The sequence below is a fragment of the Mobula hypostoma genome, chromosome 10 (genome assembly GCF_963921235.1).
Source record: "Mobula hypostoma chromosome 10, sMobHyp1.1, whole genome shotgun sequence".
NCBI lineage: Eukaryota > Metazoa > Chordata > Chondrichthyes > Myliobatiformes > Myliobatidae > Mobula > Mobula hypostoma.
This window is the reverse complement of record NC_086106.1, coordinates 4,790,007-4,850,954: the sequence shown is the minus strand read 5'-3', so window position 1 is coordinate 4,850,954 and position 60,948 is coordinate 4,790,007. Positions and strand designations below refer to the sequence as shown.

General features: G+C 45.8%; 1 protein-coding gene across 1 annotated transcript; it reads left to right on the top strand.

The window, feature by feature from the left end:
• Positions 1–2,266: 2,266 nt before the first annotated feature.
• On the top strand, positions 2,267–40,987 carry slc1a5 (solute carrier family 1 member 5). Its single transcript, XM_063059927.1, has 8 exons — positions 2,267–3,060; positions 18,273–18,315; positions 21,303–21,389; positions 28,114–28,280; positions 29,383–29,616; positions 31,355–31,549; positions 32,861–32,995; positions 36,568–40,987. Exons 1-8 carry the CDS (start codon positions 2,498–2,500, stop codon positions 36,803–36,805), a joined length of 1,662 nt encoding a protein of 553 aa, XP_062915997.1. The 5' UTR covers positions 2,267–2,497; the 3' UTR covers positions 36,806–40,987.
• Positions 40,988–60,948: the final 19,961 nt, after the last annotated feature.

Here is a 60,948-nt window from a genome sequence, read left to right as displayed (position 1 = left end):
AGGCAGCAAATGAATAAACAGTCAACATTTCGGGGCAGAGTCCCTTCTTCAGGAATGATTCTGAGATCCTCCAGCATCTTGTGTGTGTTGTTTTCCTATTTGTTTAAAATTTTTTAAAACTGACATCTTATTTGTCTTTCATTTTCATGCTTATTTGTATTACTTTTTACTTTTTATTTTATTTTATGTTTGCACACTATCCCATTGTAAAGCACTTCGAATTGCAACGTCTTTGTGAAAATGCACCATAAATAATTTATTATTACTACTAGCATGAGAGAGTCTGCAGATGCTAGAAATCCCAATGCAGCCCTCACAAAATGTGCAGGTCAAGCAGAATGCAAACTTTCTCATATTATTACACTGGTCAACTAATTTTTTTGAAAGTGTTGCTTTCTCAGAATTTTTCTTCTGTTTACGATAGACCGCCTGAAGCCAATCAAAAATATGACTTCAGACTACTTGTATCATGTAGGAGTTCAGAGAAACAAGAAATTAATTTTTATTGAATACAGTATAATGAATTTAATTCCTGATTTTTTACTGCCGCTTGGCAGTAGTTCAATTAAGCTAAATATGTTTTGTTGATGGTTTTTGTTTGTACTCAGTGTCTCAGGCTTCTTGCTTAAGCATCCAACAATAAACAGCCAGCATTGATGGATTCCATTTGCCCTGTTTCTCCATGACCGCAATGTCCTGGTGAAACCTTTCACCGTGCTCGTCACTGACAGCGCCAAGGTTTGCAGGGAAGAAGTCTAAATGGGAATGCAGAAAATGAATCTTTAGTGACATGTTGCACTTCATGGTTTCATATGCTTGAAGCATGTTGTCAACCAGCTGCATGTAGTTTGGTGCTCTGTAGTTGCCAAGAAAATTTTCAACAATTTTTTTAAATGACTTCCATGTGATTTTCTTCGGTCTCACTAGAAATTTGTTGAATTGTCTGTCATTGATGACCTGTTTGATTTGTGGACCAACAAAAATGCCTTCCTTAATGTGACTTGAATTATGAACTAAAATAAATATTGGCGATTTTAAAAAATGGTGTGTGATAGGGAAATTTCATGCTGATTTTCATAATCAGCGGCCAAAAATCCAGAAGATACTCCCATAATTGTGGACTTCAGGAAGGGTAAGACGAGGGAACACACACCAGTCCTCGTGGGGGATTAAAAGTGGAGAGAGTGGGCAATTTCAAGTTCCCAGGTGTCAAGATCTCTGAGGATGTAACCTGGTCCCAACATATCGATGTAGATATAAAGAAGCAAGACAGCGGCTAGATTTCAACAGGAGTTTGAGCAGATTTGGTTTGTCACCTAAAACACTCGAAAACATCTACATATGTAGCGTGGAAAGCATTTTGACCGTCTGGTGGGGCAGGGCGCATGCTACTTTATACTTCATTGTCGCCGAACAATTGATACTAGAGCGTACAATCATCACAGCGATATTTGATTCTGCGCTTCCCACTCCCTGGATTACAAATATTAAATATTAAAAATATTAAAATTTAGTAAATATTACAAATTTAAATTATAAATCATAAATAGAAAATAGAAAAATGGAAAGTAAGGTAGTGCAAAAAAACCGAGAGGCAGGTCCAGATAGGATTGAAGGCTGCAAAACTAGTCAACTCCATCATGGACACCAGCCTCTGTAATATCCAAGACATCTTCAAGGAATGATGCCTCGGAAAGGCGGCGTCCGTCATTAACGACCCCCGCCGACCAGGTCGTGCCCTCTTCTCATTGCTACTATCAGGGGGGAGCTACAGGAGCCTGAAGGCACACACTCAACGATTCGGGAACAGCTTCTTCCCCTCTGCCGCAAACACGAGGAATTCCGCAGGTGCTGGAAATTCAACCCTGACGAAGGGTCTCGGCCCGAAACGTCGACTGTACCTCTTCCTAGAGATGCTGCCTGGCCTGCTGCGTTCCCCTCTGCCATCCGATTTCTGAATGGACAGTCAACCCGTGAACACTTCATTTTTATTTAAATGTCCGATTTTTGCACTACTTATTTAATATAAATATACTTACTGTAATTCACAGATTTTTTTTCTCTATTATCATGCATTACTGCCGCCAAATTTTATGACTTACGCCGGTGATAATAAACCTAATTCTGATAGAATTCAGGAAGCAAAATCTTTATTGTCTAGATTGATTACCGTCCACGCTCCTTTTGGGAAAAGCAAAATGCTTTGGGGCGGGCAAAAAGGCAAGTGTCGGTGAGTCAGCGGATGATAAAAGCACACACACACACACACACACCCCCACAGACACATCCGCCTCACCCTTAATCAGGCTGGGGAGCACCAACCCGCTCCTCTCAGTTTGACGCCGTGTGAGCTACAAGAACAAGCCGGCGTTCAGAGCGGCCGCCTGCTTCTAACTGCACTCCACTACAAGAATTCTCCATATTCAGGCACATATTTATAAAACTAATTTATTCAGCAAGCATTTTCCCCTCCAAAAAGTCGAATTTGTAAGAGGTTATGGCTGAAACGACGACTGACGCTCTGAAGGACACCTCCAACGGCGACGTCCACCTGGGCGAGAAACCCGCGAACGGCAACAATGTAGCGATCGGCGGCGACAATGTAGCGAGCGAGAGCCGAAAGCCGGCGGACAAGATAGGCAAACTCCGGGGCTGCATCAGGGGGAATCTGCTGGTCATTCTCACCGTGACCGGGGTGATCATCGGCGTGGTGATCGGCCTGTCGGTGAGGAGCCTCGGGCTCGGCAGGGTTCAGATCATGTACTTCTCCTTCCCCGGCGAGCTGCTCATACGGCTGCTGAAAATGATCATCATCCCGCTCGTCGTCTGCAGCCTGGTCTCGGGCGCCGCCAGTCTGGACACGAAAGCCCTGGGCAAGCTGGGAGGCTGGGCGATGCTCTTCTTCTTCCTCACTACGCTGCTGGCCTCGGCCCTTGGAGTGACCATGGCGTACATCATCAAGCCCGGGACGGGAGCCGAGGCCAAACCGCAGCTTCCCGGCATGGAAGAAGCGCTCCCAGAGGCTAAAGAAGTCACCGACTCCTTTCTGGATTTAGTAAGGTAACTCAAATAGAAAAGCTCCCGAGTTGATAGGCATTTGATTAAACAGGATCTACACAGCTCACGCCGGCAGATAAAGCCTTAAAAAAAAATCGATATTTACTTAAAATTACCTCTTCTTACAACCTTTCCCTACTTATGTAGCAGTTGGGCGCCAGAACAAGTGAAATTAACCATGTTTGCTGATGTGTGTTTAAACCTTTTTAAAAAGTAGTAGTTTATTGAGGGGCGGGGGGAAGAAGGCAGCAATCTTCCGTAACGTTGGTTACAGCGGTGGAATTGTGCTATATCCTGGTCAATGTGAGTGTCTGATGCAATCCGCCACGTGTAGAGTAAGTTGGAATCCCGCGGCTGATGGTTGATTTAAAATACAAATCATTAAATGACCCTGGTATTAAGGTATCAGAAAGCATTAAACTGATTTAAAAATGTGAAAAGGACATGTGGTTTACAGCTAGTGTCGTTATACACGTGGTGGAATCTAAATTCCGCCCCCACCCCCGGGGACGTTTCGGCGAAGAACGCTGATGACGTCCGTAACTTCCGAGACGGAATAAAGGAAGATTTATTTGATTCGGTTAAAAAAGAAATCCCCAAAGCAGGAAAGAAAACCAATAACCGTCCTGACGAAGTGTCTCTGCCCGGAACGTCGACTGTACCCCTTCCTAGAGCTGCTGCCTGGCCTGCTGCGTTCACCAGCGACTTTGATGTGTGTAACTTTTTTTTTCTTGTTGCTTTTGATTTCCAGGTGGATTAAAATTGGCTGTAAAAAGATACAATTCATTCAAAGATCATGTTTTTCGTCCTTTAATTTCCAAATACCTCATTCTGAGGGGGCAAAACTTTTTTTAAAAATGGGTGTCTACGGTACTGGCAGAGAATTCCAAAGCATTGCTTTAGAACAGGGGTTCCTAACCTGGGGTCCTCAGATCCCCGGTTGATGGTAGGAGTCCATGGCATAAAAAAGGTTAAAACCCCTTGCTCTTGGTCTCATTCCTGCTGGAGGAATGCAGTGTATGGCAAGTTTCAATGAGGTGTCCTTTGAGCCTTTAAAATGGAAATGAAGAGGAGTTTCCTTAGCCAGTGGGGTGGTGAATCTGTGAAATTTGTTACCACATACCGCCGTGGAGGCCAAGTCATTTAAAGCAGAGGTTGATAGGCCATTCAGCCCATCGAGTCTGCCCTGCCATTCCATCATGGCTGATCCCGGATCTCACTCAACCCAGACACCTGCCTTCCCACCATATCCTTTGATGCCCTGACCGATCAGGAAGCTATCAACTTCTGCTCTAAATAAACCCACAGACTTGGCCCCCTCTGTAGTCTGTGGCAGAGCACTCCACAGATTCACTTCTCTCTGGCTAAAAAGAAAATTCCTCCTTACCTCTGTTTGGAAAGGTCACCTCTCAATTCTGAGGCAGAACCTCTTCTCCATATTCACTCCACTCTCTGCCTATCTAAGACCCTCTTAAACATATTGTATCTGCCTGCACTGTCACCCTGGCAACACACCCCAGGCACCCGCTGTGTACAAAACCAATGCTTGCCCCATACATCTCTTTTAAATATCAAAGGTTCAGGAAATTCAAAGGCACGTTTAATATCAAAGTATGTATCCATAACGCAGCTCTATAACTCGTCTTCTCCAGATAGCCACGAAACAAAGAAAGAATATGAATGTCATTCAGAGAGGAACATCAAACCCATACCCCCTACACAAAAAAGAACGACATTCCGATCATCAACCCGCAAACCCCACCCCACCCTCTCCCCACACAAAACAGGACAAGAACATCAACCCCCAAACCCCCTTCTCACTACACAAAGAAAATCCTAACAGAATTCAGTAAGAACATCGACATTCAGGAATTGCACCGTCTCGGATCGCAAGACCCTGCAGCAGATAGTGAGGTCAGCTGAGAAGATCATCGGGGTCTCTCTTCCCGCCATTACAGACATTTACACCACACGCTGCATCCGCAAAGCAAACAGCATTATGAAGGACCCCACACACCCCTCATATAAACTCTTCTCCCTCCTGCCATCTGGCAAAAGGCACCGAAGTATTCGGGCTCTCACGACCAGACGATGTAACAGTTTCTTCCCCCAAGCCGTCAGACTCCTCAATACTCAGAGCCTGGACTGACACCAACCTACTGCCCTCCACTGTCCCTATTGTCTTGTTTATTATTTATTATTAGTGTCTGCACTGTTTTGTGCACTTTATACAGTCCTGGATAGGTCTGTAGTCTAGTGTAGTTTTTGCGTTTTTTCTTACGTAGTTCAGAGTAGTTTTTGTATTGTTTCAGGTAGCACCATGGTCCTGGAAAACGTTGTCTCATTTTTACTACGTTCTGTACCAGCAGTTATGGTTGAAATGACAATAAAAAGTGTCACATGACTTGACCCCCAAACCCTTACCCTCGCACAGCAAAACAGAAAGGAATGGGCAAAAAAACACAGCATGTTAAAAACCGTAAGTTGTAACGCAGAACCACGATAACAATCTCCTTAATCATGGAAAGAGATGATGCAAATATCCTTTCTCCCTTGCAACGCATGTCCCCCAGAATTAGATACCCCGATCTTCAGAAAAAGATACTGCTGTCTGCTCTGTTTCTGTTTAAAGGGCCCACGTCTAACTTTATTCTACTTTAGTACAAGAATAATCAGGAAGTAATCATCGCGTAATGTCAACAGTGATTCAGGAGGAGGAAAGTGGACAAGGACAAAGAACAGTTTTCAGACTGTGAAGGTCATTAACTGACTATAATTATGAGCTAAGCCTTAAATATCCTCACTGTAGTTCCTGTAATCCTCACAGGTAGGAGGTAAAGGGTGTGTTCACGAACTGCAGTTTGCGCCCGACTTGTAGACCAGAGGTATTGATTATCAATCTGAGCACCTGTTCAAATCCCACTCTGCAGTCATACATGGAATATACTCAGTGCCCACTTTATTAGGTACACCGGTACACTGGCTCGTTAATGCAAACATTTAATCAGCCAATCACGTGGCAGCATAAAAGCACGCAGACGTGGTCAAGAGGTTCAGTTGTTGTTCAGACCAAATATCAGAATGGGCGAAGAAATGTGATCGAAGTGGCTTTGACCGTGGAATGATTGTTGGTGCCAGATGGGGCGGTTGGAGTATCTCGGAAACTGCCCTTCTGGGATTTTCACGCACAACAGTCTCTAGAGCGGGGGTTCCCAACCTGGGGTCCATGGACCCCTTGCTTAGTGGTAGTGGTCCATGGCATAAAAAAGTTTGGGAGCCCCTGGTCTAGCACTTACAGAGAATAGTGCAAAAAACAAAAAAAAAATTCCTGTGAGTGGCAGTTCTGTGGGCAAAAACGTGTTAATGAGAGAGGTCAGAGGAGAATGGCCAGACTGGTTCAAGCTGACAGGAAGGCGACGGTAACTCAAATAACTACACGCTACAACACTGGTGCGCAGAAGAGCATCACGTCAAACTCTCCATAAGTGCTGCTGAGTTCCTCCCAGCACGTTGCGTGCGCCATGAAGGAGATCTGCCATTTTGTCCGCAGCTCCGGATGAGGCAAAGTTGCTGACTCTAAAGTGGCTGAACAAACCAATTTGGGAATTGGCATCGAAAGTTGGCACTGACCAACTCCAAATCTTGCAAGAGAAACAGAAGGAAACCAGAAACAGGATTGCATCAGCTTTCTCAGAAACCCCTAGGAAAGAAATTGTACTTTTTTTAAATATAGCACGGGGCCGTGGGCCTTTTTGGACTTAATGCTGCCTGACTTGCTGACTTCCTCCAGCATTCTGTGTGTTGTTTCTGCTTAATCTATCTGGTTGTATTTTGTCTTGGGCGGGTGGGGGGAATTGTTTTAACTTTGTTTCCCTGGCAAATTCAGACTTTAAGGATCGAAGGTGACTTTTGTGGGCTTGATTGCGTGGAACAGCACCACACAGTACAGGCTCTGCAGCCCCATCGATCTCTTTTTACCTACTCCAAGACTAATGCTGTGCTCACACATGCCTTTATTTTGATTTCATCCCTGTACCTGTCTTAAAGGTTCTGCATGCATCACAGGAGCAAAATAAGACCATTCAGCCCATCGAGCCTGCTCTGCTATTCTGTCTACCTTCCCTCTCAACCCGGGACTCCTGGCTTCTTCCCATGACTTTTGACGCCCTTACTAATCAAGAACTTTTATCAACCTCCGCTTTGACTTGCCCTCCGTAGCTGCCTGTGGCAATGAATTCCACAGATTCGCCAGCCCTTAGCTAATGAAATTCCTCCTCATCACTATTCCTAAGAGGTGACCCTCCATTCTGAGGCTGTCCCCTTCTGGTCCTAGACTCAGTCAGTTTCAATGAGATCCCTCCTCATCCCCCAGCAAATTGAGGCTCAAAGCCACTAAAGATTCCTCCTACCTTACCGCCTTCATTCCCAGAATCATTCCCAGGAGCCTGCTCCGGATCCCCTCCCATGCCGGCAGATCCTCTCTTCAAGGTGAGGCCCACAACTGCTCGCAGTACCCTAAATGTGGTCGGACGAACCCGCTGCTGTTGGAGGGGTGGGATAGGATCGGTGGAGGATGAATGGCCTTCTCCCAATCCAATGCACGCCCAGCAGCCGCCCCCTAGACAAGGCCCCAGTAACACGAGCACTGTAGGCGAGGCAGGAAGGTGTGCTAACAGAACGGTGTGCTTTGAAGCTGCAGATACTTCACGGGGCGTGGGGGGGTCGGGAGGGGAGGGGGTTCTCGGACCTTCTTGGCAGCCAGGGACAATGTTCCTCTTGACAACGAGGTCGAAGGACCAAGCCATGACAGTGCACGTTCACATATCTCGAGGTGGAAGGTGAATGGGCTGCCTCACATTCCACGGCCCGTTTCTGGGCAGCGGGGGAGGGAGGACCGGTGAGAGCTCAGTTCGGGAAGCTGCTGTTGAATGCGCAGTTTTGTTTGGTGGTTGGCACGGTCAGGCAGGCTGGAGGCGGTGTACAGAAACCCAACCTCTTCCAACCCCTGGGATATCTCGAAATGGAGACTTCCCAGGCTGCAGGTCTCGTAATTTACAGAACGAGAGGGTGGCATTGAAAGACTGTCTGTTACAGCGTTTCCCATTCTCTCCTTTCCGTAAGCACTGGAATGTATCTGCAGTTCTCAATGACTTAATTCCACTCTCCCTCACCCCATCTCCATCTATTCTTCCCCACCCCACCACATCTCTGCTCTCACTCTCTGCCTCTATCTACTGACTGACTGCTTTCTTTATCCCCCCCCCACCCACCCACCGACGCAAGAGATTCTGCAGATGTTGGCCGTCTTCAGCTGCATGCACAAAACACTGGAGGGACTCGGAAAGTCAGGCAGCGTAATGAAGGGGAGCCTGAGACTGTTTCTCCCCCTCCATATGTGCTACCTGACTCCCCCCACCCTCTCTCTCTTGTCTTCATGTTTCCACATGCCCTTCTGTCCCTCCCATGCTCCCTACCCCCTCTGTCCTCCCCCACCCAATCTCTTACCCCTTCTCCATCTCTTCATCCCTGCTGTTTATTTCCGTGTACCGGGCGGCGAGCTCGCCGTTTCTTTAGCATTTGTCTGTTTTTCACGAGGCCCGGTTGCTAGCCCGACGCTCAACCCAGCACGGGCGGAAAGCGAGCGAAGGGCCAGCCAGATTCGAACCCAGGACCATTCGCACCTGCACCACTAGCCTTGACCCACCAATTGCTAGGGGAGCTCAGCTGGTCAGTCAGCATCTATGGAGGGGGAAAAAAACAGTCAACGTTGCCTTCATCAGGATTGGAAAGGAAGATGGAAGAAGCCAGCTGTATGGCTAAATTGATCTGGATGGAAGATCAAACTGGGTTTCTTCGCCTTAGAATAAATAAGGTTAAGAAGGCACTTTATGGAGCGAAGGCGGTTTGTGATTTTTAAAGGAGTCTTCCCTGTCATTAAAGGTTTTTATGGAGTGGAAAATGAGAAAGTGTTTCTCATGGTAGACATTTGGAAGCTAGGAACAAAGAGTAGGCAAAATAATCAGAGGCTTCATGAGGAAGTGGATTTGCTAATGCAGTGATTTCTAGATCAAGTTCAAGATTATTTATCAGGTATACATCAAAACCCAGAGTGAACTGCACCATTTGTCTCAACAACCAACACACCCACAGGTGTTGTCACCAAAATATTATGTCCACTATGATTTGGGATTCATTGCCTGAAAGTTCAAAGTAAATTTATCACCAAAGTACATGAGATGAAGGATCCTTGAGAGTGAGTCCATAGGTTGTGGGAACATTTCAATGATTGGGCTGGTGAAGTTATCCCCTTTGGTTCAAGAGCCTGATGGTTGAGGGGTAGTAACTTTCCTGAAGTTGGTGGTGTGAGTCCTGAGGCTCCTGTACTTTCTTCCTGATGGCAGCAGTGAGAAGAGAGCAAGACCTGGGTGGTGGTGGGGGAATCTCTGATGATAGATACTGCTCTCTCACGACAATGTTCGTGTAGATGTTCTCAATGTTGCTCCTCTTGGGGCGGCACGGTAGTGCTGTAGTTCGTGCGATGCTTTACCGCGTCAGCGATAATTGTGGTTCAATTCCCCCTGGAGTTTATTCTTCCAGTGACTGTATGGGTTTCCCACGGGTGCTCCAGTTTCCTCCCACATTCCAAGGACACCAGGGTTGGTGAGTTTGTGGGCATCACATGTTAGCACCAGAAGCGTGGCGCCCCCAGCCGATCCTCGTTGGCACAAGCGACACACTTCACACGTGACAAATGACAAATAAAGCTAATTTTTAATAGGAACCTCTAGAGGGGTATTGGACTTCTGATAGTTTGGTCCTCATAGAGGGAACAGAAGTGGAAAGAATGAGCAATTTCAAGTCCCTGAGGATCTAGTCTGGACCCAACATACCAATGCAGCTGCAAAGAACGACAGTGGCTATATTTCATTAGGAGTTTTAGGAGATTTGCTATGTCACCTAAAACACTCACAAATTTCTACAGAGGTACAGTGGAGAGCATCCTAACTGGCTGCATCGCTGTCTGGTATGGGGAAGTGTGGTGTATGGGTGGCTATATTAAGTTGAAGAGAGTTGTAAACTTAGTCAGCTCCATCCTGGGCACTAGCCTCCAGAGTATCCAGGGCATCTTCAAGGTGCAATGCCTCAAAGAGGCAGCATCCATCATTAGAGACCCCCATCACCCTGAACATGCCCTCTTCTCATTGGTACCATCAGGGAGGAGGTGCAGAAGCCCAAAGGCACACACTCAGTGATTCAGGAACAGCTTCTTTCCCTCTGCCATCTGATTCCTAAATGGACATTGAACCCATGAACACCACCTCACTACCTTTTTATTTCTATTTTTGCACTACTTGTTTAATTTAACTATTACATATATAACTGTAATTCACAATTTTTTCCCTATGACTGTGCATTGCATTGTACTGCTACTGCAAAGACATATGTTTCTGGTACAAAACCTGATTCTGATTCTCAAAACTGGAATATGATTAATTCTGCTAGTGATCTATAAAATGGGCTGAATGGCAAGTTTCAGTCCAACAATACTTTGAAATTGCATGTTGAAATCGCGCATTGTGGTCTTAAAAATGTACGTTTTTGGAACAGACGTTGAGTTTTTACTGATTTCATCAGTTCGTACAATTACTCAGTCACACCAGATGTGTTCATTAAGAACAAAATTATGAAATGAATTTCAAACCAGGGTAGATCTGAAGAAGCTGGAAGTCCTTTCACGCACAAAACGGAGGAACTCAGCAGGCCAGGCAGCATCTGTGGAAAAGGTACAGCCGATGTTTCGGGCCGAGACCCTTCGGCAGGACTTTGTGAGTCCTGCCAAAGGGTCTTGACCCGAAATATCAATTGTACTTTCTCCCATGGATGCTGTCTGGCCTGCTGAGTTCCTCCATTTTGTGCGTGAAAGGAATTAATTTCCCATTACTTCCAAGTATGACTAATAATTCTGGTATTAGTTCGTAGAATCTTGAGCACGGAAGCACAGACCTTCAGCCCATTTAGTTCATTCCAAACTCTTGAATTCTGCCTATCCCATCAGCCCGCAACTGTATCCAAAATTTTCTTAATATTGAAATCAAACCCATATCCACCACTTGTGCTGGAAGCTCGTTCCACACTCTTCACCACCCTCTGAGTGAAGTTCCCCTTAAACTTTTTACCTCTATTTTTAACCATTAAGAACCTCAGTGGAAAAAGCCTGTTTACATTTACCCTATCTATACCCCGTACCCCTCATTAATTTTGTATACAAGGTGGATTTCATAGAGTTATCATGGATTTATGAACATCTTTTAGGCATTGGTGTTTGAGTACCAGGCCATTCGGCTCCTGATCCCACTCTGTGCCCACAGGCTCCTTCAGAGACTCTACAGTTCATGTTCTGTGAATTATTTGTTTACTTTTTGCATTGTTTGGGCAATTTAGACCATAAGAGCATAAGACAAAGGAGCTGAAGTCGGCCATTCGGCCCATCGAGTCTGCTCCGCCATTTTATCATGAGCTGATCCATTCTCCCATTTAGTCCCACTCTCCGGCCTTCTCACCATAACCTTTGATGCCCTGGCTACTCAGATACCTATCAATCTCTGCCTTAAATACACCCAATGACTTGACCTCCACTGCTGCCCATGGCAACAAATTCCATAGATTCACCACCCTCTGGCGAAAAAAATTTCTTCGCATTTCTGTTCTGAATGGGCGCCCTTCAATCTTTAAGTCATGCCCTCTCGTACTAGACTCCCCCATCATGGGAAAAAACTTTGCCGCATCCACTCTGTCCATGCCTTTCAACATTTGTTCTTGTGTTACGCGCTGGATGTTTGAGGTGTGTGTTTTCTTGTGGATTCTGTTGTGTTTCTTCATTCTGCGGCAGTCTGCAAGAAGACGAATCTCAAGGTTGTATATACTACACACGCTTTGATAAGTTTACTTTGAACCTTCAGTGAGTGGACAAGAACATAACAGTTGCAGTACGGTGTGGAAAGATGCGGCGTAGCGGTTAGCACAACGCTTTACAGTACCACCGACCCGGGTTCAATTCCCGCCGCTGTCTGTAAGGACGTGCTTCCCGCAACTGCGTGGGTTTCCTCCCGCGGACCAAAGAGCTACCGGTTGGTGGGTTAGTTGGTCTTTGATACTGTCCTGCCATTGTGGCTAGGGTTAAATCAGGGGTTAACACACGAGATGCTGGAGGAACTCAGCAGGCATCTTGTGTGTGTTACTCCAATGACATGTGGAATTCTTTGCCCAGCGAAGCAGTGGAGGCTACCTCAGTAAGTATATTTAAGATAAGGCTGGATAGATTTTTGCATAGTGGGGGAATTAAGGGTTATGGGGAAAAGGAAGGTTGGTGGAGATGAGTCCATGGCCAGATCAGCCATGATCTTATTGAATGGTGGAGCAGGCTCGACGGGCCAGATGGCCGACTCCTGCTCTTGTTTCTGATGTTCTTATGTCAGTTTGTGATTATGTCTTGTTTGTGATTAAATTGGGGGTTACTGGGCGGCAGGGCCGGAAGGCCCTATTCCACGCTGTATCTCAATGCATGTTCTGCCATTATTTACTTATTTGTTTGTGTGTTTATTTATTGAGGCACAGTGCAGAATAGGAATTGTATTTATTACGTAGTGAGAGAATGGGTTACGTGAAGGGATCTGGGCGCACGCAGTGCTGCAAGCCCACGTTCCAGAACGGACGCTGCGACGGCGAGTGCGGCTGTACTCGTGTGACTGCCCTCTCTCTCTCTCTGTCGATGGTGAGTGAGAGTTTGCTGCCGATTATTGAGTCGGGGGGGGGGACTCGAAGTGAAGGTGCGGCTACGGGCTGTCACAGAGGAACGGCGACTGTTTCTTTCCCCTCTCGCTGAGGAAGGACCGATATAAGGGAGCGGGAAGCGCAGAATCAAATATCGCTGTGATGATTGTACGTTCTAGTATCAATTGTTTGGCGACAATAAAGTATCAAGTATCTCTCTCTCTCTCTCTCTCCCTTGTTCCTGAGAGGAGGAGCCAGAGGGATGCCAATTTGTTGGGATGAGGAGTCGGTTTTAATGAGCTGTAGACCATGGTCTCTCTCCCTTTGGGGCTTCTCTGTTGCTTGCATGGTGAGTGATGGGAGGGCTGATGCTTTCTGGTGGAATAAGAGGGCTGATGCTATTTGATTGTGGGAGGGGGCAGGGGGCTTTTGGGTTCTTGCGTCTTTTTTCCGTCATTCATTCTTTGGGATTTTTCCTCTGTTTTGAAGACGTCTGTGAAGAGTAAGAATTTCAGGTTGTGTACTGTATACGTTCTCTGAGCTAAATGAACTATATTTAAATAAAATTTTTATGCCAGTGCATTACAGCTATCCAATGTGAAACCGATGGTGGACGTGCGTTGGCTCTGACAAAGAGTTTTTGACCTTGAAACGTTAACAGTGTTTGTCTTTCCACTGATACTCCCTGAAACTGTGAGCATTTCCAGACTGACCACCCCACCTTATTGTCTCCCTGCACCTTCCGTAGCAGTAAAACAATGCTTTATATTCTGCCGTCGGTTTTCCCTGTGGACTGTTTCCATGTGGGTGTCGTGGTGGAGATGCATCCCTCCCAAAGGAGGTGTGAGGCACTCCTTCCCTCTGCAGGTCACCCTTGGGCAAGGTGTAGCACCTGCTTAGCCACCTCCGCCCACACCTCCCATCAGGGTCAGGTGAAGCCGTGGGGGCAGGTGGTGGATGGTCGTACCAGCAGCCGGTGCAGATCACAAGTCCTGGTTCTGTGACCACTGACACCAGGCAGACAATCTCTGAAGAGTATTGATCATGGCTGGGGTCACCCATCTTGTAAAGTCACTGCCCAGAAGAAGGCGATGGCAAACCTCTTGTGTAGAAAAATTTGCCAAGAACAATCATGGTCATGGAAAGACCCTGATCACACATGTCATACGACACAACTCATAATGATGACTATTTCCATGTATTTAAATGTTGCAAACATCTGTATGGATGGCTTGCAAAGTAAACATTTCCACTGGATTTTGGTACATGTGGTAATAATTATTACATCAGCTAAATTGCCAAGTTTTTCCCCCAGATTTCCAGCATCTGATGTTTTACTATTTTCAGAGAAACTATTTCATAGCATGCTTAACACATCTTATGTCACGGGAAATATGTTGCTTTTGTTAGCAAAAGCGCCAACTTACTATAGATTTAAAAATAAATAAATGATTGTCCATTCAGAAATCTGATGGCAGAGGTGAAAAGGCTGTTCCTGAATTGTTGAGTTTGTGTCTTCAGGCTCCTGCACCTCCTCCCTGATGGCAGCAATGAGAAGAGGGCATGTCCTGGATGGCAAGGGACCTTGAAGATGTTCAATTTAAAGTTGAAAGTAAGTTTTATTATCATAGTATGTATATGTCACCATATACCACCCTGAGATTCATTTTCTAGCGGGCATACTCAATAAATCTATAGAATTGTAACTACAACAGAATCAGAGAACAACCACCAAACTAGACGTTTCAACCAGAGTGCAGAAGACAACAAACTATGCAAATACAAAAAGAAGAAACAATAATATAAATCAATGAGCAGTAGATATCGAGGACATGGGATGAAGAGTCCCCAAAAGCGAGTTCCTAGGTTGTGAGAACACTTCGGTGATGGGGTGAGTGAAGTTATCTGCACTGGTTCGAGAGCCTGATGGTTGAGGGGTGTTAACCGTTCCTAAACCTGGTGGTGCGAGTCCCAAGACTCTTGTGCCTTCTTCCAGATGGCAGTCGTGGGAAGCAATCATGTCCTGGCTGGTGGGGGCCCCTCGGGGAGGGACACTGCCCTCCCTTTAAGCTTCAGTGATGTGCTCAATGTTTGAGAGGGCTTCACCCTTAACGGACCAGGTAGTAATGAGGCTCTCGAAGAAAAGGGGATAACTACAGTCATCCTATTTCAGGTGTTCCCACCTGACTCTTTATCTTGTTACCTCGTGCTCTCGTTTATTGATCGCTATTTACTTATATTTGCATTTGCACAGTTTGTTGTTCAGTGCTCCTGTTTACAGTTACTGTTCTATAGATTTGCCGACTATGGCCACAGGAAAAAGAACCTTGGTGGTTGTATGTGGTGATGTGCATGTACTCAGATAATAAATTTTACTTTGAACTTTGAAGAGGGCACTTCCTGAGTGGAAAGGATCCTTACTTTTGGCTGCCACCTTCCTGAGGCACCCACCGCCTCTCGAAGACGTCCAGGATTGTTGGGTGGGTGGGGGAGCGGGGTTGTGCCTGTGAACGAGCCGGCTGAGTTTGCAACCCTCTGCAGTCTTTTGTGACCCTGTGCGTTGTTGATCAAAATACTGTGTGCTGCAGTTTTATGTTCATCTGTCTCATCTGCCTGGCTCTTCGAGTATTTCCGCCATCTGCTTTAATATTAGAGTCAAGCCCAGATTCAAGTTCATTTCAAGTACTGGCATTGAAGTATGAATCAATGTCCAGCCAATATGTAGTGTTTACTCGAACAAATCAATGCTACTGCTGGACACAGGCGCGGGAGTTATCCTGTATGTCATGTTCTCTGCTCACTCCAATAATAATGTTCACAAGTCAAAGAAGTGTATTCAATCTTTTGAAATCACTGTTTTTTAAATAATACTTTTTATAAGATTTGTATTTTTAAACAAACTCAGGTATTTTTCACACACACTGGCAGAAAGCAGTATAGTAGCTAAAATAAGTTCATCTCCTTTCTCATCTTTCATTGGCCAAATGTTAACACATGACCCATGTGATGTCATTGTTTTAATCATGTATTAACTAATTTATCTTTAAGGGATTTCTTACCTATAAAAGTGATAATTTTTTTTCAGAGGCGCCATCTTTATCCCTTCTGTCTTTGTACCCTTTCACCTCTCAGCACCACTCCCAGCTCTAATTAGTTTGCTTCGAGTTTGCATGTTTGTTTGTACTCTGAAATAAACTGAAATCTTGCGCTTAAGACTGCTCGCCATTCCTGACTCCTGGAAGAACCTTCAGAGTCAGAAATTAAACAGAGATCCAGTGTCAGTAACTCACAAAACATGCAATCTTGAAGCGATTAGACTAAAACTAGTGATATTAAACAGACTTAAGTGAAGTTAGTAGAGTTAAGTGATTTCAAATGTATTAAAAGCGGTCAGCAAAAGATATGACAGCTGGCAGTCCCCAGCTCTAAACTGACAAAACAAATCATGAATACATAACTTAGTCCCTTTGCTACTACCATGCCCCCACCCATGTGACTAATTACCATAATAAATGCACAACAGAGAATACAATACAGATAGAAGACAGGTGTAAAATACTCCTGTAAAATACTATTATAAACTATTCGGAAGATCTCACTTTGTGTTTTGGTTTTTTAGCATATGTCCAGCTTGTTCTGTTGCGCTGTTTGTGTTCTGCTATGCATTGTGGGCATGCTATGTTGGCCCCAAAATGCGACCTGCCTCTCCCCCCCCCCCCTCCACTCAACACCTCCTTGGGTGCGTTGGCCCCGTTAATGCAAACGACACACTTCACTGTGTGTTTCAGTGTACTTGTGATCGGTAAAGCCGAATCTGAATCTGAAATACTGGTTAGGGCACTGGGAAAAATTAACCCGAATTATGGTTCAAGACAGGACCCTGAAAGTACAGTCAACTGTGGGGGGGGCGGGGCGGTGTACCTACAAATTGTTTGCAGTGGAGTGAGTCTTGTACATTCAAGTTCAATTTTATTGTCATTCAACTATACGAAACAGCCTTCCTTTGGGGCAATGTTTCCTAACTTGGGGTCCACGGACCCCTGGGTTATTGGTAAGGCTCCGTAGCATCAAAAAAGAAAGGTTGGGAACCCTGCGCTGGGCCAAGGTGAAAAACACACTACATACAGTCATACCTGGCACTTATAGTTACGATCCATCACATACAATCGCAAGATCATATTGACATGACCTGATGATTGATGGTGTATGGGATGTCGTCCTGGGGCCATGTTTCTACCTGAAAAGCAAATTCTGCTCTTGAGATGAGACTGCCAGACTGACATCAGCTTTTTAGAGGGATGCAGTTCACAAAAGCACATATTTAGGGAGCTTCTGAGGCAAACCCTTCGTCAAAGATTAAATTTATCTGCCATATACATTTACGTGTGAGGTGGATTCCGGTTAATTGGGACACATTGGGACCACTACATCTTGGCCCAATTAGGCAGCTGCACAAATTAGCTGGAAGATTCATGAAAATCGTTAAAAAGGTATATAAAAAAAGACAAGTTACTCACTAACTGAGTAATAAATTATGTATTTAAATAAAATTATGAATAAATTAGAGCGCTACCAAAAAACTGTATTAGTTCCTAATAGTTATTGACAGAGGAATTCTTCAAGTGTACGCTTGGCTATAAATTGTGATTGACTGTAAATGAACAAAATCAGTGTAGACAGCTGGTGCAGATAATGGACTGCCTTCATACAATGCTTTCAACGATTGCATCCTCCAAATCTTCATTTTCATTGTAACATTCAAGGTGATTGTCGACACCTTTAAAATCTTCATAGTACCTAACCTCTGGAAGAGGTGAAATCATTTCATTTTCACTCCTGGCTGTTTGGGAATGCTTGAAACTGCAGTGAGTGACTATCAGCGGCAAAAATCACTGCTTTCTGAACACGAGCCCGTGCAACTGATGCTAATTAAAACTCAGTGTAGTGTCTGAAGGCCACACACAATGTGCATGTGACTGACACTAATTAGAACCTGTTCGGCAACAGTCTCCTGTCCCATTTAGGCGGCTGGGTGTCGCAAATAAACGAAGGGAATCCAGGCTATTTTCTTGATTAGTTTTTGTTCTTATTTGAGTTACCCCAAATAAGCAGCTGCCCGATTATCTGATGGCCCAATTAACCGGAATCTTCATTATTAAGAATTTGCTATGGTGTGTTGGGTGTCATTCAACAAATACAACAGACAATAATTAATAAAATATATATATAAAAATAAGGTTATTTAAAGTAAGGATATGGAAAAAATATAGAATAAATACACAAATACCAACATGTTTTACACATTATAAAAAGTGGTTCAAAGTCTTCACAGCGCTGTTACGGGTAATAGATAGAGGAGGTGGTGGGGGGCTGATTGGAATGGTTGATCAGATGAACTGCCTGGGGAAGTGACATTTAACGCTTTTCATCCCGTTTTTCTTCAGGAACATCTTCCCATCTAACCTTGTCTCGGCAGCATTTATATCGGTGAGTCAAGTTTGCATTCGTAGCAAAATTATTTCATCACACACAACTTGATGTGGAAAATGAATTCAATTCTGTTCAATAGGAATAAGATTTTGGAACGAGTAGAAGTGTCTCCATGTCTGTTAGTTTATGTATATCCGCTAACATCTGGTAATTTTTTGCTCTTCTTCTTTTTTGCTGTTCCCCGTTCTGGCTCTCCTACTCCCTGGGCTTTTCCTCACCTGCCTATCACCTTCCCCTGGTACCCCTCATCATTCCCTTTCTCCCATGTCCACACTCTGATCAGAATCCTTCCTCTGCAGCCCTTTACCTCTTCCACCTATCACCTGCCACCTTTTACGCCTCCCTCCTCTACCTATACTGGCCTCTTTCCCCCTTCCTTTCCAGTCCTGATGAAGGGTCTTGACCTGAAACATAGACTAATTTTTCCTCTCCATAGGTTCTGCCTGATCTGAGCCCCTCTAGCATTTTGTGTGTGTGTGTGTGTTTTTTTGGATTTGCAGCATCTGCAGAATCTCTTGTGTTTATATCAGCAGATTGCCACTTTAGTGAAGTAGGCAGCCATGCTTACACAGATTGTTGCCACTGCTCCTCACCTGCAGTGACCTGCATTCCACCCTCACTTCAGTGCTGTCTGTGTGGAGTTTGCAGTCTCTCTCTGCGACCTTTTGGGTTTCCCAGACTGCTCTTATTTGCTCCCAAAGCCCAAAGGTGGTTGTTCATTGTGTTCGATGATGACAGGAGACCCGTTTTTAAAGCACTGGGGTAGTTCCACTGTTTCGACTTCAGAAGTCCGGGTCCAGTGGTACGAACAAGTATCACGAGCTGGGGTCTTCCTTGGTTGCAGTGGGTGACCGTGACGTCTTCTGTGCCTCGTCCTGCCCTTCGCTCTCCACGGAGCGTCGCAGTACTGCCTTCCTGGCCATTGGATCTCACTGTAGGTCTCATCCACCTGAGCTGACTTCACATGCTCGGACAGGCATGTCCCTGTCTCACCGCGATGTGAGTTCGCCAGCTACGCTCACCCGGTTTAGCCAGTCTATTGAATCAGTTCACTGATGGAGGGGTGGCTGCTGTCGCATGCAGACGGCTACTTGGAGCCACAGGTGAGAGCGGAGTGTCCGGTGGGGACCAAAGGTGAGGGAGCTGCCCCAGAATGGACACAACAAGCCCCTTCGCCAGAGGTGCTACCCCTCCCTGGACACTCTATACACCCCAACTTACTGTGGTGATAGTTTACTGTAAATTACAATAAAATATCTTAGTGGTAAAATCTGAGGCTGTTGAAGGGAATGTGAGGAGACTAAAAATGGGTTAAGTGTAAATGGGTGTGAATTGATGCTCAGCAGGGAACTGATGGGCTGAAGGCCCTGTTTCTCTGCTGTATGTCTGTGACTTGTCTCCCTAGTTTCTTAGAGTGCCTGACCTTCAAATGACTTTTAAACTGGCTCAGCCAGTCTCTCAGTTCAGAAACAGACCACCCAACTGGGCATCACAGTAGCGTAGTGGTCAGCACAGCGCTTTACAGTGCCGGCGACCCGGGGTCAGTTCCCATCACTGCCTGTAGGGAGTTTGTACGTTCTCCCCGTGACCAGTTGGTCATTGTAAAAGGCTAGGATTAAATGGGGGGATTGCTGGGCAGCACGGCTCGAAGGGGGAGGGGGGAGATGGAAGAACCTATTCCGCTATGCGTCTCCACAAACAAATAAAGCCCAAACCCAATGGAATTCCCTCCAAGAAGACCTTGTCATTGGGGTTGGAGGTTTGCCTCAATGACTCAGAGAGCGATGCTGGCTGGAGTCGGGGCTTTGTGCTTTGGCTCTTGGTAGGGTCACCCATGTCAAACAGGTCAAAGGGTAGAGGCCAGACTCAGAGTGGTCCACCAGTCCTCCAGGTTCAAGGTTTCATCTCAGGGCTGACAACCCTGACTGATCAAACAAAACTGTTATGGAAACAGCAATGAAGAATCCTTCTACATCCGAATGTGACAGTATTCTGAGTCTCCACTCTGGACTTGCACGTCTGAGAGGAGTGAAAACTGAGAGGAAGCTACTGACCTGATGAAGGAGCTGTAACTCCTCCATTGGTTCCCAAAATACCAGCAGCGTAACAGGCAGTTCACTTCACCAGTAAGATTCAACAGTGTGTCTTGGAACTGGCTGCATGCTTCCATGAAAACATTCAGGTTTGGGACGAGTTTGTCTGGCTCAGCTGTCAGGCCAGGCCCCAGCCAACAACTCCTAAGGCTGAAAAACAGTGGCAATATTAGCAACTGATTCTCAGATTTATGTAGATCTCTTCATTGGAGAGTTACTTGATGGGGGATGTGGGTTTCGATGGGAGAAATCTATCACCAAAACAGCACAGAATAGGCCCTTCCAGCCCTTCCAGCCGAGTCGCCCAGCAACTCACCGATTTGACCCTGGCCTAACCACAGGACAATTTACAATGACTAACTAACCTACTGACCAATACATCTTTGGACTGTGGGAGGAAACTGGAGCACCCGGAGGAAACCCACGCGGTCGCTGGGAGAGCGTACAAATTCCTCACAGGCAGTGGCGGGAATTGAACCCAGGTCACTGTAAAGTGTTCTCACCAAATTCAGATTATTGGAGAGGTTTTGAGGTAAATGTTTGGCTCGTGGAGGTGAAGTTGTCACTGATAAGTCTTAATATTTATTACCCATCTTAATTAACCTTAATGGAGAGATTTCTGGGCTATTTCTAGATATAGTTAAGAGACAATCCTACTGTAGGACTGAAATCAAATGTAAGGATAACAAAAGAATTTCTTTCATTACAAATGTTTAGGAACTAGTAAAGATTTAACAACAAATATGATGAAGATTATTGTACGTTGAACGTATTTCTTGTATGTTGAATATGTTGTTAAAAATTTAACAACAAATGTGGTGAAGATTATTGTATGTTGAACATGTTTTTATCTAGTTCCTCGTCCATGAACCCTCTTTTTTTCTTCCCCAGTACGCCACAAATTACAGGACTATAGCAATTATGAAGAATGTCACCGATGAGTTTGGAAGAATTAACGTGACCATTGAAGAGTTAAAGGTGAGTGGGGAAAACAGAGCCAATATACCTGCAGAACTTTTTTGCATTTATATAGCACTACAACCCACAACTTAAGGCATTATCACCGCCGGGTTAAAAGGTAAATGTGGCAGCAGATTTGCACAGCAAGATCTCACAGAGTGGTGTGATATGAAGAATTTATTTGTCGCTGTTTGTAGAGGGAAATGTTGGCGAAGACACCAAAGTCGGTCGTTTTCCCTAGTTTGAACTTCCCAGAATGATAGCTGCTTCTCTGCTGTATGTATGGTGAAAAGAACCTCACAAGTTCAATGTGCATCCATGAAGAATCTGAGAATACAGGTCCATAATCCATTGACCGTGGCGTCACAGGTGGATAGGGTTGTAAAGGAAGATTTTGACGCACTGGCCTTCGTAAATCAGTGTACTGAGTACAGGAGATGGGACATTATGTGAGTCATTGGTAAGGCCTAATTTAGAGTATTGTGTGCAGTTTTGGTCATCTCCATACAGGAAAGATGTGAATAAGGGTTGAAAGAGTTGAGAGAAAATTTACAAGAATGTTGCCAAGACTTGAGGACCTGAGTTATAAGTAAAGATTAAATAGGTTAGGACTTTATTCCTCAGAATGTAGAAGATTGAGGGGAGGTTTGATAGAAGTATACAAAATTATCAGGGGTATAGGTAGGGTAAATGCAAGCAGGCTTTTTCCACTGTGGTTAAGTGGTACTACTAGGTTGGAAGATGAAAAACCTAAGGGGAACCTGAGGGGAAACTTCTTCACTCAGAGGGTGGTGAGAGTGTGGAACGAGCTGCCAGTACAAGTGGTGCATGCGAGCTCGATTTCAACGTTTTGAGAGAAGTTTGGATAGGTACGTAGGATGGTAGAGGGCTGTGGTCCCAGTGCTGGTCGATGGGAGTACGCAGTTTAAATGTTTCTGCACAGACAAGATGGGCCGAAGGTCTTGTTTCTGTGTTGCATTTTTCTGTGAGTAAAGATAATATTTCATCTGAGGAACAGCCTCTCCAAAATGCGGCACTCCCAAGGTGTGGCACTTCCTTAAGCCTGCAGTCAAGTATTGACGTACGGGTAATGACTAACAGGAAAATATCTTATATTTCCGCCTAGTGCAAAAGTGCAAGAGGTTATAAGAGTAATGGAAATTATGTGTGGACTCCCTGCAGCATAGACACATGCCTTTAGGCTTAAGTTATCGAGTTGTGATCCAAATCTAAGTTGGACTTTTACACAAGTGTCTCCACTTTGCGAGCAGATCGGAGGCTGGGGACCCGACCGCACAGCAAGTAACTCGTCATCTGACTCTCTGGTCCTTTCGACCATCAGAAAGGCAGAAGTCAGAGCTATGATGGAATAATCCCCACTTCCCTGGGTGAGTGCAGCCTGAATACCACTCAGGAACCTCAGTGGCATCCAGGAGAAGAACAGCCTAGTTTACTGACACACCATGCTCCTGCCAAAACGTTAGCTCCATTTATCATCATCGCGTTGTGACTTGGAAACATATTGTCATTTCCTCATTGAGTCAGAGAATCATACAGCATGGAAGCAAACCCTTGGCCCACCTAGTCCATGCTGGCCAAGATGACCATCAAAGCTAGTCCCGTTTCCCCTCATTTGGCTCGTATCCCTTGTCGTGACTGTGACTGAAGTCACCAGAGAGATGCAGCTGGTAGATAGAAAAGTCATTATTCAGGACGCGCACACACACACACACACACACACACACACACACAAGCTGACAGCCATTGGAGTTCCTCAAGAGAAAGGCTCCCCAAGCCAACATTTCAACACATTTTTATACGCTAAAGAGCAAAGGTAACAGGACGATTTCATCATACTTCTTTTGAGTTAATTATAATATTCCTGATGTCTGTTGACTCTCGAGTCAGATATATGCAATGGATGTTGTTTGTATTCATGCATATGCAGACATCTCAGTCAATTGGTGTTTCCTGGTCTGCCATTTACTCTAGAATGCAGCTCCAGGAAGACCGAGCTCCATTTTAAATTTAATCTACTATCCATATTCAAATTTGAAGACTTGTTGCTGTTGAAATTAATATTTACTATATACCCTAACTCCAGAATACACCCTACCATCCCTCAACACCTTTCCTATTCCTGTACCCATCCAATCATCTTCTAAGCATCGTTATCGTACCTGCCTCTGGCAGCTTGTTCCACATACATTATGCACCATCCTCTGCATAAAGAAGATTTAAATCGTTCCCCTCTCACCTCAAGCCAGGGATCCCAACCTTTTTGTTCTGCCATGGACCCCTACCACTACGTGAGCCAACTGTGTGGACTCCAGGTTGGGAACTTCTGGCAGCGGAGGTTTGAGATCAGACCTTTCCTTCTCCTAGATGAACTGCCAACCATGGTTGACGAGCCCCATCTATACCCCATTAGTTTGTTATTGAAGGATTTGCAGGGATGTCCGGAGAGGTTGGGCAGACTGGGACTTTATTTCTTGGAGAGTAGGAGACCAAGAGGTGATCTTATAGAGGTGTATAAAAGCATGAGGGGAATAGACAAGGTGAGTGAAACATTTTCCCAGGGGGTATCAGAGCTCCGGGGTATAAGCTTGATGTGTGGTGGAAAAGATTTACTAGGAAGTTCAAAGGCAACTTTAGTTTTATACAAATGGTGGTGTGTATGTGGAATAAGTGACCAGAAGAAGAGGTTAGAGGTTCAAATTTACATTTATTATCGAAATATGTGCACAGTATACAATCCTTTCTTTCTTTTTAAATCTTTTTATTGAGTAAGTATACAAAAAAGGTAAGCCATATAAACATTAATACAATGTTAAAGTATAATAAAATTCCAAAAGATAACAATACCAAAAAGAAAATACTACAAACAATGTAATTTAAGCATAAGAAACCAAAATAACATAATAGTATACTAGATTTTATATATATCAATGGAAAAAAAGAAAAAAAAAACCCCAAAAAAAAACCCACCGTGCAACTAACTAAAAGCAAAGCAAAGCAATGGGCTAACTTGAAACCAAACAGAGTTAAACTTAAAATCACGTCCTCAATCCCGACCTCCATTAAAACAGTGAAAAAAAACAAGAAGGGTAAATATTACATTAAATGAAAATATCGAATAAAAGGTCCCCAAATCTGTTCAAATTTAAATGAAGAATCATAAAGGTTACTTCTAATTTTCTCCAGATTCAAACATAAAATCGTCTGAGAAAACCAAAAAAAGGTAGTTGGAGCATTAAGCTCTTTCCAATGTTGTAAAATACATCTTTTCGCCATTAAAGTAAGAAATGCAATCATTCTACGGGCTGAAGGGGAAAGATTACTAGAAATTTTAGGTAGTCCAAAGATAGCAGTAATAGGGTGAGGAGAGATATCTATATTTAATACCTTAGAAATAATATTGAAAATATCTCTCCAAAAAGTTTCCAAAGTAGGGCAAGACCAAAACATATGAGTTAAAGAGGCTATCTGCCCCGAACATCTATCACAGAAAGGATTAATATGCGAGTAAAAACGCGCTAACTTATCTTTGGACATATGTGCTCTATGCACCACTTTAAATTGAATTAGGGAATGTTTAGCACAAATAGAGGAAGTATTAACTAATTGTAAAATCTGCCCCCAATCATCCACAGAAATGGTAAGCCCCAATTCCTGTTCCCAATCTACCCTAATCTTATCAAATGGAGCTTTCCTGAGTTTCATAATAATATTATAAATCATAGCCGATGCACCTTTCTGACATGGATTAAGGTTAATTATCGAATCTAAAATATATATAGGAGGAAGCATTGGAAAGGAAGGAAGTATAGTACTTAGAAAATTTCTAACTTGTAAATATCTAAAAAAATGTATTCTTGATAGGTTATATTTATTAGATAATTGTTCAAAAGACATAAGGGAACCATCTAAAAATAAATCCAAAAACCGTAAAATACCCTTAGTCTTCCAAGTTTGAAAAGCGCGATCCGTAAAAGAGGGAGGAAAAAATATGTTACCTAAAATAGGAATCGCTAACCCGAATTGATTAAGATCAAAAAATTTTCTGAATTGAAACCAAATACGCAAAGCATATTTAACGATCGGGTTAGTATACAATCCTGAGATTTGTCTTCCCACAGACAGTCACGAAGCAAAGAAACACCATGGAACACATTCAAAGAAAATATTAAACACCCAATGTGCAAAAAAAAGAGCATATCGTGCAAATGGCAAAAATTGAGTGAATAACGTACAGAATGTTAAATATCAAACCACAGAGTCCTTGAAACAGTCCAGGAGGGTTCAGTTCAGATCAGTTGAGCACTGTGTTGTTCGTTGACTGCCGGCCGCAGAGCCAGTCCGCCCCGATCAAAATCGCACAAAGTAACGATATAAAAGGGGAAACCAGAAACACATAACGTGAACTGAGGAGTTCAATCCACAAACCATGTCGATCAAACCTCGCCCAAGACCCGAGATTCCTACCCCTTCCTCCAGCAGCAGAGAGGGAGAGGAAGACGAGCTAAACGCAGGCCGATGGCGCTGAACACCCGCTCGCCTTCCGCTCTCATCCTTGTTGAGTTCAATCTTGCTCAATGCTTTAATCGGCGAGTTGGCTGGGAATTGGAGTCGATCATGGGTTCATGCTCTGCCATTAGGCTGCACACCCCTGCTCTCAACCTCGCTGTCGACCATGCCGAGTTCCCTTAGAGAGAGCAAAAGCGCCTGGTTGCTCAGTCAGCCCAAAAACACATGATCAAAATGTAAATTACAGGCTCCAATTGCGTACAGATTAGTAGCAGATGTATATTCAAAAGAAGGAGAAGTAGTTGTTTTGGGAACTGTCTGCAGGGCGTCGCCATTAGTCACATTGGTCGCTGGCAGCATCTTGCCTATTATAAAGCAGTCACAGTAACAGACTTTTTAAAAAGTTGGATGGATACCCGGATTGGAAATGTTTGGAAGGTTATGGACCAAACCTTAATAAATGGGACTAGGTTGGGTGGGGCTATCATTCACCAGTTCGGCTGAAGGGCCTGTTCCCGTGCTGTATAACTACCACCCTAAGATAGCAGCCTTTTTTTTTTGACATAATAACTATCTTGGGAATAAGTTGCCACCTCCTCTGGTTTTGTCCTTGCACAGCTCACACGGAAACAAACTTTCTTTTTGAACGCACTGTTGTTTTCTTAACTTGGATCAGCTCGTTCCGAAGTCTCTTTCACTTCCCTGCAGAATCCCAGCATTTTAACCGAATATAATTTCAGCTTGCTTTCGCTAAAGGATATAGGCAAGTCAGTGGATGCAGAGAGGCGTTACTACTTGCTTGCTGCCCATTGGCGCCATAGGTGTGTAGGGTGGCGACGAAGTTCTGCCATCTGTGTCTGTCCCTGGCCATCTTCTCTATTGTGCCCCAGGTCTGGTTCAGAGTCCTCGTTTCTGCCTCTGTGGCACAGTGCCAAGTTGCCTTTGCATTTCCTCCGTCCTTCAGGGGTCCAATGAGGTGCTGTCTTGACGATGGCGTTGGCCTCAACACACGTCCAATCCATCTCTTTGGGAAGAGAATAGAAACCAAGATTTGCTGCTTTCTAGGTGGGGGCGGGGGGCTTGAATTGTACTCTGGGGATCCGACCAGCTAAAATGGCGGCATAAAATACCCGAAACTTGCCTCCTCAAGAAACTCCCACCCCAACTGTGGGGAATCTCAGACTCTGCTGCAACTGAGGTTGAAGGTTATTGGAGGGGCAAGTGTATGGGTAGTCTACCGATAACCCTTGCCACCTCAACCATCTCCAAATCCAGTGCTTGGAATGGAAGCACATAATTGTTGCATCCCAAGAAACACCCAAGGAAGGAAAAAATTTGTAAAAGTAAAAATTGCCCTGCAATTTCTCTTAGAAAATTTGGCACGTCATCTACCACCTTGACAAACTTCTGTAGGTGCACAGTGGAGAGAATCCTGATTGGCTGCACATTGGCCCAGTACAGAAACACCAATGCCAAGGAATGGAAAAGCCTAGAAAGATGTGGTGGCCGCAGCCCAGCCCATCACAGGAAAATCCTTTTCCACCGCTGAGCACATCTACATGGAGTGCTGCCATCCATCATCAGGGTTCCCCCACCACCCAGGTCATGCTCTCTTCTCCCTGATTCCATCGGGAAGGAGGTCCAGGAGTCTCAGGTCCCACACCAGCATGTTCAGGAACAGTTATTACCCCTCAGCCATCAGGTTTCCGAACCGGCGTGGGTAACTTCACTCACCCCAACACTGAACTGATTCCACAACCCATGGAGCTGCTTTCAAGATCTCTACAGCTCATGTTCTCGGCATTATTTATTTATTTTTGTGCATTTGCTCTTTTGCACACTGATTGTCGGTGTTTTTTTCCATTAATCCTGTTATATCTCTGAATGCCTGCAAGAAAATGAATCCCAGGGTTGTATATGATGACGTATACGTACTTTGACAATAAATTTACTTTGAACTTTGAACTAGAATGGTTTGAGCGCTTTCTTTGGAAATATGTCTCTGTTATCAAGTATAAAGTATTAGTTTTGCGAAACCGGTTATCTGGTTATTAACATTTTGCAGTTAACGGGAGCTTGCTGTATGTAAATGTGCTGTTATGTTTCCTACTGTGACCACGCTGCGGGAAACGCTTTGGGAATTCCCGAGGACGTGGATTGTACTAATGAGATGCATTATCTCTCTCTTCCTTCCACTGTCGCGGCTTCGCCCCAGATTCCCGTTCCCGCCACGGTAGACGGAATGAACATCCTGGGGCTGGTGGTATTCGCCATCATCTTCGGAATCGCCCTGCGCAAGCTCGGGCCAGAGGGGGAGAACCTGATCCAGTTCTTCAGCTCCTTCAATGAGGCCACCATGATCCTGGTCTCGTGGATCATGTGGTGAGTGGGCTGGCATGGTTTTCCCACCGGTTTTGGTATCGTCGCGCAGGGAGGACAGCATGTCTGTGTGATCTACAGAACCGTACGAGCAGAAGTCACCCACTTGGCATCTTGGACCCCCCCCCCCATTGAAATCACTGTCTTAAGACATATGAGCAGTATTTGACCATCAGTTCATCCAATCTTGTAAAAATAAAAAACTCCCATTCGGCATGTCATCCCCCACCTTGACGGATGTCTGTGGATGCACAGTGGAGAGTATCCTGACTGGTTGCACCATAACCCGGTGTGAAAGTACCAATGTCCATGGATGGAAAAGCCTAAACAGATGTCGTGGACACGGCCCAGTGCATCAGAGGAAAAGCCCTCCCCACCATTGAGCACATCTATAAGGAGCGCTGCCATAAGAAAGCAGTGTCCATCATCAAGGAGCCCCACCGTCCTGGCCGCGCTCTCTTCCCGCAGCTGCCATTAGGGAGGGGGTATGGGAGCCTTGGGTCCGTCACCAGCAGGTTGCCCACTTGGCACCTTGACCCTAAATCCCCTCGTTCCTTTGAAATCGCTGCCCATCAGACATATGAGCAGAATTTCACCAATCGGCCCATCAGGTCTGCTCCGCCGTTCCATCACGGTTGATTGACCATCTCTCTCAAAACCTCATTCTCCTCCCTCCTCCCCGTAACCTTTGATACCCCGACTAATCAAGTGCCTGTCCACCTCCGTTTTAAATACGCCCAATGGCTTGGCCTCCACAGGCATCCGTGGCAATTAATTCCTCAGACTCTCTGCCCTCTGGCTGAAGAAATCCGTCCTCATCTCTGTTCTAAAGGGACGTTTTCTATTCCGAGGCGGGGCCCTCTGATCCTAGACTCCCCCACGATCACCATCTTCACCATGTCCAGTCTAGCTCGGCCTTTCAACGTTTAAAAGGTTTCAATGAGATTGCCCCCTCATTCTTTTAAATTCCAGTGAGTACAGGCTCAGAGTGATCAAACACTCCAAAGTATGGGCGTGGTGTAATATGCTGGCCTGCGAACTTTGTCGTTTCTCTGTACCTCTGCACATGTTACGATATCGATAATACAACCCTCTCTTCGTCCAGGTACGCTCCTTTCGGTATCATGTTCCTGGTTGCAGGCAAGATTGCGGAGATGGAGAATGTCTTGTTGCTCTTCACCAGCCTTGGGAAGTACATCTGCAGCTGCATCATGGGGCACGTGATTCACGGGTTAATCGTGCTGCCCTTGATCTACTTCGTCTTCACCCGTAAGAATCCCTATTCGTTCTTCTGGGGCATCTTCACGGCCCTGGCCACTGCCTTCGGAACTGCGTCCAGGTAGGTTGGAGAGGCAGGCTGAGCTAGCGTGCCCTGTTTTCGTCTTGTCTGGGAGGCCTGAGGGATTTGTACCAGCTTTTGGAAGCGTAGCTAACCTCTGCAGTGGGAAAGCAGGGCTTTTATGTGCACAGGAAGCCCCCGGCAACAGCGAGGAACGTAGAACGTAGAACATTGCGGTAGCCTAGCGGTTAACGCAACGCTTTACAGTGCCGGCGATACGGGTTCAATTCCCACCGCTGGCTGTAAGGAGTTTGTACATTCTCCCCGTGACTGCGTGGGTCTCCTCCGGGCGACCCGGTTTCCTCCCACAGTCCGAAGACCTACTGGTTTGTAGGTTAATTGGTGATTGTAAATTGTCCCGTGATTAGGCTGGGATTAAATCGGAAGGGGTTGGAGGTGGGCACAGCTCAAAGGGCACCTTCCACGCTACATGTCAATAAAAATAAAGTAATATCTTCAACTAAGATTCGGTTTGCCTTATCAAGAGGCACGCCCACTCAGGAACGGGTTGCCGGGGGTAGCAGTGGAAGCAGGCAGTTTGGGGCTTTTTAGATAAACATGTAAATATGAAGCTAATAGAGGGATTTGGACGACAGGAAGAGGCTATTTAGTAGAGGTTGTCATCCAGGTTGGTACAACATTCTAAGGGACCTTATCGAGAGACGTTGGACGGGCTGGGACTTCAGAGACAGGAGACGGAGGGGGTGACCTTAAAGAGGTGAAGAAAGCATGAGGAACAGAGAAATGGCGAAGAAGTCTTTTTTTTCTGGGGAAAGGGGATTAAAATGATAGGGTACAAGTTTAAGGTGGGAGGGGAGAGATTTAATGCGGACCTGAGGGACAGGATTTTCACCCGGAGAGTGGTCAGCGTATGGAGTGAGATGGCAGAGGAAGCGGTTAACCTCTTCCCTCGGAAACCTATTGAGTGAGGAAAGTCCTGGATAGGGTGGACGTGGAGAGGAAGGTTCCGATAGTGGGAGGGCCTCGGACCGGAGGGCACAGCCTCAGAATGGAAGGATGTCTTTAGAGCAGAGCTGAGGAGGAATTTCTTGGTGGGGACCCCCTGGAATTCATTGCCACGGGTGGATGCAGAGGCCAAGTCATTGTGTAGATTTTAAACAGGGGGACAGGTTCTTGATTGGTCAGCGTGTCAAAGGTTACTGGGAGAAGGCAGGGGAAAGCGATTGAGATGGATGATGGAATGGCCGAGCTGACTTAATGGGTCAAAACAGTCCAATTCTGCTCCTGTGTCTTATGGTCCTAAGACAGGGTTAGGGATAGTAAATCAGCCATGATGCAATGGGCCAAATGGCCTAACGCTACTCCTATATCTTGTGATCACTGTGGGTGGAATGGCCTTTCGGGTACTGTAATGTTGTTCTATCAACGGAATTGTTCAGAATCAGAATTAAGTCACGATCGGAATGAAGTTTACGGTCACCGACATTCACCGTGAACTTTGTTGTTTCCTGGCGACTGTACAGGGCAGACATAACAAATGACAATAAGTTACAATATAGAAGATGGATAATAAGCAGAGCAGACGAGGAATAGTGAGACTGGGCTCATGGGTTTGTTGACCAGTCTGAAAGCTGACGGGCAGAAGAAGGGAAGAGTCTGTTCATGACATATGAAGTGTGGTTCTTCAAGCTCCTGTATCTCCTCTTTGGTGGCAGCAGTGAGAGCTTTTGATGTTTTCATCTCACTAACAACGCCCTTTCCCCCCTTTTGCCCCCAGTTCCGCCACACTGCCCCTCATGATGAAGTGCGTGGAAGAAAACAACGGCGTGAGCAAACAAATCAGCCGGTTTATTCTGCCAATCGGCGCGACCGTGAACATGGACGGCGCGGCCCTCTTCCAGAGCGTCGCCACGGTGTTCATAGCCCAGCTCAACAACGTCACCCTCGACTTTGTGCAGATCATCACCATACTGTGAGTAGCATTCACTTGGCGCCGCGTTTTGGGGAGTGGGTTGTTGTCTCAGTGTGTCGGGTGGGGTGGTGACATTTCACTCCGCCATCTTTAACGTCCGAGTCGGCCCCTGCCTTCGGTCCGCATGGTAGCGATGCAGCCTGCGTAACGCTGTACACTGCCATCTTTAACATCCGGGTCGGGCCCTGCCGCGGTCCGCAGGGAGTTTGCACGCTCGTGCCAACGTCCAAAGATCGTACGATGCAGGAGCAGAGTTAGGCCATTCAGCACATCGTCTGCTCCGCCATTCGATCGTGACTGTTTATTAATCCTCTCAACCCCTTCTCCTGCCTTCTCCCCGCAACCTTGACTAATCAGGAACCTATCACCTCTGCCTTAAATAAACCTCCACAGCCATGCCTGGTGATGAATTGAACAGATTCGCCACCCTCTGGCTAAAGAAATTCTTTCTCATCTCTATTCTGAGGCTGTGCCCTCTGGTCCCGCACTTCCAAAGTACAGGAAACTTCCTCTCCATGTCCACTCTCTGGCCTTTTCAACTTTCCATAGGTTTCAATGAGATCCCACTTCAATCTTCTAAACTCCAGTGAGTACGGGCCCAGAGCGATCAGACGCCTTACCCAAGGCCACCCTTGGACAAGGTGTGGCACCTGCTTCGCCCCCCGATCAGGGTCACGTGAAGCCATGGGGGCAGGTGGTGGATGGTCGTATGAGCAGCCGGTGCAGATCACAAGTCCTGGTTACGCGACCACTGACGCCAAGCGGACAACCTCTGAAGGGTACTGATAATGACTGGGGGGGGGTCACCCACCTTGTAAAGACACTGCCCAGAAGAAGACAATGGCAAACCTCTAATGTAGAAAAATTTGCCAAGGACAATCATGGCCAAAAAGACCATGATTGCCCATGTCATACAACAGGGCACAAAATGATGATGTTGAGTGTATCTGTGGAATTCTCTTCCCAGGGAAGTAGTAGCAGATACCTCATAAAAATATATTTGAGGCACTGTTTGCTGGATTTTTGCCTAGTAGAAGAATTAAAGGTTATGGGGAAGAGGCAGGTGAGTGGACCTGGGTCTGGATCGACCATGATCTCATTGAATGGGGTAGCAGATTTGAAGGGCCAAATGGCCGACTCCTGCTAATCCTTCTCCGCGTGTTTCTATCATTTTGAGGCGGTGCTGTACCTCAGTCTATGTTGGGTCATTCCCGGTGCTTGAGCGAGAACGCGCGGTGAAGCCTGGGGCTGATGACTTGGGTCTTGCGCCTGTGCATTCTAACGCGGGTGGGTGATTGCTTCCTTCCACAGGGTGACCGCCACCGCTTCGAGCGTGGGGGCTGCTGGCATTCCGGCGGGAGGCGTCCTGACGCTCGCCATCATCTTGGAGGCGGTGGGATTGCCCACGAGCGAGATCTCGCTGATCCTTGCTGTCGACTGGATAGTGTAAGTCGCTTGTCCTTCCCGTGTCTCCAACTCCGTCAAAGAACGATTGCGCGGGCATTTAAATCCAGCCGTCACATCGAATGCCCTGTTGGATAATGGCATAGTCCACCCATCCAGATGGTGGTGATAAGAACCTATGAAACAGGTGCAGGAGACCAATAAGACATAGGAGCAGAATCAGGCCATTTGGCCCATCAAGTCCGTTCTGCCATTCTATCATGGCGGATTCATTTTCCCTCTCAACTCCTTTCTCCTGCCTTCTCCCCGTAACCTTTGACATCCTTACTAATCAAGAATCTACATACCCAATGACTTGGTCTCCTTAGCCATCTGTGGCAATAAATTCCACAGATTCACCACTCCCCGGCAAATTCCGCCTCATCTCTGTTCTAAAGGGACGTCCTTCTGGCTGTGCCCTCTGGTCCCAGACACCCCCACTATAGGAAATATCCTCTCCCCCAGGCTATCAAGGCCTTTCAATATTCACTGGGTTTCCATGAGATTGACCCACCACCTCCCCCATCGTTCTTCCTCGTTCTCCTCGCCCCTCGTTCTTCTAAACTCCAGCGAGTACAGGCCCAGACCTCACACGTTAACCCTTTGATTCCCGGCATCTTCCTCGAGAACCCTCTCCAATGCAGGGAGGAGACTATCTGGTTGTGGACTACCTGTTTTTTACCCACAGCCCTAATTCTCCTGCTATGCCATAATCTCATCTGTTTGTGTCTTCAAATATAAAGTTAGTCTTGCGAGACCATGGATCTGCGCCTGGAAAGTCTTCACTCTCCAGGGCGCAGGCCTGGGCAAGGTTGTATGGAGACCAGCAGTTGCCCATGCTGCAAGTCTCCCCTCTCCACGACACCAATGTTGTCCAAGGGAAGGGCATTAGGACCCATACAGCTTGGCACCAGTGTCGTCGCAGAGCAATGTGTGATTAAGTGCCTTGCTCAAAGACACAACACGCTGCCTCGGCTGGGGCTCGAACTTGCGACCTTCAGGTCGCTAGTCCAATGCCTTAACCACTTGGCCACGTGCCCACAAATATATTTAAACAGCTTCTTCTCATCCCTGTCCTAGATCTAAGGGTCATAGTAGAACAAGCCAATCAGTCCCCTTCTGTTCTCCCCCACCCCCCCGCAACCGCCCCCCCAATACCATCTTTTCTCAGAAGTATCCATTCAATTCCCCTCTGTAGGTCCTGATTCAGTTAACTCCACCCTGTTCTTAACTGATCAGTGAGTTAAAAAAAAAATTTGCTTTTATCTCCCTTGCATTTCTTGCCCAAATTTAGTATCGTATCCTCCCTTCCCCTTCAAGCACTTGTTAATAGAAACAACTTCCTCAATTCTCTTTTGTCAGTTATTCAAATAGCTCCATTAATATTATCTTTGCCCTGAGAATAACCACAGCTTCCTAAACCTCGAGCTCAAATATTTCATCTCAGAAGCCACTTTAGAGATTATTTTCTTCACCCTCTCCTGGACAGTCACTGGGAATTCAACCCATCAGGGAACATCTATAGGACAGTACAGCACAGAAAAGGCCCTTCAGCCCACAGTGTCGTGCTGAACCAGCAAAAAGTGAATCAAAAACACCCAAACACTAATCCCTCCTCCCTGCACATCCCTCCATCTTCCTCACATCCACGTGCCTATCTAAATGTCTCTTAAAAGCCTCTGATTTATTTACCTCTATCATCATACCAGGCATCCACCACTCTCTGAGTAAATAATCTTACCCCTCACATCCCCTTTGAACCTGCCCCCTCTCACCTTCAATGCATGCCCTCTAGTGTTAGACATTTCAATCCTGGGAGACAGATACTCCCTGTCTACTCTATCTCTGCCTCTCATAATCTTGTAAACCTCTATCAGATCTCCCCTTGGCTTCTGGCACTCCAGAGAAAACAACCCAAGTTTGTCCAGCCTCTCGTGATAGCACACACCCTCTAATCCAGGCAGCGTCTTGATAAAACTCTTCTGCACCCTCTCCAAAGCCTCAACATTCTTCCTACAGTGGGGTGACCAGGACTGTATGCAATACTCCTGATGTGGCCTGACCAGAGTTTTATAAAGTTGCAACATTTTCACTATTTTACTCAATACCTCGACTAATAAAAACAAGTGTTCCATAAGCCTTCTTAACCACCCTATTGACCTGTGTAGCCACTTTCAAGTATTCCTAAACTTGGACTCCAACATCTCCCTGCTCAGCAGCACAGCTATGGATCTTGCCCTTAATAGTGCCCCCGTCCCCTTGCATTTGCCCTACTAAGGTGGAATGCCTCACACTTAACTGGGTTAAGCTCCATCTGCCATATCTACAAAGAATTTATATTGCGCTGGATTCTTCGCCAGTCTTCAACACTGTCCTCAGCCCGACCAGTCTAGGACAGGTCGGGCAGTCCAGGATGAGCCCTCCCCCCCCCCCCCCCACCTCCGTTTGGAGAAGGAGCAGCAACTCCTCGGATTCCGGGTAGCCTCCAATTTGTGTGTGTTGCAGTGGAAAGCTGAAGGAGGGTGAGGGACATAGTCCACACAAAAATAATGTTCTTCCCAACGTCATCACATCACATATCGGTCCGTCAGGTTATCTGATTAATACATAGAAGCTTGGAAGAACTTTTGCATCCCCTGACTACCACAGTGCAGGAACAGTGGAGGGAGCTTTCTGCCCCCATCCTTTCTCCCCCCCTCTCCTCTCTTGTTTCCTCCGCTACCTCTCTGTCTTGTTTTCTTTCGGTCTCCCCTCTGTTCAGGAGGAAGATGCAGAGGGCCGGGTGGGGGGCAGACGTTGTTGTTCACTGTTGTCCCAGAGGAGCCTTACGAGTCTGGCCTTGGAGGAGCAGAGGGATCTGGGGGTACATGTCCACAGATCCCTGAAAGTACTCACAGATAGAGTGGGTAGTTAAGAAAGCTTTTGGGGTGTTAGCTTTCATAAGTCGAGGGATAGAGTTTAAGAGTCGCGATGTAATGATGCAGCTCTATAGAAATCTGGTTAGGCCACACTTGGAGTACTGTGTCCAGTTCTGGTCGCCTCACTATAGGAAGGATGTGGAAGCATTGGAAAAGGTACAGAGGAGATTTACCAGGATGCTGCCTGGTTTAGAGAGTATGCATTATGATCAGAGATTAAGGGAGCTAGGGCTTTACTCTTTGGAGAGAAGGAGGATGAGAGGAGCCATGATAGAGGTGTACAAGATAATAAGAGGAATAGATAGAGTGGATATTCAGCGCCTCTTCCCCAGGGCACCACTGCTCAATACAAGAGGACATGGCTTTAAGGTAAGGGGTGGGAATTTCAAGGGGGATATTAGAGGAAGGTTTTTTACTCAGAGAGTGGTTGGTGCGTGGAATGCACTGCCTGAGTCAGTGGTGGAGGCAGATACACTAGTGAAGTTTAAGAGACTACTAGACAGGTATATGGAGGAATTTAAGGTGGGGGGTTATATGGGAGGCAGGGTTTGAGGGTCGGCACAACATTGTGGGCCGAAGGGCCTGTACTGTGCTGTACTATTCTATTCTATTGGCATCTCTGACCTGTACCCTCTGTGGTTTCATTTACCAATGCAGAGATCGCACCTGCACGGTTCTCAACGTGGAAGGCGACGCATTCGGGGCTGGCCTCCTGCAGTCGTACGCTGACAGGGAGAAGGCCAAACGGCCTCAGGTGGAGGAGCTCACGGAAGTGAAAACGGACGGGGCAGCGGCAGCGAAGTCCGATGAGGAGGGGGCGCCCCTCATTAAGAAAGATGTAAAGGTGTCCCTTGAAGGCCACAAGGATTCGCTGGAGAAGGAGTCAGTGATGTGAAGCTTCGATGTGTGAAAGAGAGTTTCTATCCCGGACAAACACTTGAGAACTTCGTGCTAAGGAAATGCAATGGATTCTCCCGACTACATGTGCAAACACTCCCACTAAAACTTAGACAGGAAGTGGGTGATAAAGGTCATGAGAGAACCCAATGATAATATGCAATGTTATCTCCCTCTTCCTGCTCCTCTCTGTCCCTCATCCACATCCCTCAGCCTAGAAAGCAGAGACTCCCAATCTCCACAGTCGCCTCCAGGAATTCTGCTGAGGCATCGAACTTGCTGTCTCTTTGTGTGCGCACAAAGAAGACTTGAGGATGGTTTTAATCTCTACAGACTCCAAAAAAAAAACCAAAGCAGACTGTACTTGGAGTGTCCAGAAGGTCTGCAGTTTGTCAAAACTGCGAGGGAGATTGCCAGTCTTTGCATCCCAGCTTTCTTGGCGTCTCCCTTTCTCGTGTAGTACGTGTCACCACAGCTGCGTTGAATGTGTAACTCACTGGTTGTGGGGCAGGGCAGCCAACAGGGGCGGGCTGGAACAAGCTAATCACGCCGGAAGTACACAGCGGGTCAGTTAGCATCTGTGGACGGAGAAACAATTAAAATTCAGAAATGTTAACCCTCTTCTCTCCACAGATGCTGCCTGACCTGACTTTTTCTTTTTGCAACATTCTGATTTTTTAAAATCTCGGATTTCTAGATTCTGTGGAATGTTTTTGTTTGGCTTTTCTAATACTTCCCTACTTTTTCTAATACTTAGGGTAGTCTATATCTTTGAAGTTTTAGCTCAGTCCAGCTCTTTATCACTGGCGTGAGAGTTTGGGGGTGGGGGGGCATTTTATGTCTTTATCTCTTCACTTTGAAGCATCCCTCACTGAATTATTTAAGGGAAGTGGAAGTTTATTGGCTGTGGTTAACACTGACCAAGATGTCCCTGCCAGAGTTAATAGAGCTGCTGCCTCACAGCCTTAATGATCCCAGTTCAATCCTACCTCCTGGTACTGTCTGTCTGTGTGGGGTTTGCATGTTCTCCCTGCAAGCACATGGAAACTTCCCCCCATCCAGGTGTGCTCCTATTTCCGTCCGCACCCCAAAGCCCTGTGGGCTCGTAGGATAACTAGCTGCTGTAAATCGCCTCTCATGTTTAGGCAAGTGGCGGAATTTTGGAGACAATAAGCACATCGGAGGTTTAAAATGCTACTAATGTAAATAGATGCTTGGCAAGAGGTTCCAACCAATTGAAGTTGCATTCTTGTTTCTGTCATTTTTAACTTCCAGGAAATAGAAATATAACCGGACTGACTTTAAAATCTAAACAAATTTTCCAGACAGAAGCTCCAGCCTTTCTCTCGAGGAATAAAAGACAAGGTGCCAGATGGATACTCAGATGGTCTGTTGTCTGAACAGGAAGGGTTTTGCAAGACATTAGGGACTGGTTAGGTTGAGTTCTTCTCCAATCCTGGCAATTTACTTGCAGACGTTTCCTCTCCGTACAAGGAGACATCGTCAGTGCACTGCTAACAGTGGTGTGTCCTCTGAATGCTTGGCCTTCATACACCTTTCAACCCGCTGGTTGGTCATCATTACGGAAACTGAATTGCGATGTAGGGAGGAAGTCGCGTGGCTGATTGGCTGTGCGGTGAACTTTGTGCGCTGTGGTCTGGAATTTTGCCCGCATCGGCTCATAAACGGGATCGAGGTCTACGTGTCCGTTTACAGAATTGTTCGCGGAAAGCCGCGCCTCTAGGAATTCTTTGGCATGCCGCGTGTTTGCCTGTGCCGTGACTTTCACCAATACCCGGTCGGAATGGTGTCCCTCTCGATCTTCATGGGTAGAGATTAAGCAGAATTGGCCACGCCATTTTACCGCCAGTTGGTGTTCCTGAATGCTTGTCGATAGTTTTACAGGAACAATTCTGTAAAGAAACACGGTCAACCTCGATCCTATTTCTGAGCCAATGTGGGCAAAATTCCTGAGCACAACGCACCAATCGGCAGCGAGGTTTCCTCGCCATCTCGCGATGCCCATCAATCACCTCGCCCAAGGGTGACCTGAGGTCGGTGGAGGGAAGGAGTGCCTTGCGGCTCCTTTGGTAGAGTCGTATCTCCACCCTGCCACCCAGGTTAAGGCAGTTTAGTGTTGTGTAATTTGATACGTTAGATTATAAGAGAATAAATCAGGGTTACCAAAATTATTTCTTACCGGTTTACATTCCCAAACCCCGGCGGCACTCCCATCTGGCTTGTGGCTAATTTTTTTTTTGTGGCCGCCTACTTACTTCTCCATCTACTTCTCCGTCTTTACTGCCGCCTTTGAGTTTTGATTGGGTTTCTTCAGATACGTTCTGCATTGACTTTTTAACACTTGATAACGCTGGAATCTACAACTGCCAGTATCCCTCTATAACATTACAGTACTGATGGGTACAAGGGTGTTACTATACTGTGTTGTCGTATAATACTAGCAGGTTCCTAGCCTCCACAATGTAACACTAGACACTAGGGTGGTGGGTACAGAACTGCCATTGTGTATGTGCAGTTCGGTTTTAGGGGTGTGGATCAATTAATGTAAAACACTGGGTCATAACACAGGTGGGTTTGAGTCTTGCTGTATGATATGTGGGTGGAGCATAGATCTGTCACTGTGACTGTAATCATAAATAAAACTGAAACAACAGTTTTAGTTGGACACACATGGTCATCTGCCATCAAGGGCAGGAAAGTGAAGAGTGAGAAAGTTGCAATCTTTCTTGCTCTTGTAAAACGGTATTGGATGCAGCCTGGCCTGCTGCGTTCACCAGCGACTTTTACGTGCATTGCTTGAAGTTCCAGCAGCTGCAGATTTCCTGGTGTTTGGATTATTTAAGTCTAGCTGAAAGAACCAGATTCTTTCACGGATATATATCAGCTGGTTCTGTCGTACAGTATACAACCTGACATTCTTGCTCTCTGCAGACAGAGAAGACGTTTTTAGTTGACGTTTGTGGAATTTCAACACAGGGACCACCAAACAGGTACCCACAAACCCAACTGACAACATTGCCTGTTGTCTACTTAGAGAACTGTATGTAATACACGAAGCAGAGGTGAGAAGCTCGTCTCTCTGCCTCCTGGTTGTTGCCATTAAAGCCAGAACACTTGGGGAGGGGTTGGGGTCAGTGGGTGAGGCGAGGTCAGTGAAGGATGCGTCGGCAGTGACGTGGCAGATTGTCGACCTCATGTCGGGACTGGAAAGTGTTGGAAAGGTAAAATTGTTTCATAGCTGAACGTGCGGGGAGAGCCGAAGAAAGGGGAAAGTCAGTGACGGAATAACTGTGGGCCAACACTAAACTGGGTAGTGAAGAGGTTTATATTGCAATGGTAAATACATAATCAGCAACCATATGTTTAAAGATGTAATAGTCCTGTAGAAATTGATTGTGTTGAAGTCATTGTTGAGGCAAGAGGTTGCCAAGTGATATCGTATTGTGATATAAGGATATACGGGATATATATATATATATATATATATATATATATATACCCTCTAAGTACAGGGTAGGCCAGGAGTGCAAAGTCTAAAGTTAATGGCCACCGTTTGAAGCCTGTATCCATGCTGCATGATTTATTTGTCCATTTTAAATTTGTGAGGCCTTGGTGGTTTGGGAAGGAGTGCTCTGACTACTGCTGCTCTCTCACCCTCTCGAGTGTCCTTGTAACCTGCTGAAGATGCTTGAGAGTTAACGGTGGCTGGTACGTGTGTGACTCTAGTCACACAGGCTACTCGGACAGTCCTCCGTTGATGCTGGGACCCTTCTCCCTCACTTAAGGAGGTGATATTTTCTTCACAGTTTGGTTGAGTACTGTAACGTCTTGTGTACTTTTTAAAAATACAGCACTAAATTTGTTTTCCATCCTTATTTGTCATTTGTATTTTGTAAATTTACACATCGTGGCAAATGCGTCATATGATTTGAGCGATTGTCAGACAATCATGTTGTCTTTGTGCTCGGTTCAGACTGGTGCGTGTGTGCATGCGCGTGGGTATGTATGCGTGTGCCTCTGTTAGCATTAGTTGGGCTCTAATTATACCATTCTGCCCCTCAAAGTTGAAAATGGACATGTGAGGTGGTGAGGAGATTTGCAATTTATGTTCGTTAATAAATCCTCATCAGAATATTCAATAATAAATACATTTCTGCACACTGAAATAAATAAAATAAAATGTCTTCTGTCGTTTTATAGTCATAGTCATACTTTATTGATCCCGGGGGAAATTAGTTTTTGTTACAGTTGCACCATAAATAATAAATAGTAATAGACCATAGTAATATGTAAATTATGCCAGTAAATTATGAAATAAGTCCAGGACCAGCCTATTGGCTCAGGGTGTCTGACCCTCCAAGGGAGCAGTTGTAAAGTTTGATGGCCACAGGCAGGAATGACTTCCTATGATGCTCTGTGTTGCATCTCGGTGGAATGAGTCTCTGGCTGAATGTACTCCTGTGCCCACCCAGTACATTATGTAGTGGATGGGAGACATTGTCCAAGATGGCATGCAACTTGGACAGCATCCTCTTTTCAGACACCACTGTCAGAGAGTCCAGTTCCATCCCCACAACATCACTGGCCTTACGAATGAGTTTGTTGATTCTGTTGGTGTCTGCTACCCTCAGCCTGCTGCCCCAGCACACAACAGCAAACATGATCGCACTGGCCACCACAGACTCATAGAACATCCTCAGCATCGTCCGGCAGATGTTAAAGGACCTCAGTCTTCTCAGGAAGTAGAGGAGAAAATTTTTAAAGAAATCTTTTTCCTTATGCTCATATCAAGTACCAGCTGATGCAAACACTGTCACATTCTTTAGAATCATTTTCTAATGATTCTAAAGTGCCCAGTGTACACAAGGAAAAGCCCACATCTTCAGAGAAGAGCTTCACTAAACTGACTTCCCTACAAGGGAACTTCGGCCCCACTGTGTGGAAAATGCATTCAGTGGCCACTTTATTAGGTACACCTGCTCCTTAATGCAAATATCTGATTAGCCAATCGGGATGCAGCAACTCAATGCACGAAAGCATGCAGGCATGGTCAAGAGGTTCAACTGTTGTTCAGACCAAACATCAGAATGGGGCAGACGTGTGACCCAAGGACGTTTCTCCTTCAGCGACAACATTTCCGCCAGGTTCTTCTGTACTTGGAACAGGCGGGGGAGACGGAGAGGAGGGATGGAGGGGTGGAGGGAGAGGTGGTAAGAGACAAAAGGCAAATGCTTTATTACATAGGACATAAACTCAGTGGCCACTTTATTAGGTACACCTGCTTGTTAATGCAAATATCTAATCAGCCCATCATGTTGCAGCAACTCAATGCATAAAAGCACGCAGACATGGTCAAGAGGTTCAGTTGTTCAGACCCAACATCAGCTTGGGGGAGGAAATGTGATCTCAGTGACTTTGACCATGGAATGATTGTTGGTGCCAGATGGGGTGGTTTGAGTATCTCAGAAACTGCTGATCTGGGATTTTTTTATGCACAACACTAGAGTTTACAGAGAATCATGTGAAGAACAAAAAACATCCCAGTCTTGTCAATGCCTTGTTAACGAGAGAAGTCCAGAGGAGAAAAGCCAGACCAGTTCACCAGGGAGGTGACATTGATAAGACATTTTTTCCATTAGTATTCCTATTATGAATTTTAAAGTTATATCTGTTTGCTCTGTTTGAAGCTCGGAAAAGAATGCAAACCTCCTCTCAAATGTCAATGAATGCAAATCTATCTGGACATGGCTTAGAGAAAAGCAGCAGGAGCTCTCTGGGAATGAAGACTGCCAAATTTTAAGTAAATTATAAGAGCATAAGATATGGGAGCAGAATTAGGCCATTTGGTTAGTTGAGTCTGTTCCGCCATTTCATCATAGCCGATTCATTTTCCCTCTCAGCCCCAATCTACCTTCTCCCCATATCCCTTCATGCTGTGACTAATTTTGAATCTATCAACCTCTGCCTTAAATACACCCAATGACTTGGCCTCCACAGCTGCCTGTAGCAACAAGTTCCACAGATTCACCACTCTCCGGCTAAAGAAATTCTTCCTCACCTCCGTTCTATCCTGAGGCTGTGTGCTCTGATTTATACTTCCTGCGTCAAATGTACGTCATAGGCACCGCATACCCTACGCCGTAGGGTGATGTGCACCTCCCCAAAAATGTAACTCACGTGTCGCAGCGACGCAGACCGTAACGACTGTGATTGGTCTGCTTGGTAGCATCGCATTTCCGGTTGCTTTTCTTCGCCATGTCTGCACGCTGATGCGAAACAGATGGTTGGAGACAATGAACCAAACCATCAAATCTACCTGCCGACATCTAAGAATATTTGAAATGCATTTCCTCGTCCTTGTCTCTCATAAAGAAACTCAACACAGTGGCATAGAAACCCCACCGCCAACTAGCGTTTTGGCGGTGAATTGCAGAGCGACGCAGACACAACTACACATGCTCGCTACGGCGCAGGGCTACGCAAAAGTATAAATCAGGCCTACGGCATAGCCCGTACGCACAAGTGTAAATCAGCCTTTAGTGTCCCTCACCATAGGAAACATTCTCTACATTCAGTCTATCGAGGCCTTTCAACATTCAATAGTTTTCAATGAGGTCACTCCTTATTCCAGTGAGTACAGGTACCAGAGCCTTCAAGTGCCTCCTCACACGACAAGCCTTTCAATCCTGGAATTATTTTCAGGGACAACAGGAGTTCTGCAGATGCTGGAAATTCAAGCAACACACATCGAAGTTGCTGGTGAACGCAGCAGGCCAGGCAGCATCTCTAGGAAGAGGTACAGTTGACGTTTCAGGCCGAGACAGTTCGTCAGGACAAAGGGTCTCGGTCTGAAACGTCGACTGTACCTCTTCCTGGAGATTATTTTCAGGAACCCCCTTTGTGCCCCCTCTAATGTCAAAGGAGTTCAAATTAGATAGATAGATAGATATACTTTATTAATCCCGAGGGGAATTTGGATTCGTTACAGCCACACCAACCAAGAATAGGGCGTAATTTATGGGGTCAAGGTCATCACAAAAGACAAGAACATAGAACTTTACAGCACAGGAACAAGCCCTTCGGCCTACAGTGTCCGTCTCCTTCCTTTTTCCTCATCGTCCATGTGCCTATCCGAACGCCTCTTAAAAGCCTCCTAATGTAATTGCCCCCACCACCACACCAGGCAGCCGCCACTCTCTGGATCAAGAACTTCCCTCGCATATTCTCATAGAACATACCCCTTCTCGCCTCCAATTCATGCCCTCTGATCTTAGACATTTCAACCCGTGGAAAAAGATACTGTCTGTCTACTCCAGCCATGCCTCTCGTAAGCTCAAAAACTTCTATCAGATCTCTCCCCCAGCCTCCACTGTTCCAAAGAGTTTATGCAAGGTTGGTGTAGCTGCTGCGACGCCAATGTCACAAGGCAAAGAGTTACCTTTCACGTACCCAGAGCCAAAGAATTAACTATACTGAAAGATAGACCGCACAGGTCTTAGTCAAGTCAAGTTTATTGTCATTTAATTATATACATGTTTGCCGTCCAACGAGACAACGTTTCTCCAGACCAGGGTGTAAAGCACAGTAGTACACTTAACACACGATAACTTAGGAAACTAAGAATTAAATCTACAAATGAATTACGCATAGATAGATAAAGTACAATGCATAAATTAAATATTGTAGGATACAGTGCAAATTATCCGGTGACACTTCGAAAGTGATGCGGCCGGGAGTTCAGTAGCCTGATGGCCTGAGGGAAGAAACTGTTCCCCACCCTGACCATTCTTGTCTTTATGCATCGGAGTCTCCTGCCTGATGGTAGAAAGTCAAAGAGGATGCTGGATGGATGGGTGGGGTCCTTGCTAATACTAAGGGCCCTGCGTATGCAGCGCTCCTGATAAATGTCCCCGATGGATGGTAGGGAGATCCCTACGACCCTCTCAGCCATTCTCACAGTACTTTGTAGGGACTTCCAGTCCGATGCTCGGCTGCTCCCAGACCAGATGGAGATGCAGCTCGTCAGGACGCTCTCAACGGTGCTCCTGTAAAATTCAGTTAACGTGGGGGGGGCGGGGAGCTCGCTGGTCTCAATCGTCTTAAGAGGTGGAGGCACTGCCGTGCCTTCTTGTTCAGGGAGGTGGTATTGAGGGACCAGGAGCTCCCAGAAACTTGGTGCACTGAACTCTCTCTACAGAGGAGCCATGTAAGTGCAGAGATGGAGGGTTCATCTGAACCTGCCTGAAGTCCACAATGATTTCCTCGGTCTTCTCCACGTTCAGACTCAGGTTGTACTTCTCACACCAGTCCTCCAGTTGCCCCACCAATGTCAACCAATCGAAGAGCTGTCTTCCACATACCCAGAGCCGACAAACCCGGGGAGATGTTGGGAAGGGGAATTCAGCCCAAGTCTCTATTCAGAGTCACCTCTTGGAAGATAAAGGTCCATCTTCCAGGTGGGGACAAGGAGAATGATGACACCTTACCTGGTTGAACAGCTGCTATGTGGGCTTAGTGCCAATCTTCTCAATTAAAGTACTGCTCAATGTGCTCGGACAGTGTTATCTGATAGTTTTTTTTAACAAGGCTGAATGGCAGGGATGAATTGAAGAGACTGTGCATAGAACATAGAGCAGTACATGATTTGGTGCCAACCTATTGCCCGTGATGAATCCAGCCTTTCCCTCCTGTACAGTCTGTAACTCTCTTTTTTCCTTACAACCACATGACTATCTTATTTACTTCCTGCCCACTGCATCTCTGGCGTTTCGGGCAGCGATGAAGGTCCTCCATCTCCGGTGTCATTCAGGGCTTCCTTCATCATGTCAGAAGCTTCCTGTCGGCTTTCACCGTCATCGGTCCTGCAAGTCCCAGGTTGGCACTCAGGAATACCGTCACACTCAGATGTGGAAGGATTCTTCATTGTTGTCTCCATAACAGTTTTGTTTGACCGGTCAGGGTTGTTAGCCCAGAGCTGAACCCCCAAACCTGGAGGACCAGTGGACCACTCTCAGTCTGGCCTCTACCCTTTGATCTGTTTGGCATGGGTGACCCTACCAAACAGGGTCTACGATCCATGACCCCAGGCATCCGTTAGTCTCGTGAGACCATGGATTTGCGCCTTGGAAGGTTTCCAGGGCGCAGGCCTGGGCAAGGTTGTATGGAAGACTGGCAGTTGCCCATGCTGCAAGTCTCCCCTCTTCATGACACCAATGTTGTCCAAGGGAAGGGTATTAGGACCCATACAGCTTGGCACCGGTGTCATCGCAGAGCAATGTGTGGTTAAGTGCCTTGCTCAAGGACACAACACATTGCCTCAGCTGAGGCTCGAACTAGCGACCTTCAGATCACTAGACTGACACCTTAACCACATGTCCACGCGCCAACACAAAAACACAAAAAAAAGAGAATACAGAGGCATGAGAGAGGGGGTTGCTCAGGTGGATTGGAGGAGAATACTGGTGGGGATGACAGCAGAGCAGAGCTGTCTGAAGTTTCTGGGAATAGTTCACAAGGTGCAGGATAGGTATGTCCCACCGAAGAAGTTGTTCTCAAATGGCAGGGCAAGGCAATTGTGGCTGACAAGGGAAGTTAAAGGCTGCATAAAAGCCAAGGTAGCAAAAGTGTGTGGGAATCTGGATGATTGGAAGCTTTTAAATTCCAACAAAAGACAAATAAAAAGCTATAAGAAGGGAAAAGATGAAATATGAGGGCAGACTAACCAATAATATAAAGCAGAATACCAAAAGTTTTTTCAGTTATATAAAGAGCTAAAGGGAGGTGTGAATTGATATTGGGCCACTGGAAATTGATGCTGGTGTGGTAATAATGGGGGACAAAGAAATGGCAGATGAACTTAATGAATACTTTGCATCTGCCTTCACGTGGAAGACACTAGCAGTGTGCCAGGGGTCCGTGAGGGTCAGGGAGCAGGATTGAGTGTCATTGCTTATTACAAAGGAAAAAGTGCTAGGCAAACTCAAAGATCTTATGGTGGATAAGTCACCTGGACCAGACGGACTACATCCCAGAGTCCTGGGAGAGATTGTTGAAGAGGTAACAAATGCATTGGTCATGATCTTTCAAGAATCACTTGATTCTGGCATGGTCCTGGAGGGCTGGAAGATTGCAAATGTCACTCCACTCTTTAAGAAGGGAGGAAGGCAAAAGAAAGGAAATTATAGGCCAGTTAGCCTAGCCTCTGTGGCTGGGGGAGTGTTAGAGTCTATTATTAAAAAAGAGCTTTCAAGGTACTTGGAGACTAATGATAAAATAAGTCAAAGTCAGCATGGTTTCTGTAAAAGGAAATCTCGCCTGACAAATCTGTTAGAGTTCTTTGGGGAAGTAACAAACAGTGTGGACAAAGGAGAGGCAGTGGATGGCATTTACTTAGAAAAGGTGCTACACATGAGGCTGCTTAAGAAGATACAATCCTATGGCGTTACAGGAAAGTTACTGGCATGGATAGCGGAATGGCTGACAGGCAGGAGGCCCGCTACTTTTCACATTGTTTGTCAGTGATTTAGGTAATGGAATTGGTGGCTTTGTGCCAAAGTTTGCAGATGATATGAAGATAGGTGGAGGGGTAGGTAGTGCTGAGGAAGCAATGTGATTGCAGCAGGACTTAGACAGATTGGAATAATGGCAAAAAGTGGCAGATGGAATATAGTGTTGGGAAATGTATGATAATGCATTTTGGTAAAAGGAGAAATAGTGCAGACTATTATCTAAATGGGGCGAAAATTCAAACATCAGAGGTGCAGAGGGCCTTAGGAGTTTACAGGTTGAGTCTGTGGTAAAGGAGCCAAATGCAATGTTGGCATTTATTTCAAGGGAAATAGAGTATAAAAACAAGGAGATAATGCAGAGGCTTTAGAAGGCACGAGTCAGGCCACACTTGGAGTATTGTCACGAACAAGAGAAAATCTGCAGATGCTGGAAATACAAAGCAACACACACAAAAAAATGCTGGAGGAACTCAGCAGGCCAGGCAGCATCTGTGGAAAAAAGTACGGTCGGGTGGAGTATTTGTCAATGGTTTTTGGCCCCATGTCTCAGTAAGGATGTGTTGTCTTTGAAGAGTGTCCAGAGAGGTTCACGAGCATGATTCCAGGTTATCATACCAGGAGTGTTTGGCAGCTCTGGGACTCTGCTCACAGGAATTTAGAAGAATGCGGGAGGATCTCATTGAAACCTACTGAATGTTGAAAGGACTAGATGAGGTGGACATGGAGAGGATGATTCCTATGGTGGGGTATCCAGAACTAGAGGGTACAGCCTCAAAATTGAAGGGTGACCTTTTAGAACAGAGGTAAGGAGGAAGGGAGTAGTGAATCTGTGGAATGCTCTGCCATAGACTGCGGTGGAGGCCAAGTCCGTGGGTATATCTAAGGCAGAAGTCAATAGCTTCCTGATCGGTCAGGGCATCTAAGGATATGGTGAGAAGGCATGTGTATGGGGTTGAGTGGGATCAGGGATCAGACATGATGGAATGACGGAACAGACTTGATGGGCTGAATGGCCTAATTCTGCTCCAATGTCTTATTGTTTTATGGTCTAAGAGCCAAAGCACAAGGCCCTGACTCCAGCCAACATGGCTCTCCAGGTCATTGAGTCACCCAAGCCTCCAAAACCTACGAGAAAGGTTGTGGTCCTCTTGGGGGCATGTGCCTAACTAAAAGTCTCTTAAAAATCCCTAAGCACACCTGGCAGTGCATTCCAGGTATATACCACTACTGTTTTAAAAATATTCTATCTCTGATATCTGTTCTAAACTGTTCTCCATGCACATTGTATGGTACTGGCTATTATCTCCCTGTGATAAAGCTACTCGCTGTTAACACTGCGCCCTACCTCATCAGCATCACTATGTGGGGCACCGTATGACATGGGTGATCATGGTTTTTGACCATGATCAATCTTGGCAAATTTTTCTGCAGAAGTGGTTTGCCATCGCCTTCTTCTGGGCAGTGTCTTTACAGGACGGGTGACCCCAGCCATTATCAATACTCTTCAGAGATTGTCTGCCTAGTGTCAGTGGTCACATAACCAGGACTTGTGATCTGCACCGGCTGCTCGTACGACCATCCACCACCTGCTCCCATGGCTCCACGTGACCCTGATCGGGGGCTAAACAGGTGCTACACAGGGTGACCTGCAGGCTAGCGGAGGGAAGGAGAGCCTTACACCTCCTGTGGTAGAGACGTATCTCTACCCTGCCACCCAAATATTCTATCTATTCCTCTCGTAATCTTCGTTGCCTCTCATCCTCCTTCACTGCAAAGAGAAAATCACAAGCCTCTCAGAAGACAGACTCACCAATCCTGACAGCATCCTCTCAAGTCTCCTCTGCACCCTCTCTAAACATTCCGCATCCTTCCTATAATGTCACTAGAAGTGAACTCCGTAATTTAAGTGTGGTCCAATGAAAGTTTAATAGTGCTGGAACATACCTGTAACTTCACGGCTCTTGAACTCATTCCTCCTGGTTAATGAATGCCAACACACCATGTGCCTTTTTAATCGCCCTAACAACTTGCACAGCAGCTTTGAGACCTGAATCCTAAAGCCTCTTCATACCTCCACATGGCTAAAAATCTCACCATTAACCTTGTACTTACTCTTCAAGTTCAGTTTTCTAAAGTTTATCACTTCAATCTTTTCTGATTGAAAAGCCATTTCTCCCCCTGCTTAATAGGTAGTGGGAGCTTGTCCCCATCACCACCCCCGGCTGTAACAGCCTTAAGGAACCTCAATGAGAGTGAAAAATGGTACTAATGTAGGTGGGTGGATGATGGTCAGTTCAGACTCAATGAGCCCAAATGCCCATTTCTGTGCTGTGACTCTATCTCCCAATCTCCTCCAGGCACAGACTTAACCCACGACAGCCCTCCACATTATCCGCAACACCACCAATAGGTTTCAATGCCATTCCCCCCTCATTCTTCTAAACTCCAGTGAGTAGAGACCCGGACCCATCGAACACAAACCTTTTCATTCCCTGGATTCTCCTCCAATGCCAGCATATCTTTTTGCTGGGAACGGGCCAAACACTGCTCACAATACTCCAAGTGTGCTATGACCAATGCCTTATAAAGTTTTAGGAACGGGAAAGGAATAAGGATGTGTTTTTAACCATGATCCTTCATGTGAACTCTAGTCTCTGCTGATCTCCATACCACTTGGCTTCTATCTAGAGCTCCAGAATTGGCCAATCTCAGCCATCAGTGTACTCCATCATTTCCCAGAGTATCCGGGTAGATAAGCTCTCAGGAAATTTCTCCTTGGGTGTGAGATTTTGGAGGCGTTTCATATTCAAGCAAGTGTTGGATCATTCACTTCAGTGATTCTCCCAAGGTTGTTAATGTCCCAGAGGTCAGCAAACTCTTGAGTTTCATGGATTCCTTCCAATGCAGTTCAAAGTCAAGGCCAAAGTTATGATCAAAATATGCTAGCTTGAGATTAATTTGTTTGCAGGTATTTACAGGAAAACAGAATTCATGAAAAACTATGAATGAAAAAAGACTGGTAAACAAGTGAAGTGCAAAAAACAAGCTGTGCAAAAGATAATAAGATCATGAGTTATAGAGCCCTTGAAAGTTGAGTCTGTAGTTTGTGGCGTCGCTCAGAGTTGGGGTGAGTGAAGTTATCCACGGTGGTTTAGGAGCCTGATGGTTGAAGAGTAATAACTGTTCCTAAACTCAGTCAGCTCCATCACCGGCACTAGCCTCCAGAGTATCCAGGACAATTTCAAGGAGCGATGCCTCAAAAAAGGCTGCGTCCATTATTAATGACCCCCATCACCCAGGACATGCCCTGTTCTCATTGCTACCGTCAGGGAGGAGGTACAGGAGCCTGAAGACACACACTCAGCAATTCAGGAACAGCTTCTTCCCCTCTGCCATCAGATTTCTGAATGGACATTGAACCTGTGAACACTACCTCATTACTTTTTTATTTCTACTGTTCATATTTAACTATCTAATGTATATATATATATAAAATCTTACTGTAATTCATTTTTTCCCCCTATTATTGTGTATTGCATCGTGCTGCTGCCTCAACTAGGAGGTGTATAAGATTTTGAGCGGAATTGATCGTGTGGATAGTCAGAGGCTTCTCCCCAGGGCTGAAATGGCTAACACGAGAGGGAACAGTTCTAAGGTGCTTGGAAGTAGGTACAGAGGAGATGGCAGGGGTAAGTTTTTTACGCAGAGAGTGGTGAGTACGTGGAATGGGCTGCCAGTGATGGTGGTGGAGGTGGAAACGATAGGGTCTTTTAAGGGGCTCCTGGATAGATACATGAAGCTTAGAAAGATAGAGGGCTATGGGTAAAGCCTAGGTAGTTCTAAGGTAGAACCATAGAACCAAAGAAACTACAGCACAGAAACAGGCCTTTTGGCACTTCTTGGCTGTGCCGAACCATTTTCTGCCTAGTCCCACTGACCTGCACACGGACCATATCCCTCCATACACCTCCCATCCATGTATCTGTCCAATTTATTCTTAAATGTTAAAAAAGAACCCGCATTTACCACCTTGTCTGGCAGCTCATTCCATACTCCCACCACTCTCTGTGTGAAGAAGCCCCCCCTAATGTTCCCTTTAAACTTTTCCCCCCTCACCCTTAACCCATGTCCTCTGGTTTTTTTCTCCCCTTGCCTCAGTGGAAAAAGCCTGCTTGCATTCACTCTATTTATACCCATCATAATTTTATATACCTCTATCAAATCTCCCCTCATTCTTCTATGCTCCAGGGAATAAAGTCCTAACCTATTCAACCTTTCTCTGTAACTGAGTTTCTCAAGTCCCGGCAACATCCTTGTAAACCTTCTCTGCACTCTTTCAACCTTGTTTATATCCTTCCTGTAATTTGGTGACCAAAACTGAACACAATACTCCAGATTCGGCCTCACCAATGCCTTATACAACCTCATCATAACATTCCAGCTCTTATACTCAATACTTTGATTAATAAAGGCCAATGTACCAAAAGCTCTCTCTACGACCCTATCTACCTGTGACGCCACTTTTAGGGAATGTTGTATCTGTATTCCCAGATCCCTCTGTTCCACTGCACTCCTCAGTGCCTTACCATTAACCCTGTATGTTCTACGTTGGTTTGTCCTTCCAACGTGCAATACGTAAGGACATGTAAGGACATGTAAGGACATGTTTGACACAGCTTTATGGGCCAAAGGGCCTGTATTGTGCTGCAGGTTTTCTATGTTTCTATGTTTGTAACGTCAACAAATTTCACGGCATGTGTAGGTGATATTAAACCCGATTCTGATTCTGATACAAAAATCTGATTTTGATTCTAAACCTGGCGGAGTGGGAGCTAGGGTTCGTGTACCTCCTGCCCGATGGCAGTAGAGAGAAGCGAGCGTGGCCTGGGTGGCTTGGGGGTGCTTGACGAGGGACGCCACTTTCTTGTGGCAGGTGCTCAGTGTAAGTGTACTCAGTGGTGGGGAGGGTTTTGCTACTGATTCCAGAAGGCAGTATAATCATTCCCAAGGACACGTAAATATCAACTGATAAGCATGATTGCATGATTAACTCATTTCACGGTTCAAAGATGTTGATTAAAAAGTAACAAATGTCAAATGGAAATATTAAACATGTCATAACTGGTTTCAAGGTGATTATTATAGCACTGTTTAAAAACTAACTCACTGAAAGGACTTTGATATTGTAAGCTGCACTTGGCTTTGTAGCACTGAGGGAGGCTCTTGGCCTTTCATTTGGCCGGAGAAAGTGATTGGTGTTCAAGTAGGGTTGCAAACTTTCTCACTCCCAAATAAGGGACAAAAGTAGCAGTCAAATACGGGACACTTGTGTTTACCCCGAGAAAGACTACCATGACCATGAAGCCTTGCGCGGGCACCTGTGTGCGCATACGTGTACATGCTGATTTTTTTCTATAAATCGGTTTTGGCTTAATCTTCCCGATTCTGTTAAGTGAAACTACACTGTACATACATTATTTCTACTTTATATAGGCTGTGTATTTATCATATCATTCCTGCTTTTACTATATGTTAGTGTTATTTTAGGTTTTATGTGTTATTTGGTATGATTTGGTAGGTTATTTTTTGGGTCTAGGAACGCACAAAAATTTTTCCCATGTAAATTAATGGTAATTGCTTCTTCACTTTACGCCATTTCGGCTTTCGAACGGTTTCATAGGAACGCTCTACCTTAGCGGGGGAAATACAGGACAAGGGTGATCCCGTATGGGACGAACCAATTTAGCCCAATATACGGGATGTCCCGGCTAATACGGGACAGTTGGCAACCCTATATTCAAGGGAGAATATGTCACAGGAAAATTAACAAGTGAATAGAACTGAACTAGCACGGATTAAATAGGCTAAAACAAATGGGTTGCCAAAAGATAACCAGGTCTTTACTCAAGTTCTACCTCCTAACTTCTGGTCTACTCATAAACGAGAGGAAGTCTGCAGGTGCTGGAAATCCAGAGCAACACACACAAAGTGCTGGAAGAACTCAGCAGAACAGGCAGCATCTGTGGAAAAGAGTAAACAGTTGACGTTTCAGGCCAAGACCCTTAATCAGGACTGGAGAGAAAAACAAATTAGAAGTCAGAGGTGGGGGGAGGGGAGGAAGAAGTACAAGGTAGTATGAGTTTTGCCTGCCATCGATTCAGATAATTTCAAAACATGTATATCAGAGGTACAAGAGATTCTGCAGATGCTGGAAATCTTGAGCAACACACACAAAATGCTGGAGGAATTCAGCAGGTCAGGCAGCATCGATAGAGGGAAATCAACAGTCGGCGTTTCGGACCGAGACCCTCCACCAGGACTGGAAAGGAAAGGGGCGGATTATTGAGATGGTACTAAAGGAAAAGACTAATGATGTAGAATACGGTGTTACAGTTTGGAGGAAGTGAAGTGTACGTCGACAATAAAGAGCAAGGGCCACGATCAGGCAGATTGCGAGGTCAACAGTTCCTCTTTATTGTACAGAAAGTCCAAGATTCAAGGTCCAAAATCCAGGGTGCAGGAGTTTAAAAACAGCAGGTTAGAGGCTCCCCCAAGACGACCACAACCTCGCAGTTGGGTTTGCAGGTTTGTGTGCCTCAATGACCCGGAGAGCTATGTGGGCTGGAGTCAGGGCCTTATGCTTTGGCTCCAGGCCAAACAGGTCAAAGGGTAGAGGCTAGAGTAAGAGTGGTCCACGGGTCCTCGAGGGTCAGGGGTTCCACTCAGGGCCAACATCCCTGATGGGTCAACAGCAACGGAGATTCCGTCTACATCTGAATGCGACGGTGTTCCTGAGTGTCCACCCGGGATTGGCATGTCTGACCGTAGTGAAAACCGAGAGGAAGCTACTGACGCGATGAAGGAAGCCCCGAACACTACCAGAGATGGAGGACCTTCATTGCTGTCTTAAGCACCAGCTGCATAACAGGCAGCAAGCAATGTTCCCCCTGAGCTGTGCAGGTGTGTGCGCACGTACACATCTTTTGCTACTGGCGCACAAAAGGTTGTCACCCTCTACCTCGTCGGCGTGTTAAGTATATTTCACCATCACCTTTCCTTTTCCGGGTCTCTGACGCTGACGGTGATGACAGTGTGGCGCTTGCAATGATTTGTCTGCAGATTTCAGAACGGGCTTATTTATAATGTTTTTATTCAAGAAATTAGTCAGTGCGCACATGGTGTCACTGGGCAAAAACTTGTACAGCACAAGATTGTACACTGGTTGTTACAGATTAGGGGGAACACTGGTGGTAAGGTAAGGTCAGATAGGTTAGAAGCAGTCCTTAAGGTTGGTGACATGTGTTTTCATGCTTTTCCCTGGTTTGGGGTAGAGGACGGGGGTGTCACATAGTTAAATTTCTGACCTGGTGTTGGGAAAAAGGCTTAGCTGATTTTAAAAGCCTGGGATTTTTGAGAAGAGGTCTGCTAGCGTGTGGAAATTTCACGAATGTCACGGTGGTGTAGTGGTTAGCACAACACTCCACAGTACAGGCGACCCGGGTTCGATTCCCACTGCTGTCTGTAAGGCGGTTGTACATTCTCCCCGTGACCACGTGCTCCGGTGTCCTCCCACAGTCTAAAGAAGCACCGGTTGGTAAGTTAATTGGTCCATGATTAGTCTAGGGTTAAACTGGGGGATGGCTGGGCTACATGGCTCGATGCACCGGAAACTGTGCAACCCAATGGGTGGTTCCGTGGTATCCAGGACAGCTCCAAGGAGCAACACACACAAAGTGCTGCAGAAATTCAGCCAGCCGGGCAGCACCCTATGGAAAAAGGTACAGTCAGTGTTTCGGGCCAAAACCCACCAGCCGTACTTTTTCCCACAGACGCTGCCTGGCCTGCTGACTTGCTCCCACATTTTGTGCGTGTCGCTCGGATTTCCAACATCTGCAGATTTTCAGAAAGGCAGTGTCCATTATTAAGGACCTCCAGCACCCAGGACATGCCCTTTTCTCACTGTTACCATCAGGAAGGAGGTACAGAAGCCTGAAGGCACACACTCAGCGATTCAGGAACAGCTTCTTCCCCTCTGTTATCTGATTTCTGAAAGGACATTGAACCCATGAACACTACCTCACTCCTTTGTTTAATTTAACTACTCACAGACACATAGACAACCTACAGCACAATACAGGCCCTTGAGCCCACAAAGCTGTACCGAACACGTACTTACTTTAGAAATTACCTCGGGTTACCCATAGCCCTCTATTTTTCTAGGCTCCATGTAATTCACAGTTTCTTCTCTCTATTATTATGTATTGCATTTTACAGCTGCCACAAAGTTAACAAATCTCACAACATGTGCCAGTGATATTAAACCTGATTCTGATCTTTCAAAAAGAGCCAGTCACGTTTCTGCTCTCCAAGCCCTATGTTTTTAACTCTTTTTTTTTGCTTTAATCCTTTAATTCAACACCCTGTTGTTTATCGCTGAGGTTTGCAGTTTATTTGGCCATTGGTTCCATGCGATTTTGGGTACTTTTTTGTCAAAGTGTCAGGCACGATAGTTTGCGAGTTAAATAGTTATGAAGATGATTAGTCACTTCTGTTTGCTCTGTTGAACAGTGGCCAATCATTTCAACAACAGCTCAAATTTCAGCAAAACATGTTGTCCTGGCATGGAAAGAGGAAAAAGATTTGGGAATGTTTTCATAAACACGAGATTCTGCAGATGCTGGAAGTCCAGGGCAACACATACAAAATGCTGGAGGAACTCAGCAGGTCATGCACCATCTATGGAAAGCAATAAACAGTCGTCATTTCAGGTCGAGACCCTTCATCAGGGGTGGAAAGGAGGCAGGAAGAGACCAGTATAACATGGTGCAGGAGGGGAAGGAGTACAATCTGACAAGCAAAGGGTCTCACAGGCACTTTTTAGTCATAATCATAGTCATACTTTATTGATCCCGGGGGAAATTGGTTTTCACTACAGTTGCACCATAAATAATTAAATAGTAATAAAACCATAAATAGTTAAGTACTGATATGTAGATTATGCCAGGAAATAAGTCCAGGACCAGCCTATTGGCTCAGGGTGTCTGACCCTCCAAGGGAGGAGTTGTAAAGTTTGATGGCCACAGGCAGGAATGACTTCCTATGACGCTCTGTGCTGCATCTGGGTGGAATGAGTCTCTGGCTGAATGTACTCCTGTGCCCACCCAGTACATTATGTAGTGGATGGGAGACATTGTCCAAGATGGCATGCAACTTGGACCATAGATGCTGCCTGGCCTGCTGAGTTCCTCCAGCATTTTGTGTGTGTTGCTCAGATTTCCAGCGTCTGCAGATTTTCTCTTGTAAGTGAAAGGTGAGACCAGGTGAGGGGAAGGGAGGTGGGTGCGGGTAGTGATAGGTGGAAAAGTCTAAGGACTGAAGAAGAAGGCATCTGACAGGAGAGGAGAGTAACTCGAGGGAGAAAGGGAAGGAGTCAGGGCACCGAGGGAGGTAGCGGGCAGGCAAGGAGAAGAGAACAGGTACGAGTGGAGCTAGAATGGGGAATGGAAAAACAGAGAAATATGCATCGGCTGCTCATACGACCATCCACCACCGGTTCCCATTGGCTTCACAAGACCCTGATCCTTGGGCGTGGAGTATAAACAATGGAAATCATTATGATATTTTTGAAGTTAAATCACTGTAATGTTTAAGGGGGATGTACACTCAGTGGCTATTTTATTAGGTACACCTGTACACCTGCTTGTTAATGCAAATATCGAATCAGCCAATCAAGTGGCGTCACTCAATGCATAGAAACATTGATTCTGTTTTGGTTATTATTCTATAGACTTATTGAGAATGCCCACAAGAAAATGAATCTCAGGGTTGTATATGTTGACCATATATATATGTACTTTAAAAATAAATTTACTTTGATCTTTGAAAAGCATTCAGACAGGGGTGAAAGGTTCAGTTGTTGTTCAGACCGAACATCAGAATGCGGAAGAAATGCGATTTGATTGACTTTGACGGTGGAATGATTGTTGGTGCCAGATGGGGTGGTTTGAGTATCTCAGAAACTGCGGATCTCCTGGGATTTTCACACACGACAGTCTCTGGAGTTTACAGAGAACGGTGTGAGGAACAAAATAAAAAAGAGCATCCAGTGAGTGTCAGTTCTGTCGATGAAATCGCCCTGTTAATGGGAGAGGTCTGAGGAGAATGGTCAGACTGATTCAAGCTGGCAGGAAGGTGACAGTAACTCGGATAACCACATGTTACAACAGTGGTGTGCAGAAAGAAGAGCATCTGGGCATGTTTGATCTACAGTGAGATCCAGTGGCCAGGAAGGTGGTACTGTGACACTCTGTAGAGAGCGAAGGGCATGACGAGGCACAGAAGGCATCACGGTCATCCACTGCAACCAAGGAAGACCCCGATTCGTGATGCTTTTTCGTACCTCTGGACCTGGACCTCTGAAGTCGGGAGAGTGGAAATGCCCCAGGGCGACGGCTTTTCCACTTTAAAAACTCTTCCACACATACGGGTCTCCTGTCATCGTCGGACACCACTGCACAGTTTCCTCAGACGGGTTGGCATGGAGGTGATGGGCCGAAAGGCCTTTTTCTGTGCTGTACTCCTCTATGGCTCTATGAATGACAGGACAAGCTTAAGGGGCAGGGTGGGCTGCTCTATTGTCTAGTGTTAACAAAATACTGGTTTGACCGCAAATGAAATTTCCTGCCTAGCTCTGAACGCTCTACTTCAGGAGAAATGTAAACACTTTCCAAAAGACTGCAGTCATAGACTCATACTGTATGGAAAGAGGCCCTTCAGCCCTGCTTCTGGCAGCTCTGTTCCAATACGGACCACCCTTTGTGGGAAGAAGCTGCCTGTGATGTCCTTTTTAAAACTTTCACCCCTAATCTTACCCCTATGCCTTGTTTTTAGCAGGAAACAGAAAAGTACAAACTAAATACAGGCCCTTTGGCCCATCTAGTCCGTGCTGATCCATTTAAACTACCTACTCCCATCGACCTGCACCTGGACCATAGCCCTCCATACCCCTACCATTCATATACCTATCCAAACCTCTCTTAAACATTGAAATTGAGCTCACATGCACCACTTGCGCTGGTAGCTCGTTCCATACTCCCACCCCTTCAGAATGAAGAAATTTCCCCTCTTGTTCCCCTTAAACCTTTCAACTTTCACCCTTAACCCATAATCTTTGGTTGTAGTCCCACCCAATCTCAGCAGGAAAGCCTGCTTCGATTTATTTTATCTGTGCCCCTCATAGTTTTGTATATCTCTGTCAAATCTCCTCTCAATCTTCTACATTCCAAGGAATAAAGTCCTAACCTATTCAATCTTTCCTTACAACTCAGGTCCTCCAGACCTGGCAACATCCTTGTAAATGTTCTCTGTACTCTTTCAACCTTTAAAGTCTTTAAATTCAATATATTCAATAAAAAGTTAATTTCTTGATTCTCCAAGTTCCCGTGTGATACAAGAAGTCTAAAATTTCATTCATGTTCAGTTTCAAGCGGTCTATCACAAGCAAAAAAACATTCCGAGGAAGCAACACTTAGGAAAAAATGTGTTGTCCAGTGTTCTCTGCAGAAGTTAAGCTCTCGCAGAGTAATAGGGCTGTACAGCAGAGAAACAAGCCCTTTGGCCCATCCAGTCCATGCTGACCTGATGTTCAGCTTCATTCCGTCGACCTGCACCTGGACCATACCCCTCCAAACTCCTCCAAACTCCTCCATTCATGTACCTATCGAAAATTCCCTTAAATAAAGCCATAGTACAGCACAGAAACAGGCGCCTCGGGCCACCTAGTCCATGCTGAAATCATTTAAACCACCTACTCCCATCGAACTTTTCCGGACCATGAACGTCTATGCCCCTGCCATCCATGTACCTTTCAAACTCCACTTAAAGGTTGAAATCGAGTTTGCTTCCACCACTTGTGCTGGCAGCTCGTTCCACACTCTCGCAACCCTCTGAGTGAAGAAGTTTTCCCTCATATTCCCCTTAAACTTTTCATCTTTTACTCTTAACCCATGACCTCTGGTTGTAGTCCCACCCAACCTCAGTGGAAAAGGTCTGCTTGCCATTACCCTGTCTACGCCCCTCATAATTTTATATACCAATAATTTTGTATTGACCTTGTGTAGCTCTGTCAGGTCACCCCTTAAAGTTCTAAATTCCAGTGAATAAGATCCTAATCTCCATAACTCTCCATGGACTGGCCACCAAGTCCACCCAGTTTTCTGCTAAATCTTTTCTGCATTCTTTCTAAAAAGTTTAATAACATCCTTTCGATAAATGTGTGGACTGGTTGAGGCCTTCGTGTGTCAGGGTCGACCACGGATATTGCTACACAAACCAGGGCAGTGCAATATGGAGGGCAAGCTGCTTTCCCCTTCTCAACATAACTGATGAACCCAAAGGAACGGCGGAGACCGATATGGTTTGGCCCCAACAGCGTCGCAGGAGTTGCCAGTCAGCGTTGAACTCAACGTGGGGCTGCCTTTGGGACTCCAGCTCCGGATTTTTCCCCTTGGGTTTACTCCCGAGGCCCTCCCCATGAGAGGGCGTGACTGCAAGGCTGCAGAAGTTTGCGATCAGAGTTTTCCTTCTCCTGGATGAGCTGCCAACCACCGCTGACGAGCCCCATCTTCCAAAGCGACCGGTGGCAGTAACCCGCCTTTGCCTCTTCTCCTGTCAGTAGAAACGAGTTCTGCTGGGCTTAGTAGCTAATGTTACTAAGTAACATTACTTAGTAGATGGGCTAGTGCAGGTCGATGGGAGTAGGCAGTTTAAATGGTTTGGCACAAACTAGATGGGTCGAAGAGAGCTGTAATTTTCTCTGACTCTACGTCTTACAGTCTCTGCACGGAGGAAGTTCCAAGAAAATCTGAGTGAGGTCTTAAAACGAATGAAGAGAGAAACGGGTTCCATTAACGGAAGGAGAAGAAATAGAATCAGTATAATGAGGGGGATTAGCAAAAGAACCAAAAGGTGAGATGAGGAAGAAATTTAACACACAGTATTTTGGTCTATGGCAAGGGTTCTCAACCTTTGTTATGCAATGGATACTTACCGTTAACCAAGAGGTCTTGGGCTCTGGGTTGGGAACCTCTGGTCTATGGTCTTAGGTTCTTGAGGATCTTGAAACAAAATTGTAGAATTAAAGAGGGGAGCGGCTAAGTAACCAAATGAAAAGAATTTGCAAGGTAGTTCAGAGCTGGGGAATGGGGCTCAGTAGATGGTTCTCCGACTTGATGGGCCAAATGGCCTCCGCTGCTGTAATAATGAGGTGATTGTCTTTCCCTGTGATCACCCTTCTTAAGAGACTAACACACCACCAGGCTGAGTCTGTACTGTGCCCCCCACCCCACCCCAGTGTTCGCTTGGCAGAAGACAAGCCCTGTTGTGGTGGTATAAGATGGCTTGAGTTTGGTCCCTTTTACTGAATGGCTGTATCTTTCTATCTTGTATATGTTATGTGTGCATTGTGCTGTGTGTGACTGTTGGTACTGTGTTTTGTACCTTGACCCTGGAGTAACACTGTCTTGTTTGGCTGCATTCATGAGCATTCATGTATGGTTGAATGACAATGGAACTTGAATTGAATATCCCATTTACAGTATAACACTTATGGTTA

Coding starts and splice junctions, on each gene's coding strand:
- slc1a5 (XM_063059927.1), top strand. CDS start 2,498: ATGGCTGAAACGACGACTGACGCTCTGAAGGACACCTCCAACGGCGAC. Junction 28,281..29,382: donor CTGGTCTCGTGGATCATGTG/GTGAGTGGGCTG, acceptor CTCTTCGTCCAG/GTACGCTCCTTTCGGTATCA. Junction 31,550..32,860: donor GTGCAGATCATCACCATACT/GTGAGTAGCATT, acceptor TTCCTTCCACAG/GGTGACCGCCACCGCTTCGA.